Below are 67,048 nucleotides of genomic sequence, written 5' to 3' on the forward strand. Positions count from 1 at the left end.
ACAAAATTAATCACAACTACAAGTCGAGTTAGCGTTAGAAATAGAAACGAGTCCGAGAGAGAGGGTCCAAAACAATTCGCAAGCGAATGAAGAGTGTGACACGCAGATTTGTTTTACCGAGGTTCGGTTCTTGTAAACCTACTCCCCGTTGAGGTGGTCACAAAGACCGGGTCTCTTTCAACCCTTTCCCTCTCTCAAACGGTCCCTCGGACCGAGTGAGCTTTTCTTCTCAATCACTTGGAACACAAAGTTCCCACAAGAATCACCACACGATTGGTGTCTCTTGCCTCAATTACAAGTGAGTTTGATCTCAAGAAAAGATGAGAAAGAAAGCAATCCAAGCGCAAGAGCTCAAAAGAACACAACAAATCACTCTCACTTAACACTAAAGCTTTTGTGGAATTGGGAGAGGATTTGATCGCTTGGGTGTGTCTTGTATTGATTGCCTAGCTCTTGTAAGTGGTTGGAAGTTGGAAAACTTGGATGACTTGAATGTGGGGTGGTTGGGGGTATTTATAACCCCAACCACCAAACTAGCCGTTTGGTGGAGGCTGCTGTCGCATGGCGCACCGGACAGTCCGGTGCGCCAGCCACGTCACCAGGCCGTTGGGTTCCGACCGTTGGAGCTCTGACGTGTGGACCCGCCTGGCTGTCCGGTGGTGCACCAGACAAGTCCTGTAGACTGTCCGGTGTGCCACCCGCGCGTGCTCTGCTCCTCTGCGCGCGCTGGCGCACATTTAATGCGTTGCAGTCGACCGTTGGCGCGAAGTAGCCGTTGCTCCGCTGGCTCACCGGACAGTCTGGTGTGCACCGGACATGTCCGGTGAATTATAGCGGAGCTGAAATCCGGTGAATTATAGCGAAGCTCCTCTGAAAATTCCCGAAGGTGCGAAGTTGGGCGTCGAGTTCCCTGGTGCACCGGACACTGTCCGGTGGCACACCGGACAGTCCGGTGCGCCAGACCAAGGCTGCCTTCGGTTATCCCTTGCTATTTTGGTTGAACCCATATCTTGGTCTTTTTATTGGCTAAGTGTGAACCTTTGGCACATGTATAACTTATAGACTAGAGCAAACTAGTTAGTCCAATTACTTGTGTTGGGCAATTCAACCACCAAAATCTATTAGGAAAATAGGTGTAAGCCTAATTCCCTTTCACGTACGAAGATCATGAGGGTGAGTTCGGCCATCAAGCATAATGCGAAGGCATAGATCCTCTGAACAAACGGCCAAGACCATATTAGATCGACACAAATTGGTTAACATCTTCCCCAGAACACTTACCACGAGCCACCTCAAGCCATCAGTTGCATATAAAACTAAACAATCAAATTCAAATAAGATTTGAAACACATTTCTCACAAAAAATCAGAGAAGTAACAACGAGAAAAGGCACACCTGAGCCTCTGCCATAATGACGCGCCCCTAGGTCTAGGCATGTTGAGTTCGTGAAACTCTTGCAACTTATTGGAAATCAACACATATATCTTTGGGTCGCGTAGATCCATCGTGGAGAGCATCTAACAAAACGAGGACATGAGCAATGCGAGAGTGATCTGTGAGCCATAACATGACAATGGCCAATTCCCCACTCGAGCAGACACATTAGGGTGGTACTGGTGTAACTTACCTTGGCTTGACACGGTCGTTGGCGAAGCGACTGAGTAGGCAGGGGGGCCTAGCCGTGGTGTGACATGCACTCGAAGGTGCGAACCTCGTCAACGCGGTCGAAGAAGACCTCGATGCCTCGGGCATAGATGCGCATGAGCACTTTGCGTAGATTGCCCTCACCGCCAGGCTAGGTGATCCGAAAGACCTTGTTGGTCATGGAGCCCTTAAGCTAGGATCCAGTTGATGCTGGCGCTCTGCTTCAGTGCGAGCGACGGTGGGTCCACGGTGACCATAGACACATGGAGGGGGCAAGGAGGCGTTGGCGATCTGTGAATGCGATGTGCCCTCCCCCTCCCTGTGCGGTGGAGGTGTTAGCGATCTGTGGATGCAAAAGGAGGGGGTGAGTCGTGTCGGTTTAAGTTGCAGGAGGTTGGGAGTGAAAACAATCGGAAATGATATCGCCTATACGAAAATGATTGTCGGTCGATCGAAATTTACCTGGTTTCAAAATTAATCTACTTATGGCGACTACAATACGTTGTTTATAGATATTTGAAATTCAAATTTTAAAAACGTTAATATTCCAAACGATATGATTACGAGGCCCCGGTTACAGGAATTTCGGTTACGCTTTTCAGCCTCAGGTGACATAGGCGAAGTCCTGGCCGGCCACCAGGAAGTAGGAGGGGGGGGGGTCCACGCACGGGTCGTGGTCTGCAAAAGGACGACGATGACCTTGGATATGGGAGCGGAGGCAGCAGCGAGGAAGCATAGGGTTGTGAGGAAAAAGGAGGCAGAAGCAGGCGGTTGCATGGGAGATACATGAAGGAGAGAGGGAGGACCTGAAGTTGATTGAATAAAAATGGGGGCCGTAAAATTATGTGGTGCGTGATGTATGAAACTCATGATTTAAAAGAGCAGATATAAATCTAATTAAAATAAGTTTGAAGCAACGGAGCTGTTTAGCCAGTTTTTCATCCATCGACACGTACCCACCTCATAAAAGTGATTCTATTTAGCACGAACATAATTGAGAATTTCCTCTCAAATTTAGTGGGAATTTCATGGAAACTCACAACCCCCACCCCAAATGCCTTAGAAGCACAACAATATAAGAAAAGAAAATAATATTTATGTAGGCTCTAGTCTTAGACTTTATTTAAATATTTAGTATTCACTTCAATCAATCAACACACGTGGACATTAATATCGGCTCAGGGTCACACCCGCAAAGCTACCGCCGCAGTGCCGCACGGCGACTCCGACTCTGTCTCCTGCGCGGCTCCAGCTCACCCTCTCCTCACATCGAGGCGGACCGGCCCACGTCGCCGGCAACCGAAACGTCGGCCGTAGCCTCGCACCTCCGGCATCGGCGAGCGCGCGCGCCCGTCCGGCGGCGGAGATGGCGCTGCGGCACCTGGTCACGGGCCAGAACAACTGCGCGCCGGACGGCGCCTCGTCGTCCAACCCCCTCAACGCCCTCGCCAACGCCTTCCTTGGCCAGTCCTCCAAGGCGCAGGTGAGCCTCCCTAGCGCCTCCAGCACAGTCCCGAACGTAGAGGCTTAACCGATGGCGCGGTGGCTTGGATCGTGCCACTTAGCTTGGGTAGCTGTTGTGGATGGACAGAGGAATTACGCTGATTGTTCCGGAAGCGGAACTGGAACCGATCCTGCTGTTCTAGACTTGGGTTTTTGAATGCACTAGAGCGAATAGTTAGTGGCTAAAATTAGTTGATACATCCAAACACCCTAGTGTTAAGCTATTAGCTATTTTTGGTAAATTAGTTAATAGTTAGGTAGTTATTTGTTAGCTATATCATTCCACTAACAATTTTTAGCCAACTAACTATTAGTTCTAGTGCATTCAAACACCCCCTTAGTGTTTTGATCGTCCCATGATGTTTAGGTCGGCATCAGTGCCATGTGTGTTGTTTCGCGGTGATGCCTAGTATATCACCACCACCAGTCTACTAGATGTGCCCAAGAGAATTACTGATCTCACAGTTGAGTGCCTTCCAAGTCCAAATTCCACTTTGTATCAAATTAGAGGTAGCTCCCTCCCGTTACATTCTTTGCCGTGGAAGAGTAGCAGTAATATAAAAAATAATCGATCTTGCTTCATTTGGAAGCAGGTTTAGTTTCCAATTCAAGTGCTCAGTAATTAGCGATCCCAAGTAGGAATTTCTGGTTCATCTATTAATCCTACCATATGTTTCAGTGATACATGAATAGTAGTGAATCTATAGATTTCTGCAGTGGCTGATATCCAAATGCTTTTATATGTTGTAGTAAACACCAATACAGATCTTTCTATAACTACACCTTTTTTTTGTGCAGTCAATAAAGGAACTTCCTGGTTCTGTTAGTGTTCCATCTACATCTGGCTTCAGCGCGCCTGCTCCCTTGTCAAACATCCCTGGTTCAGAAAATGAGTTCAAACAAGACCAGCGACCTTTTGTGCAGGTAAGGGTTATTCTAAACATCCATTTTTGTTCCTTCCAGATGCTCCTACCTAACTGTAATTGAGCGCCCACAGGGCTCTGACTTTATTCATGGTGGTCCTGCTAATGATTGGATTAAGTCTTTTCGGCCTCCGGGGGTTCCTGAACTTGGTGGAATAGAAGCACACTTTCCAGATTTTGAGCAAATTTATAACAATGCAGGAACAACCTTTCAGCCGCCATTGGATGGTAATTTTCTAGATTTTAGCTTTTCCTTGACCAGATGTTTCCTTGATAGATGTGTTCGTTGTACTGCACCAGTTTTTTTTCTTGACAATATTCCTAACTTGCTGAATAATGATGTAATCATGTACAACTTAATAGCTATAATTGTTTGGCCCATGTTCAGTTTCATTTCACATGTGGCCTACTTGATACTTCCTATACTCCATCTTGCTTGTGACAAATGATTTGGTTGCACTGATAGTAGGCACTGGTTCCTGCTTTAATATACAGTGCTCACATACTCCAGAATATTCAAATGCATTGGAGGGTTTTTCTTATGCTAAATTATGTTGGATTGCGAGGATTGAAGCTTAATATATTGAGAACAATTCTTAATGCGAAAGGGCCTCTAGCGCAATGGTTAAGGCTTTCGAGTAGCACCTCCAGGTCTCGGGTTCGATCTCCATCGGGGGCGAATTTCGGGTTTGGTTAAAAAAATCCCCTCGTTGTGCCCCGCCCGCTTCCGGGTTACATCCTGCGCGTCACCCTCCGGCTGAACCGTTGCAGAGTGGGCGGCGACGACCCGCTAGTGATGGGTCACCACCCGCTAGTGATGGGGGGCCAAGGTTCGGGGATTTTCTCGGCCGGTACCATGTTTCGGTCTCTTCTTAATATAATACCGAGAGGGCGGTCTTTCCCTCCCCGGCCGAGTTTTTGAGAACAATCCTTAATGCTTTGATAAATAGATGCATTTTTTCTGCTACCTTACTATATGAAAATGGAGAATTACTGCAGGGTCCACAGTATTTCCTAGTTTTACTGTTAACAATGATGCTGAAATAACTATAGTGACTGTCAACATAATTAATTTCAGGTCCACCACAAAGAGTGTTGTCTGGTGTCTTGCATTCCTTTCTCACAAGTGGCCCAGCTGGTGTGCCATTTCAACCTCTTCCAGTACCAGCTGCTCTTGGTTTATCTGAAAGTGACAAACAGTGCATACGTGATCGTAGCTGCATAATGGCACGGCATATTTTTTCTGACCAACCGGAAGAATATATACAGGCTCAGGTAACTTATAATTTCTACCCCATGTGAATCTCAAAACTCAGTTACCTAGGACTGTTTGAGGTTTGCTCAAAATGTTTCTGTATTCCATTTACGTGTTTAACAAGAATCATATGGCACTCTCAAACTCAAAATTACATAGTCCTTCAATTTTGCATTCCAAGATTTGTATTTTGCTTACTGTCTATTCATGATTTCACTCTTTTTTTTGGCAGGTCAATACTTTGCTGCATTCGCTTGATATAGACAACCGTATGAGAGGACCTATGCATGGACAATACCCAGAACTACAGGAGTACTGGAACCAGTCCCAAAGTTCTATGGGTCCTGCCCTGATGCATAATACCGCTGATAAATGGATTACTGAGTTTGGCAAACAAAATAATAATCCGGAAAATTGGGCAAAGTCTTTCGAACAACAATATGGCCCCAATGGGTGGGCCTCTGAGTTTGAACAGGTCAGAGCCTTCAGGATTCTTGTTTAGTACTCCCAAAACCTGTAAAGCGTAAATTCTGAATGATGCTCTTTTGTCCTCTATATTAACAATGTCACTAGACAAGGCCTCTTAGAAATGTTTAGGACCATAGTGTTGGAATGCGAACCATAACCCTAAACAGGGCTAGGAGTGGTATTAATAGACTTAGTAAATGGGCCAGGCCCAATACAGTGAGGGTGAGATGGTAATTACAGGGGGAACACCCCAAACCCTAGACGGGTAGTCTAACACCCCCCGCAGTCACAACTCTATCCTGTACAGATGTTGAGACTGGATCGAAAGTCTAAGAATACACTCGACGGTAGTCCCTTGGTGAAGATGTCGGCGAACTGCAGCGTGGTGGGGACGCTGAGAACCCGAACGTCACCGGTAGCGACACGCTCGCGGACGAAGTGCAGGTCGATCTCTACGTGCTTCGTGCGAATGCTGCACGAGGTTGGTGGAGAGGTAGACCGCACTGACGTTGTCGCAGTAGACGAGAGTGGCGCGCTGAAGGGGACTGCAGAGCTCGTGGAGGAGCTGGCGCAGCCAGGAGGCCTCTGCCACACCGTTGGCCACGGCACGGTACTCGGCCTCAGCGCTGGAGCGAGAGACGACGGGCTGCCGCTTGGCGGCCCAAGAGACGAGGTTGGCGCCCAGGAACACGGCGTAGCCGGAGGTGGACTGGCGCGTGTCGGGACAACCAGCCCAGTCAGCGTCGGTGTAGACCACGAGCTTCGACGTCGGGGATGGGCGGAGTAGGAGGCCGTAGTCGAGGGAGCCGCGGAGGTAGCGCAGAATCCGCTTGAGCGCAGTGAGATGGGGCTCCCGCGGAGTGTGCATATGCAGGCACACCTGCTGGACGGCGTAAGCGATGTCGGGCCTGGAGAACGTGAGGTACTGGAGTGCGCCGGTGAGGCTCCGGTATGACGTCGCGTCGGCGACCGGAGGCCCGTCGTCCTCAGAGAGCTTCGCCTGAGTGTCGACAGGCGTGGAGCAGGGCTTGCAGTCAGACATGCCAGCCCGCTCCAGGATGTCGATGGCATACTGGCGCTGGTGGAGGAAGAGACCCTGAGGCCGACGTTCGGCGATGATGCCGAGGAAGTGGTGTAGGGGCCCCAGGTCCTTCATCGCGAACTCCCGCTGAAGGGCGACGATCGTGCGGTGTAGAAGGTCGGCGGTGGATGCCGTGAGCACAATGTCGTCGACGTAGAGCAGGAGGTAGACGGTGTCGTCGCCGCGCCGGTAGATGAACAGGGACGTGTCCGACTTGGCCTCGACGAAGCCGATGGAGGCCAGGTAGGAGGCGAAGCGACTGTACCAAGCCCGTGGCGCCTGCTTGAGGCCGTACAGGGACCGATTCAGCCGGCAAACCAGATCCGGACGGTCAGCGTCGACGAAGCCGGTGGGCTGGCTGCAGTAGACAGTCTCCGTCAGAGTGCCATGGAGGAAGGCATTCTTGACATCGAGCTGATGGATCGCCCAGTCGCGGGAGAAGGCGAGGGAGAGGACGACGCGAACGGTGGCGAACTTGACGACAGGGCTGAAGGTCTCGTCGTAGTCCACTCCGGGGCGCTGGGTGAAGCCCCGAAGGACCCAACGGGCCTTGTAGCGGCCGAGGGAGCCGTCCGAGGTCAGCTTGTGGCGAAATAGCCACTTGCCGGTGACCACGTTGGTGCCTGGTGGACGCGGCACCAGGTCCCAGGTGTGGTTGGCCAAGAGGGCCGCGTACTCCTCCTCCATAGCACGACGCCAGTGTGGGTCGGCGAGGGCAGTGCGAACGGAGGAGGGCACCGGGGAAGTGTCGGGTGGAGTGCTAGACGTAGCAGCTGCCAGGATCAGCCGGTCGACGGGGCGGAGAACGCCAGCAGAGCGCCGAGTCACCATCGGGTGGACGTGCCCGGGGTCGCGGTGGATGGCGACCGGGTGGTAAATGGACGACTCGGAGCGAACCGCCGGAACGTCGAGAGCGGCGGGTGTGGCCGGCTCGCGGCGGTGATAGACGACGGCGGGGTCGGCGAAACGGGCCGCGCTCGTCGACGGGCCCGAGTCGGGGGGCGCCGAGGTAGTGGCGTGGCCGCGGCGATGGTAGACGAGTGCGGGGTTGGCGAAGCGAGCCGGGGTCGACGGGGCCGCGCGTGGCGCAGGCGGGGTCGACGGGGCCGCGCGTGGCGCAGGCAGGATCGACGGGGCCACGCGTGGCGCGGAAGAGGTCGTCGTGTCCGCACGAGGAGCAGGTAACGACGCAAGACGGGGAGCCGGAGGTGGGGGAGGAATCGGATCGGACTCGAGGAGGGAGTCAAGATCGGTGGGTGGGGTGGAGCCAGCAAGGGGAAACACATCTTCGTCGAAGATGACATGACGAGAGATAATGATGCAGTGGGAGGTGAGGTCCAGACACCGGTACCCCTTGTGGTCAGGAGAGTAGCCAAGGAATAGACAGCGGGTGGAGCGAGGAGAAAGCTTATGTGGAGCGGTAGCGGAAGTGTTAGGGTAGCAGGCACAACCGAACACGCGAAGGTGGTCATAGGAAGGGGCTGTGCCGTATAGGGCGAAGTGAGGGGTAGGGTGGCGCACCGCCTTCGAGGGAAGACGGTTGAGGAGGTAGGTGGCAGTGTGCAGGGCCTCTGCCCAGTAGCTGGCAGGGAGAGACGCCTGGAAGAGGAGGCAGCGGAGCATATTGGTGGTGGTGCGGATCATGCGTTCGGCTCGGCCGTTCTGTGCAAAGGTGTAGGGGCACGAGAGACGCAACTGGACGCCATGAGTGAGGAAGAAAGAGCGAGAGGCGTTGTTATCGAACTCGCGGCCATTGTCACACTGCAGAGCACGGACCGGGCGACGAAACTGAGTGGATACCCAGGTGAAGAAGTGTGTGAGGGTGGTGAATGTGTCCGACTTCAACCGAAACGGGAAGGTCCAGAGAAAATGGGAAAAATCATCCAAAATCACCAAATAGTATTTATAACCAGAAAGACTGAGTACAGGGGAGGTCCAAAGATCACAGTGAACCAGGTCAAAAGCCTGCTCAGCCCGAGAAGAGGAAGTAGTAAATAGGAGACAAGTGTGTCGACCTAACTGACAAGCATGACAGAGGCCCTCAAAATGTCCCCTACTACATGAAGGATCTAGACTACTGGTAATCTTGGTCAAGACGTCGGGTCCAGGATGGCCGAGACGACGATGCCAAGTGGTGGAGGAGGTGGTGGAGACCAGGACGGGAGGTGGAGACACGCCGGCGGTGGAGGGCTGGAGCGTGTAGAGCGGTCCCGAGCTGTCACAGCGGGCGAGAGGGGTCCTGGTGGCCAGATCCTTCACAGAAAAACCAGAGGGGTCAAACTCAATGGAACAGGAGTTGACAGTGGTGAAACAACGGACAGAAAGGAGATTGTGAGTGATGTGGGGAGCTACGAGAACATCGTTGAGGTAAAACGGTCCAGGGAGAACCGCGGCACCTACTGAGGTGACGGGCAGAGTGGAACCGTTTCCAACGACGATCGAGGATGGGTGAGAGGAAAGGGGGGAATGAGAGCGGGAGAGCATGCCTGCAGTGGGAGTGGTATGGTAGGAGGCACCGGAGTCGATCACCCAGTCGGAGGAGGGAGGGGTCATCGCCATGGTGCTGAAAGCAGCAGCGAGGGAGGCGTTGTCCCAACCTCCAGCCGGCGGGGACCAAGTCGTCGAGGTGGGGGTCCCCGGGGGCACGACGGGCACACCGTACGGAGGTGGCGAGGGCATGCCGTAGTGAAGTGCAGTCAGGAGGGCCGGCGCCGAGGGACGGGGGGCACTCGGTGCCTGGCCCGGCCACATGGCGATGGTCCCGGTCCAGGGGTTGTAGAAGGACGGCCACACGTGGCCGCCACCCCGGTCGGAGGGACCACCACGAGAGTGTCCGCCACCCCCACGGCCGCCCTTGCGGGAGCGACGACCTCCGTCGGTCGTGGAAGTCGAACGAGGGGTCGTCGGGACGGCGGGTGGAGGGCGGGCAGGAGCCCCGGTCGACGGAGGACGAGTGGCCTGGCCCCCCGAAGGCGGCTGACCGCTGGTAGGAGCGCTGTAGAGAGCCGAGGCAGGAGTGGGCGCCTCATGCGCCTTGGTGAGCTCCTCGAGGAGAAGCTCGTTCCTCGCGGCGTGGAAGGTGGGGAAGGGCACGCTCCTCTTGATGAGAGCCTTCAGGTGGCCGTAGCGGGGCTGAGGCCACGTAGGAGGTTCAGCACCAAGGTACGATCGACAACTGGCTCGCCGAGATCGCGGAGAGAGTCAGCCAGACCCTTCATCTGGCGGCAGTATTCTCCCACGGAGAGGTCCCCCCTGAGAGAACAGGTGGAACTGGGCGTCGAGGTGGAGTGCCCGAGCATCCCGATTCCCGAGGAACTGGTCCTCGAGAGCGAGCCACGCCTGGCGCGCGGTGTTCGCCTGGTCGCGGATGATGTCCTGTAGCTCAACGGTGATGGTGTCGTGGAGCCACGAGAGGACAACGCTGTCCATGAGGCACCAGGAGCGAGGCAACGGAGTGTCGTGGTCGACGAGGACGTGATCGTCAAGGACGAACCGCCGCAGCGTGAGAAGGACCTGTCCTCGCCAACGGGGGTAGTGGGAAGACGTCGGATCCAACACCACGGACACGAGGGTCCGGATGTTGTGCAGGCCGGCGGCTTGAGAGTGGAGAGCAGCGATGAGGTCGGCGTCGAGGTCAGAGGCGTGGGGGTCCTCTGGGGGCTCCGCATCGGCGAGTGTCGGGCGGCCGAGGAGGCGCTGCGTGGTGGCCATCTGGGTGGTCAGAGCAGCGCCCAGGGCACGCTCACGCTCCAGGGCGAGGGAGGCAGCGCGCTCGCGCTCCCGCGAGGCCGTCACAGCGGCCTGGATCGTAGCGAGGGTGCCGACGAGCGGGGAGTTGGTGGTGGGGAGTGCGGAGGGCGCGACTGTGTGACTCCAGGTGGGTGAAGTGAAGGCGGGGAAGCCCGGCGGGGAGCCGCGTCGCAGGTGCAGCGGGGAAGCGGCGTGGATCGGCCCAAGGCCGGCGATGTAGGGGGCCCCTCCATGGGCGAGCTCGCTGCTGAGTGCAGCAGGGGCGTGCGTGCCAGGGCCGGTGGTGACCCCGACGTTGGGTCCGGCTGCAGTGGTGGCGGCAGTGGGGGCGTCCATCGGGCGAGGACGCAACAGGGGCGTCTGGAAGGAGGCGCGGTGGGGCTTCTGCGGCCGGGCGCGGACCGGCTGGCGGTGCGGTGGCCTGGGCGGGTGGCGCCCGAGCGGCTGGCGGCGCGGTAGGGGCCTGGCGAGGTCGCGGCTGGCGGCGCGGACGCGGCCTAGCGCGGCGGCGAACAGGGAGGGAGGTAGAGCCGGCGGCTGAGGGAGAGGGACCGGCGCAGTCGGGCACCGGGACTGCTGGCGGCGCGGCGAGCAGGGAGGGAGGGAGGGCCGGAGTTGGGAGCCGACGGGGGGAGAGGTCGGCGGCTGGCGGTGCCGGCGGCGGCTGTAGGGGAGGAGGAAGCCCCCGGCGGCTGTGGCTGCTGTTGGAAAACCTAAACCTAAGCTGATACCATGTTGGAATGCGAACCATAACCCTAAACAGGGCTAGAAGTGGTATTAATAGACTTAGTAAATGGGCCAGGCCCAATACACTGAGGGTGAGATGGTAATTACAGGGGGAACACCCCAAACCCTAGACGGGTAGTCTAACACATAGGACGGGGAATGGCTATGGATTTTCCTTCTCAGTATTATGTACTCCTAATCCAACTACTGGATTCTTGAAATTGAGTTGCCCCTTCTTCGATTATCCTTGTGCCTGACAAAGTTAATTTTAGTATCTGTGCAGCAAATTCTCATGAATTCTTTATATTGTGGCAGCATCAGTCTCAGATGGCCATGGGCCAGATGGGAGGAGTGAACATGGCCAACCTGGCTGCTATGGAGCAATCCCGAATGCTTGCACAAACTTTAGCAAGTAATAATGATCCCAAGTTTCAGGTATAAGTGATGACCTCATTTGATAAATATTAGGGATGCAAACTGCTGCCCTAAGTGTCTCCACTGAACCCCATTCCATTAGTTTAGTCATTAGCACTAGCTTTCCAAAATGTGACAACAATATAAAGCTCCATTTTATATGCGCACCACGATTTGCTAGATAATCTGTATCTACTTTTTTTCAACTTGAGTTAAAATTTGATTGAATCATAACTTGTCGTATTTTACTATGTCCATTATGATTAGTCTCTGCACACACTTGATTGGCTGGATGTGATGCGTTAATAATTAAAATCCATGGCAATGTGCACATATTGATATATTGTTTTGCTACATGCCACATGTGAATGCAGTATCGTTTGTATCATTGGATATTCAAGCTAAGTTGAGTGCTTTTCCAATCATATCCGGTGAAATCTAGTGATTGAGTGTTTTATTGGTCCTCTAGGACCTTAATATCTTTCTTCGTAATATAATGACACACAGTTCTCCTGTGTTTCTGAGAAAAAGAGTGATCTATTGCATTTTATTCTTATAGATAACTTGTTAACTTCAATAGACAACACATATTCACCACTTCAGTAATTTTTTTGCAAATTCCATTGGACGTCGCTGTGGAGGGATGTTTGATTTCTTTAAAGTTAGGATCCCTTAATTATCAAAATATGGTATTGTTTTCTGGAGTGACACAGGGTGACTCATTAGATATGCAGAGAGGGCATGGCGGCATGCCATGCATTACTTTGATTTTCACATTGTATACTGCACTACAGTTAGTATATTGTGTCATATCCGAACCATTTATTGTTTCAGTAAGGACTTCGGTATTTTGTAAGACTCAATGCCAACCAGCCTTATGTTAACCATAGGTCATCTGGATCATCCTCTTTAAGGACCTGACAATACCATTTTTTTTCTTTTTGAAAAGAATTCTAAGTTCTTCCAGTTTGTTTCAAAGATGAGCCGGGGTGAACTTATTATAGAAGATAATCAGGTAAAAGAAGGTTTAGCATCCCAATCCAGTGGCTGGGCTGATGAATTTCAAACACAGTACAAAGCTAATGCAAACTCATGGGCGGATCAGTTTGCACGTGAAGAGGTAATACTAGACGGTTGGATATATGCATGACATGCTTAATGGGGATCAGTTTTCTCTGATAATCATAAATGAAAATTCATACGTCACTGGTATGCAACATTTTAGCTTTCATACCTAGGAATGTGTCAGAAACTAGAAAGTGTCAGGATGATTTCATTCCGTATAGACTAGCAGGATTGCTGAAGCTTCTGATTAGATATCCCCAGACCATGATGGCTGGATATCATTCTCTCTAGGACACTATGATCAAATGACCATCGTTTATACAAATTGTCTAGTGTTCTGGCATACTTGGTGTTGGTGTTGGTGTTAGCAGCCTCACACTTTTTGCTCTGTTCACACAAATTAGCCGTGCTCTGATGATATTTCCCCATTATTATCTATTCTCCAGCTTTCACAAGGGGCGGATAAGTGGGTTAGTGAGTTCTCTAGTCAACATAATCAAGGTGCGCTAAATGAGAGCTGGGTTGATGAGTTCTCGAAATTAAATGTCACTGATGAATGGGCAGAGGAATTCAGTGGAGGTGGTTTTGGCGAAAGCTCTGCTGATCCGTGGGTAGATGAGTAAGTAGAAATTTTGTGTGCCTCTGTACATAACATTATAATTGAGTTAAGTTTTGTATTTCTTGAGTCTTGGCAAACCTATCTTTGTACCAAATACTGGACGAACTTTGTAATTGAGTTATTTGTTCCAGTATACATCTAGTTTGGTAAATTGTTAATACAATTGTCTAATTAGTTTATATTGATGTTGGTGAATTATGTTGATTTTTGTAGGAAACCCTTTGGTATAACTATTGTACCAGTAATCTTTTTTCATTCTTTCTTTGTAGGTTCCAAGAACACTTGTCATCTTTCAAACAAAGTTCAGGCGCCTCTCGAGGGGTTTATGTTTATTCTGAGAACAACCCGTATGTTGGTCACCCTAATCCAATGCAAGAAGGACAGGAGCTCTTCCGCAAGGGCCTCTTAAGTGAAGCTGTTCTTGCTTTAGAGGCTGAAGTTTTGAAGAATCCTGATAATGCTGAAGGTTGGAGGTTGTTAGGCATAACACATGCAGAAAATGATGATGACCAACAGGTGACATATCTCCTTTAAATGTTTAAATCTTTCATATTAATTAGGATCATATTAAAATACACGATAGGCAACCCTGCACTTGAAGCATATATGCACTGTCTTCTTTGTATCTGTTATATTCGATGAGTTTTGAATAGATCAATTTCTAAGAATTGTTTAACCAGCCATTATTCTTTTAGCGTGGTGGTAAACTCCCTAGTTGAGGGAGATACTGCCCAGGGTTGGTCCCACCAAAAACTCTGTTAGTGACCCAAAAAGTAGTAGCAGGGTGCCAGCCTGTGGTGTCTTATGTTGGTTCCTCCTACCAGGGGGTAGTTGTGTACATTGAAGCTGGGGTGTGGGGGGTTCTTGGTTGGATCGGCTGAGGTTCCTTCTCAGTAAAAAAACATTTTGGGGGGGGGGGGTCTTTCCCCACCAGCCGAGTTTTTATAGAATTGTTCAACCAAATCAGAGAGGCAAAAACCAGGCTGAATTTGTTAGTTTATAGTTGTCCTGCTGCATGCAGAATGCTTTTCATGAGGAATATGTGAACCATGCTTTGTTGCAGTTCTGTGTAAACTGCAATTACACACATGATATGCATATAGCTCAGTTTATAATGTCAGGAAAATGTACTTCTGCTGTTAAATTTTAGCATGGTAAACTATTGTTCTATGACCTAGGGGTTCCATGCTTCTGGTTTTCATGTAGCTGATTTTTGTCTATTTTTTTGCTTTGAATTCAGGCCATTGCAGCAATGATGCGTGCGTTGGAAGCTAATCCGACAAACCTTGAAGTTCTTCTTGCTCTTGGTGTTAGTCACACAAATGGTTAGTGCTTGGAATTGTGGGAGTAATTTAACACCCTGCCTAATCTGCTCTAGCGCTCTTGAGATAATCTAGTGACACTTGTGATTTGGAAGTAATCTTATTTCTGCACTGATGTCGAGCTATTTCACTAGGAACAGTGAACAACTAAACAGAACTTATTAAAATGATTCATGTTTGAGAGAAAACATGTCTATTTTCTTTTCTATGTTCAAAGAAGAGAAAACTTTTCTATGCTCCTCCAAGCTTTATGTCAAATAATGGAATAGCAACTATGCAATATAACATTCTGAAATTTTGTTCAAGTAGAAGATCAATAAAAAAACCAAATTATATGTTATCATGAAAGGTTTTAAGTCTTCTAGCAATTGATGCAGAATTGGAGCAGGGAGAAGCATTAAGGTATCTTTATAGGTGGCTTCAGAATCATCCAAAATATGGTGGCCTTGTCCCTCCGCAGTCAACTGATTCACCTTATGGTCCTGATGTAAGTACACTGCATGCTATATACTTTAAGTGTGTATATTTCAGTCTATTTACTTATCACACTCTGGCATCTTCAGATTTCAGATAGGTATCCTGTATACAAGATTAGATGTTTTTAGCTGTAGTCATATACCTTTTGCCCATTTCTAATACCTTTCAACATATTAATTTCTGTAAATAGTTTCATTTTGCCATGCTAAATGTTTGTCTCATCAGGTTGTTAGATTGTTTAATGACGCTGCTCAGATGTCACCTGAAGATGCAGATGTTCATGTAGTTCTGGGAGTCTTATACAACCTATCAAGAGAGTATGATAAAGCTATAACTTCATTTAAGACAGCAGTACAGCTCAAACCACAGGACTACTCACTCTGGAACAAGCTTGGTGCAACCCAAGCAAACAGCATCCAGAGTGCTGATGCAATATTGGCGTATCAGCAGGTAACTAGCTCAGAAACATGTTTACTGTTTCAACGTTGGTCTTTTTGCCCACACAACTAGCTGGATCTGTATATATTCTTGTTTATAGATGCCTTACATGGCTGCTGATCTGGTATTTTGTTGGTCTTGACTACTCATTTTTTGAAGGGAATGTTTCTGGCTATTGTAATCTGTATAACCTACAAAACTAGCAATAAAAGATGGTACCTTAACATAAATTCTTAAATAATGCATCATTGGTCTTGTTGGACCTGTTATTGCTCTGAAATGGCTTCGACATAAAATGTAGACATGGAAGAATAGGTTTCTTCTTGCAAATTTTGTGGCCATGTGCCCTCCATGGAAAAATTTCTTATCTCCCATCGCTTCTGGCATAAATCTAGAATACTTGGCATCAGATTGTTTCGAAACATAATGTAAGTATGCATTTGGCTCGATTATTTAAAGATGTCTCAGGTAAAAATGGACACCTTCACTTCTTTGATTGCCATAATAATTTATCTATCATCTCTTACCTCTCTACGTCTGATCGAAGTAACCACAGCTCAAACCTATATTTGGCTTGCTTTAATTACTGTTATACAATGTAAACAAGATATCAGCATGCTGATGTAACAACAAGACTTGTTTGTGTATTTGAAACCTGGAACTAGTCACAATATGCTGCTCTGTTTTCAGGCACTAGACTTGAAACCCAACTACGTGCGTGCATGGGCGAACATGGGAATCAGCTATGCCAACCAGGTAATTCTTCTTTGCAATTGGTTCTTACCTGGCTTCCTGCGATGTGAAATGAGAGACACCATTTTTTTTGGTTTTTGCTCATCTTAGTTTCTCAACAGTACGACGCTAACATGCAGTGTTGATGGAACACTGTTTTTTTTTGTGAACTGGTACTTTTGCATGCATGGCAATTAGCAACAGGTATAGCACTGGCACATGACCTGATAACCCCTATTGACGCAAATCCTTCCATGTTGCTTACGCAGGGTCTGTATGAGGATTCCATTCGATACTATGTAAGGGCAGTTACAATGAACCCAAAAGCTGACAACGCTTGGCAGTACTTGAGGATTTCTCTTGGGTATGCCCTGCTCGCTTGTGATTTACCTACCATGTGAACTTACTACCTGCCTTATGACAAAGGCAGTGAACTAATATATCTTCGCCCCTATCTGAACCAGCAACGCTTCAAGAGCTGACATGATTGCCGCATGCGACGCCCGCAACCTCGACGCTCTTCAGAAAGAGTTTCCTCTCTGAGTCCTCCCTAGCTTTCTCCAGCAGCGATCTCCATGGAAATGGAATTGGAGGCCAGTAACATTTTTGTATTTGCCTGTTGATTCTTCTGTTTTTATTTTGCTTAAGTGTTGTTGGGTAAATGTATAGGAACTAGGAAGTGAGGGGGAACAACATCCCGTCGATGTGTGAAGTATCATTGCAAGAAGGCAATAGTGGCAAAGGGGGAATTATACATCTGTAAGTACACAGGAATAAAGGAATGGTTGAGTAATAAATTGTTTTTAGGGCGAACCACTGCTTGTTTTATAAAGTTAATATAAAAAATGCAATGCGGGTGCTTCTTGGTGGTGGTGCCAGATCGAGTTTAACTGAGACGATCCAAATTAAATTCCATGGTCCACGCCACGGGTCCTGCTGGGCCGTTAATATACGGGACAACCTCCGCTGGTATTATAATTGTGATTTTACTTTTACTTTTTCAACTTTGTGATTTTATCCATCTATTTTAAAAATAAAGGTGAGCTTGTGAACTATATTTTTCCAAGGGATTCATATTTTTCAAAGAAAAATGAACTATTTCTATTAGGAAAATGAAAATCTCTTGGAAAAATGTGGTTCCCAAAATAGTCCTAAGGGCTAGTTTAGGAACTCTATTTTTCCAAAAGATTCCTATTTTTCAAGAGAAAATGAACTAATTTCTCTTGGTAAAATGATGTTCCCAAAATAGCCTTAAAACTATTGTTTGTTCCTCTTCTCAACGCTGTTAGTGAAAATCAGAATTAGTGATCAGAAAATAAAAAATGTAAAAAATGGACGAAAGGTCCAAACTACCCTCACTTCTATTTTGTATAGGCACAACTCCAATAGGTAAAATCATAATTATATAACATAACGAGAGATAAAATCACAATAAATTATATATATATATATATATATTTGTTTTTGCACATAAGATTTAACACTGTTAACTACAGCTATCGGGGCAGGGTATGATAGAGCTTCATTTTAAAAATGGAGGGATAATACCACAAAGTTGAAAAATGAGGAATAAAATCATAATTATAAGGTCAGAGAGGGGTATAATCACAAATTATCATGAGTTAGCTTATCAAATTACCATTTTATCCACATGTATAAGGGGTGATAATGAGCTCTAAATTTTAGGCTATAAAATTTAAGAAACACATCGAATTAGGATCGAGTTATATTTCTATTCATTTTTAACTTAAATTAATTAAGGGCTCAAACAAATTATGAAGAAACATTTGGATCGTGATCCATTACCACCCCTTCCTACGTGTAGATCGTCGAAAATGGAGTCATTATATGACTCGGGCGTCCATTTTAGCGTGTGCTCTTCTAGAGTTCGAGATGTGCTAAAACTTATATGAGTTGAACTTGATTTGGGGGGCCTTGTTGGCCTCCTAACAATGTTTCCAGCAGTTCTCTCTATCTCACCCATATCTCACTTATCGTATCAAACTTCACTTTGTAAACAGTGCATTCTATACTGTAAACATTGTTTTGCACGACTATATACACGCTTTGCTGAGCACGACCTTGATATGGAAAATGGGGAGGACGTCGAAGCTCTTCCTTATGTGTTCTCTATCTCCTTGGGGTATATCTAACTTGGGCTAGGGTCCCAAGAATAAATATAAGGCCCATGATGATGACGAACTCTCTGTAGAAATAGCGGTAACTTCTAAGTTTGGGGCCTTTCGATGCGATTTTAAGATTAAACCAGATCTATTTATAAGTTCGCCAAATAAACTTTCATATTTTACTCATTTTCCTCAACCATACTCCGAATGAAAGAGTGATGTCCTTTAGAACAAAGTAGTATCGAGCGGTCAACGAACTGGATGGTCAACTTTTAATAAAGTTCATCTTAGCTAAAAGGAAATCATTCTCTAGCTATTATTTATTTAACTATCAAGTTATATAAATATATGGTTTGTTATATTTAAAGTTGAACTTATTATTGTATGTTTGTTTGATATTTTGAGTGATTGTTATATTACCATTTAAAACTTTTCTAGAGAGTGCAAGTTAACTGGCGGTTAAAATTACCCGCGTGGGTATGGGTAAGATTCTATATCCGCGAGCAGATATGGGTAACTTGAAGGATATAGTTTTTTTGATGGGTATGGATATAGAATGATATTATCTGACAGATATACCCGTTGTCATCTCTATTCATTGGCATATAGTACTCTATTATTATCATTGTAATTTATTAGCATATTTAGAGCTCGTTTGGCAAGGCTTCAGCTCTGTCTTTTTCCTGGAGAAAAGCCAGAGCCTTGCCAAACAATTTTTCTTCAAATGGCTTATGTGAAAAACATCTAAAAGCTAGAGTTATTTTTGTACTACAGAGAAGTCATCAATAGTAGCTCCATCGGCTCTTGCTCTGCTCTAACACTTTAATACATGAAAATGGCTCTGGCTTTACGATAAGCCGTTTCTGTCAAACGATTTATGAAATAGCTTCAGTTATACTAAAAATATTGTTTTTAAGGAAAAGATAGGACTACTGTTATTGGACAAGTCAGAACCCTACCAAACGAATCCTTAAAATAGCTATAGAGAGACGAGCATTTTTAGCACTCCTATCCATCTACGGAGACAGTTGTTAAGCGTGTATGTCTCTGTTAACGTTTGCTTCTACTATATCGCAAAATTATCTTGTACTCCTGTTCCAAAATAAAATTTGTTTTAAATAATTAGTGCATTCATACAATATTTGATGTATGCGTTATATATATAGAGAGAGTTTTATCATCATTTATTTGAATATAAACATAAAATCAAGAGCTAAAACAATTACTATTTTAATACGAAGGGTGTATTAGTGTTTCTGACAAGGAAGACAGATGTTGATCTCTCCCTGCCGTTGTTTGGCCTGCCCTCTGACCAACCAGCACGAACCAATGTTGACCATGTCCTGGCTTATCTAAAAGATGGAACAACAGTGCATGAAACAACTATACTTCGTTAATAAATTGGATCCATGCACCGTTACCAGAAAAGTACATCGTGGCTGTAACGTGTTAATCTATACTTTACTATTAAGAAGTTAAGAAGGGCGTCCACATCCTCCATGCCCCTCCCTCCGCCCGTCTCGTGTGCACCCGCCCCGACCGCGCGCCCGCATCCTCTCCTCGCGTGCCCTACGCCCTTCCAACCTTGGCGCCTCCTTCCATTGACGCCGCCCACCGTGCCCCTGCCGCCCGTGCCCGCCACACGTGCCCTGCCCGTAGCACTCCATCCCCACCGCGTGTTTTTCGTTCTGTAACCCGCACCCTCCATGCTCGCACCCCCTCATCCTGACGACGTGCCCACACCCCCACGAAAAGAGCCGACGTCCTACGCCCGATCGCGATGCCGTGGGGACCTGACGGAGGATCTCTGCATGGGTCGTGCCAAGCCTGGTGGCCGGTGTGTGGACCTCGATGGCGCGAGGAAGGGCATTGGGACATCCTTGTCCCCATCCCCGTCGCCGCGGGAGCTAGTGAAAGTCGCCTAGAGGGGGGATGAATAGGCAAATCTGAAATTTATAAAGTTTAAACACAACTACAAGCCGGGTTAGCGTTAGAAATAAAGTCGAGTCTGAAAGAAAGGGCGAAAAACAAATCACAAGCAAATAAGGCGGATGACACAGTGATTTGTTTTACCGAGGTTCGGTTCTTGCAAACCTACTCCCCGTTGAGGTGGTCACAAAGACCGGGTCTCTTTCAACCCTTTCCCTCTCTCAAACGGTCACCTAGACCGATTGAGCTTCTCTTCTCAATCAATTGGGACACTTAGTCCCCGCAAGGACCACCACATAATTGGTGTCTCTTGCTTTGATTACAAAGAACTTGGAAACAAGAATAGAGGAAGAAGAAAAGCGATCCAAGTGCAAGAGCTCAAAAGAACACGACAAAACTCTCTCTTCTAGTCACTATTGCTTTGAGTGGAATTGGGACTTGGAGAGATTTTGATTCACTCTATTTGTGTCTTGTATTGAATGCACTAGCTCTTGTATTGAATATGTTGGCTGAAAACTTGGATGCCTTAAAGTGTTGGTGGTTGGGGGTATTTATAGCCCCAACCACCAAAGTGGCCGTTGGGAAATGCTGCTGTCGAAGGGCGCACCGGACAGTCCGGTGTGCCACCGGACACTGTCTGGTGCGCCAGCCACGTCACCCAACCGTTAGGGTTCGACCGTTGGAGCTCTGACATGTGGGGCCACCGGACAGTCCGGTGGTGCACCGGACAGTCACTGTTCATTGTCCGGTGCACCATCTACGCCTGCTTTGACTTCTGCGCGCGCTGTCCGCGCACTATAGCTCACTGTTCACCTTTTGCAGATGACCGTTGGCGCTGTAGCCATTACTCCGCTTGGCACACCGGACAATCCGGTGCTACACCGGACAGTCCGGTGAATTATAGCGGAGAGGCAATCCCAGAAACCCGAAGCTAGCAAGTTGGAGTTGATCCACCCTGGTGCACCGGACACTGTCCGGTGGCACACCGGACAGTCCGGTGCGCCAGACCAGGACAGCCTTCGGTTGTCTTTTGCTCTTTCTATTTGAACCCTTTTTTGGACTTTTTACTGGTTTGTGTTGAACCTTTGGCACCTGTAGAACTTATAATCTAGAGCAAACTAGTTAGTCCAATAATTTGTGTTGGGCAATTCAACCACCAAAATCATTTAGGAAAAGGTGTGAGCCTATTTCCCTTTCAATCTCCCCCTTTTTGGTGATTGATGCCAACACAAACCAAAGCAAATATATAAGTGCAGAAGTGAACTAGTTTGCATAAGGTAAGTGCAAAGGTTGCTTGGAATTAAACCAATTTACATTACATAAGATATGCATGGATTGCTTTCTTCTAATTTTAACATTTTGGACCACGCTTGCACCACATGTTTTGTTTTTGCAAAATCTTTTGGAAATTCTTTTTCAAAGTCTTTTTGCTAATAGTCAAAGGTAAATGAATAAGATTTCGAGAAGCATTTTCAAGATTTGAAATTTTCTCCCCCTGTTTCAAATGCTTTTCCTTTGACTAAACAAAACTCCCCCTCAATGAAATTCTCCTCTTAGTGTTCAAGAGGGTTTTAGATATTAACTTTGAAGAGGTCATTCCAATTTGAAATTATATCAAAAATAAGATACCAATTGAAAAAACTTCATAATATACCAATTGAAAAACTTCTTTAATACAAATTGAAAGGCTACATTTTTGAAATTGGTGGTGGTGCGGTCCTTTTGCTTTGGGCTAATACTTTCTCCCCCTTTGGCATGAATCGCCAAAAACGGATACTTGTGAGTGAAATAGAAGCCCTTGTCAAACTCTCTCCCCCTTTAGCAAATAATATACAAGTGAAGGATTATACCAAAGTGAAGAGTGGAGCGGAGTGACGGCGAAGGATGAATAATTCGATGGAGTGGAGTGGAAGCCTTGTCTTCACCGAAGACTCCATTTCCCTTTCAATCTATGACTTAGCAGGTAATACACTTGAAAACCATATTAGTCATAGCACATGAAAGAGATATGATCAAAGGTACATAAATGAGCTATGTGTGCAAAATATCAATCAAAATTCCTAGAATCAAGAATGTTTAGCTCATGCCTAAGTTTGGTAAATGTTTTCTCATCTAATGGTTTGGTAAAGATATCAGCTAATTGTTCTTTGGTGCTAACATAAGCAATCTCGATATCCCCCCTTTGTTGGTGATCCCTCAAAAAGTGATACCGAATGGCTATGTGCTTAGTGCGGCTGTGTTCAACGGAATTATCCGCCATGCGGATTGCACTCTCATTATCACATAGGAGAGGAACTTTGGTTAATTTGTAACCATAGTCCCTAAGGGTTTGCCTCATCCAAAGCAATTGCGCGCAACAATGGCCTGCGGCAATGTACTCGGCTTCGACGGTAGAAAAAGCTACATAATTTTGTTTCTTTGAAGCCTAAGACACTAGGGATCTTCCCAAGAACTGACAAGTCCCTGATATGCTCTTTCTATCAATCTTACACCCTGCCCAATCAGCATCTGAATATACAATTAAATCAAAAGTGGATCCCTTGGGGTACCAAAGGCCAAACTTAGGAGTATGAACTAAATATCTCAAGATTTGTTTCACGGCCCTAAGGTGAACTTCCTTAGGATCGGCTTGGAATCTTGCACACATGCATACGAAAAGCATAATATCCGGTCGAGATGCACATAAATAGAGTAAAGATCCTATCATCGACCGGTATACTTTTTGATCTACGGATTTACCTCCCGTGTCGAGGTCGAGATGCCCATTGGTTCCCATGGGTGTCTTGATGGGCTTGGCATCCTTCATCCTGAAAGGGAATTAGGCTTACACCTATTTTCTAAATGATTTTGGTGGTTGAATTGCCCAACACAGATAAATTGGACTAACTAGTTTGCTCTAGTGTATAAGTTATACAGGTGCTAAAGGTTCACACTTAGCCAATAAAAAGACCAAGAAATGGGTTCAACAAAGGAGCAAAGGGATAACCGAAGTGTGCCCTGGTCTGGCGCACCGGACTGTCCGGTGTGCCACCGGACAGTGTCCGGTGCACCACCGGACAGTGTCCGGTGCACCAGAGGACTCCAACTCAAACTCGTCACCTTCGGGAAAATCCGGAGGCGCTCCGCTATAATTCACCGGACTGTCCGGTGCTCCAAGGAACGGCGCCTCAGGAACTCGCCAGCTTCGGGAATTCACAACGGCTAGTCCGCTATAATTCACCGGACATGTCCGGTGTACACCGGACTGTCCGGTGTGACATCGAAGCAACGGATATTTCGGCGCCAACGGCTACCTGCAGCGCATTAAATGCGCGCCAGCGCTCGCAGAAGTCAGGCACGCCCATACTGGCGCACCGGACACTCTACAGTACATGTCCGGTGCGCCACCGGACATCCAGGCGGGCCCAGAAGACAGAGCTCCAACGATCGGAACCCAACGGCTTTGGTGACGTGGCTGGCGCACCGGACATGTCCGGTGTACACCGGACTGTCCGGTGCACCATACGACAGTCAGCCCCACCAAACGACTAGTTTGGTGGTTGGGGCTATAACTACCCCCAACCACCCCACATTCAAGTCATCCAAGTTTTCCTACTTCAACCACTTACAAGAGCTCTAGCATTCAATTCTAGACACACCCAAGTGATCAAATCCTCTCCAAATTCCACACAACGCCTTAGTGATTAGTGGGAGAGATTTGCTTGTGTCCTTTCGAGCTCTTGCGCTTGGATTGCTTTCTTCTTTCTTTGATTCTTCATTGCGATCAAACTCAATTGTAACCAAGGCAAGAGACACCAATTGTGTGGTGGTCCTTGCGGGGAAGTTTTGTTCCCGGTTGATTTGAGAAGAGAAAGCTCACTCGGTCCGAGGGACCGTTTGAGAGAGGGAAAGGGTTGAAAAAGACCTGGCCTTTGTGGCCTCCTCAACGGGGAGTAGGTTTGCGAGAACCGAACCTCGGTAAAACAAATCCGCGTGTCACACTTCTTATTTGCTTGCGATTTGTTTTGCACCCTCTCTCGCGGACTCAATTATATTTCTAACGCTAACCCGGCTTGTAGTTGTGATTAATTTTGTAAATTTCAGTTTCGCCCTATTCACCCCCCTCTAGGCGACTTTCAATTGGTATCAAAGCCTGGTGCTTCATTAGAGCCTAACCGCTCGAAGTGATGTCGGGAGAACTCGCCAAGAGGGAGATGGAGATCGGCGACAAGCCAGCTACAAGCCACGGGTCGACTTCATCGGAAGAGTCCCGCAACAAGAGGAAGGAGAAGAAAAACTCCTCCAACAAAGTGAAGGGGAAGGAGAAGAAACCCTCTTCCCACAAGTCAGATCGGAGAGGCGACAAACACAAGAGGATGAGGAAAGTGGTCTACTACGAGACTGACTCTTCATCACCATCGACCTCCGACTCCGAGGCACCGTCCGTTACTTCTAAGCGCCAAGAGCGCAAGAAGTATAGTAAGATTCCTCTATGCTATCCCCATATTTCAAAACGTACTCCTTTGCTCTCCGTTCCATTAGGCAAACCACCGGTTTTTTACGGTGAAGATTATAATATGTGGAGTGACAAAATGAGGCATCATCTAACCTCACTCCACACAAGCATATGGAATGTTGTTGAGTTTGGTGTACAGGTACCATCCGTAGGGGATGAAGACTACGACTCAGACGAGGTGGCCCAAATTCACCACTTTAACTCCCAAGCCACTACTATACTCCTCGCCTCTCTAAGTCGAGAGGAGTATAATAAGGTGCAAGGGTTAAAAAGTGCGAAGGAAATTTGGGACGTACTCAAGACCGCGCATGAGGGAGACGAGGTGACAAAGATCACCAAGCGGGAGACGATCGAGGGGGAGCTCGGTCGCTTCATGCTTCACCAATGGGAGGATCCACAAGCTATGTACAACCGCTTGAAGACCTTGGTGAACCAAGTGCGCAACCTTGGGAGCGAAAAATGGGATGACCATGAGATGGTCAAGGTTATTCTTAGATCCCTCGTATTTCTTAACCCTACACAAGTTCAATTAATTCGAGGTGATCCTAGATATAAGCTAATGTCTCCCGAGGAGGTTATAGGAAAATTTGTGAGATTTGAGCTAATGATTAAAGGCTCAAAGAAAATCATCGAGCAAGGCACCTCCTCCACGCTTGAAGCACAACCCGTCACATTCAAGGCAACGGAAGAAAAGAAGGAGGAGTCTACTCTAAGTCGAACACCCATCGACGCCTCCAAGCTCGACAACGAGGAGATGGCGCTCATCATCAAGAGCTTCCGCCAAATCCTCAAGCAAAGGAGGGGGAAAGACTACAAACCCCGCTCCAAGAAAGTATGCTACAAATGTGGTAAGCCCGGTCATTTTATTGCTAAATGTCCATTATCTAGTGATAGTGACAGGGGCGACGACAAGAAGGGGAGAAGAAGGGAGAAGAAGGGAGAAGAAGGGAGAAGAAGGGAGAAGAAGGGAGAAGAAGAGACATTACAAGAAGGGCAGCGATGCCCACGTGTGCCGCGTGTGGGACTCCGACGAGAGCTCCACCGACTCCTCCTCCGACGAGGACGCCGCCAACATCGCCGTCACCAAGGGACTTCTCTTCCCAAACGTCGGCCACAAGTGCCTCATGGCCAAGGAGGGCAAAAAGAAGAAGGTAAAATCAAGATCCTCCACTAAATATGAAATATCTAGTGATGAGGATGATGCTAGCAATGAGGAGGATAACTTGCGCATTCTTTTTGCCGACCTAAACATGCAACAAAAAGAAAAATTAAATGAATTGATTAGTGCTATTCATGAGAAGGATGATCTCTTGGACTCTCAAGAGGACTTCCTTATTAAGGAAAACAAAAAGGATGTTAAGATCAAAAATGCTTATGCTCTACAAGTTGAAAAATGTGAAAAATTGTCTAGTGAGCTAAGCACTTGCCATGAGACTATTGACAACCTTAGAAATAAAAATGCTAGATTAATTGCTAAGGTTGATTCTCATGTTTGTGATGTTTCAATTCCCAATCTTAAAAATGATAATGATGATTTGCTTGCTAAGATCAAGGAATTGAATGATTCTCTTGCTAGTCTTAGGATTGAAAATGAAAAATTAATTGCTAAGGCTAAAAATTTTGATGTTTGCAATGTTACTATTTCTAACCTTAGAAGTGAGAATGATATATTACATGCTAAGGTTGTAGAATTAAAATCTTGCAAACCCTCTACATCTACTGTTGAGCATGTTTCTATTTGCACTAGATGTAGAGATGTTGATATCGATGCTATTCATGGTCATGTGGCTTTAATTAAACAACAAAATGATCATATAGCAATATTAGATGCTAAAATTGCCGAGCATAACTTAGAGAATGAAAAGTTTAAATTTGCTAGAAGTATGCTCTATAATGGGAGACGCCCTGGCATCAAGGATGGCATTGGCTTCCAAAGGGGAGAAAATATCAAACTTAGTGCCCCTCCTAAAAGATTGTCTAATTTTGTTAAGGGCAAGGCTCCCATGCCCCAAGATAACGAGGGTTACATTTTGTACCCTGCCGGTTATCCTGAGAGCAAAATTAGGAGAATTCATTCTAGGAAGTTGAAAGGGAAATGTGCCCTTGGGCCATTTCTTAGTGTTTTGGTGATTTAGTGTTCAACACAAGTACCTAAGTGTAAAATGGTGGTCAAAGTACCAATCAAGGATAAAGGTATGTTTCTCGGACTTAGTACATTGTTTTAGAGACTAATGTATTGTGTCTAAGTGCTGGAAACAGGAAAAGACCAATTGGAAATGTCTTGGCTCGAGCAGCCAAGACTCAGCTCAGTCTGGGTGCACCGGACTGTCCGGTGGTGCACCGGACTGTCCGGTGGTGCACCGGACAGTGTCCGGTAGTGCACCGGACAATGTCCGGTGCGCCAGGCTGGCTCGAGCAAACTGGTCGCTCTCGGGAATTCATCGGCGATGTACGGCTATAATTCACCGGATTGTCCGGTGTGCACCGGACTGTCCGGTGAGCCAACGGTCAGCCGGGCCAACGGTCGGCTGCACGATCTGCGCGAGACACGTGGCCGAGCCAACGGTCGAGAGGAGGCACCGGACTGTCCGGTGTGCACCGGACAGTGTCCGGTGCGCCAACGGCTCCCAGGCGCCAACGGTCGGTTTCGCCAGAGAAGGAAAGAAATCCGCACCGGACAGTGTCCGGTGTGCACCGGACTGTCCGGTGCGCCAGGCAACAAAAGGCAAGATTTGCTTTCTAGGAATGCTCTCAACGGCTCCTAGCTGCCTTGGGGCTATAAAAAGGACCCCTAGGCGCATGGAGGAGAATACCAAGCATCCTCTAAGCATTCCTAAGCACTAAGACATCGATTCTGCGCCTTTGATTCTTTGCGATAGCAATTAGAGCTCTAGTTGAGTTGTGAACTCATTGAGTTGTGTTGTGAGCTCTTGTTGCGACTTGTGTGCGTGGTGTTGCTGTGATTTCTTGTCTTGAGTGTGTTGCTTATCCCTCCCTTACTCCGTGCTTCTTTGTGAACTTCAAGTGTAAGGGCGAGAGGCTCCAAGTTGTGGAGATTCCTCGCGAACGGGATTAAGAAAAGCAAAGCAAAACACTGTGGTATTCAAGTGGGTCTTTGGACCGCTTGAGAGGGGTTGATTGCAACCCTCGTCTGTTGGGACGCCACAACGTGGAGTAGGCAAGCGTTGGCCTTGGCCGAACCACGGGATAAACCACTGTGCCATCTCTGTGATTGATCTCTTGTGGTTATTGTGTTTTGTTGAGACTCCTCTCTAGCCACTTGGCATTATTTGTGCTAACACTTAACCAAGTTTTTGTGGCTTAAGTTTCAAGTTTCACAGGATCACCTATTCACCCCCCTCTAGGTGCTCTCAATTGGTATCAGAGCAGTTCTCTTCAAGAAAGGGACTAACCGCCCGAAGAGATGGATCCTAAGGGGAATGGAATCGTGATCAACGACAAGGAGAAGGAGTCCTTCGTCAACGAGCCAAAGGATGACAAGCCTACCGACTCGGGCTCGGGCCACAAACGCAAAGATGGGAAGAAGAAGAAGACAAGACGCATCAAGGAGATCATCTACTACGACGACAGCGATGAGTCTACTTCTTCCCAAAAGGACAACGACGACAACGACTACGAGAGAAGGAAACCGGTCAATTCGAACTTTTCCTTTGACTACTCTCGTATTCCGCAAAGTACAAATGCTCATTTACTCTCCATTCCACTTGGCAAACCTCCTCACTTTGATGGAGAGGACTACGGATTTTGGAGCCACAAAATGCGTAGTCACATGTTCTCTCTCCATCCGAGCATATGGGAGATTGTGGAAAGTGGAATGAAATTTGATAGCTCAGATAGTCCTATGTTTATCAATGAACAGATTCATAGAAATGCACAAGTTACTACTGTGTTGTTAGCCTCTTTGTGCAGGGACGAGTATCATAAGGTGAGCGGCTTGGACAATGCCAAGCAGATCTGGGACACCCTCAGGATCTCACATGAGGGGAACGACGTCACCTTGCTCACCAAAATGGAGTTGGTGGAGGGCGAGCTTGGAAGATTCGCAATGATCAGGGGAGAGGAGCCAACCCAAACATACAACCGGCTCAAGACCCTTATCAACAAAATAAGGAGCTACGGAAGCACGCGATGGACAGACCACGACGTCGTCCGCCTAATGCTAAGATCCTTTACTGTTCTTGATCCACATTTGGTGAACAATATTCGTGAAAATCCTAGGTACACCAAGATGTCGCCCGAAGAAGTCCTTGGAAAATTCGTAAGCAGGCGAATGATGATCAAGGAGGCAAGGTACGTGGACGACGCGTTGAACGGCCCAATCCATGAGCCTCAACCTATTGCTCTCAAAGCAACGAGAAGCAAGGAGACGCTATCTAGCAAGGTGGCACAAGTTGAGGCGGCTGGGCTAAGTGATGAAGAGATGGCCCTCATCATCAAACGCTTCAAGACGACGCTAAAGGGTCGCAAGGGACAGCCAAGCAAGACCAAAACAAAGGGGAAGCGCTCATGCTTCAAATGTGGTAAGATTGGTCATTTTATTGCTAACTGTCCCGATAATGAAAGTGACCAGGAACAAGGGAGCAAGAGGGAGAAAAAGAAGGCATACAAGAAGGCTAAGGGCGAGGCACACCTTGGCAAGGAGTGGGACTCGGATTGTTCGTCATCCGACTCCGAAAATGAAGGACTCGCAGCCACCGCCTTCAACAAGTCATCCCTCTTCCCCAACGAGCATCACACATGTCTCATGGATAAGGAGAAGAAAGTAAGTACTCGAAACTCTACATATGCTTCTTCTAGTGAGGATGAGTCTAGTGATGATGATGAAATAGACTATTCATGCTTATTTAAGGGCTTAGATAGATCTAAGATTGACAAGATTAATGAATTGATCGATGCTTTAAATGATAAGAATATGCTACTAGAAAAGCAAGAGGATCTTTGTATGAAGAACATGATAAGTTTGTAGAGGCTCAAAAATCCCTTGCATTAGAAATCAAAAGGAATGAAATGCTTGCTTGTGAGTTATCTACATGCCATGATTCTATTTCTAACTTAAAAAGCATAAATGATGATTTGAATGCTAAGTTAAAAATAACTAGTAAATCAACATCTTGTGTAGAACATGTTATGATTTGCAAGAGGTGTAAAGATTTTGACATTGATGCTTGTAGTGAACACCTAGTGTCAATTTCTAAATTGAATGATGAAGTGGCTAGTCTAAGTGCCCAACTTAAGACTAGCAAAAACGAATTTGATAAGTTAAAATTTGCAAGGGATGCCTACACGATTGGTAGACACCCCTCAATTAAGGATGGGCTTGGCTTCAAGAGGGAAGCCAAGAACTTGACAAGCCATAAGGCTCCCATCTCCGCCAAGGAGAAAGGGAAGGCCCATATGGCTAGTAGTACTAATAAGAACCATGCTTTTATGTACAATGATAGAAGACAGTCTTATAGGAGTTGTAATGCTTATGATGCTTTTGACTCTCATGCCATGTTTGCTTCTAGTTCTTCCTATATGCATGGTAGAAATGTATTTAGAAGAAATGTTGTTCATCATATGCCTAGGAGAAATGTTGTCAATGTTCCTAGGAAAGTTAATGAACCTTCTACAATATATCATGCTTTAAATGCTTCCTTTGCTATTTGTAGAAAGGATAGGAAGATAGTAGCTAAAAAATTAGGGGCAAAATGCAAGGGAGATAAAACTTGCATTTGGGTCCCTAAGACAATTGTGACTAACCTTGTAGGACCCAACAAGAGTTGGGTACCTAAGACCCAAGCCTAAATCTGCCTTGCAGGTTTATGCATCCGGGGGTTCAAGCTGGATTATCGACAGCGGATGCACAAACCACATGACGGGGGAGAAGAAGATGTTTTCCTCCTACGTCAAGAACAAGGATCCCCAAGATTCAATTATTTTCGGTGATGGGAATCAAGGCAAGGTGAAAGGATTAGGCAAAATTGCAATATCGCATGAGCACTCTATATCTAATGTGTTTTTAGTTGAGTCTCTTGGATATAATTTGTTATCTGTTAGTCAATTATGCAATATGGGATATAATTGTCTATTCACAAATGTAGATGTGTCTGTCTTTAGAAGAAGTGATGGTTCACTAGCTTTTAAGGGTGTATTAGACGGCAAACTCTACTTAGTTGATTTTGCAAAAGAGGAGGCCGGTCTAGATGCATGTTTAATTGCTAAGACTAGCATGGGATGGCTGTGGCATCGCCTTTTAGCACATGTAGGGATGAAGAACCTTCACAAGCTTCTAAAGGGAGAACACGTGATAGGTTTAACTAATGTGCAATTCGAAAAAGATAGACCTTGTGCAGCTTGTCAAGCAGGTAAACAAGTGGGAGGAGCACATCACACCAAAAACGTGATAACCACATCAAGACCTTTGGAGATGCTTCACATGGACCTCTTCGGACCCATCGCCTATCTAAGTATAGGAGGAAGTAAGTATGGTCTTGTTATAGTTGATGATTTTTCCCGCTTCACTAGGGTATTCTTTTTGCAGGATAAAACTGAAACCCAAGGGACCCTCAAGTGCTTCCTAAGGAGAGCTCAAAACGAGTTTGAGCTCAAAGTGAAGAAGATAAGGAGCGACAATGGGTCCGAGTTCAAGAACCTTCAAGTAGAGGAGTATCTTGAGGAGGAAGGGATCAAGCACGAGTTCTCCGCTCCCTACACACCACAGCAAAATGGTGTGGTAGAGAGGAAGAACAGGACGCTTATAGACATGGCGAGGACGATGCTTGGAGAGTTCAAGACCCCCGAGCGCTTTTGGTCGGAAGCCGTGAACACGACTTGCCACGCCATCAACAGGGTCTACCTTCATCGCCTCCTCAAGAAGACATCGTATGAGCTACTAACCGGTAACAAACCCAATGTTTCGTATTTTCGAGTGTTTGGGAGTAAATGCTACATTCTAGTGAAGAAGGGTAGGAATTCCAAATTTGCTCCCAAAGCCGTAGAAGGGTTTTTGTTAGGTTATGACTCAAATACAAAGGCGTATAGAGTCTTCAACAAATCATCGGGTTTGGTTGAAGTCTCTAGCGACGTTGTATTTGATGAGACTAATGGCTCTCCAAGAGAGCAAGTTGTTGATCTTGATGATGTAGATGAAGAAGAAGTTTCAACAGCCGCAATACGCACCATGGCGATTGGAGATGTGCGGCCACAGGAACAAGATGAACGAGATCAACCTTCTTCCTCAACAATGGTGCATCCCCCAACTCAAGATGATGAACAGGAGGCGTGTGATCAAGGGGGAGCACAAGATGATCATGTAATGGAGGAAGAAGTGCAACCGGCACCTTCAACCCAAGTTCGAGCAATGATTCAAAGGGATCATCCCGTCGACCAAATTTTGGGTGATATAAGCAAGGGAGTAACTACTCGATCTCGATTAGTTAATTTTTGTGAGCATTACTCCTTTGTCTCTTCTATTGAGCCTTTCAGGGTAGAAGAGGCCTTGCTAGATCCGGACTGGGTGTTGGCCATGCAAGAGGAGCTCAGTAACTTCAAGAGGAATGAAGTTTGGACACTGGTGCCTCGTCTCAAGCAAAATGTTGTGGGAACCAAGTGGGTGTTCCGCAACAAACAAGACGAGCACGAGGTGGTGACAAGGAACAAGGCTAGACTTGTGGCAAAAGGTTATGCCCAAGTCGCAGGTTTGGACTTTGAGGAGACTTTTGCTCCTGTGGCTAGGCTAGAGTCCATTCGTATTCTGCTAGCATATGCCGCTCACCATTCTTTCAGGTTGTTCCAAATGGATGTGAAGAGCGCTTTCCTCAACGGGCCAATCAAGGAGGAGGTGTACGTGGAGCAACCCCTGGCTTCGAGGATGAACGGTACCCCGACCACGTGTGTAAGCTCTCTAAGGCGCTCTATGGACTTAAGCAAGCCCCAAGAGCATGGTATGAATGCCTTAGAGACTTTTTAATTGCTAATGCTTTCAAGGTTGGGAAAGCCGATCCAACTCTTTTTACTAAGACTTGTGATGGTGATCTTTTTGTGTGCCAAATTTATGTCGATGACATAATATTTGGTTCTACTAACCAAAAGTCTTGTGAAGAGTTTAGCAGGGTGATGACTCAGAAATTCGAAATGTCGATGATGGGCGAGTTAAGCTACTTCCTTGGGTTCCAAGTGAAGCAACTCAAGGATGGGACCTTCATCTCTCAAACCAAGTACACGCAAGACTTGATAAAGCGGTTTGGAATGAAGGACGCCAAGCCCGCAAAGACACCGATGGGAACCGATGGACACACCGACCTCAACAAAGGAGGTAAGTCCGTTGATCAAAAGGCATACCGGTCAATGATAGGTTCTTTGCTTTATTTATGTGCTAGTAGACCAGATATTATGCTTAGCGTATGCATGTGTGCTAGATTTCAATCCGATCCAAGGGAGTGTCACTTAGTGGCTGTGAAGCGAATTCTTAGATATTTAGTCGCTACACCTTGCTTCGGGATCTGGTATCCAAAGGGGTCTACCTTTGAATTGATTGGATATTCAGATTCCGACTATGCTGGATGTAAGGTCGATAGGAAGAGTACATCGGGGACGTGCTAATTCTTAGGAAGGTCCCTGGTGTCATGGAGTTCTAAGAAACAAACCTCCGTTGCCCTATCCACCGCTGAGGTCAAGTACGTTGCCGCAGGACAGTGTTGCGCGCAACTACTTTGGATGAGGCAAACCCTCAGGGACTTTGGCTACAATCTGAGCAAAGTCCCACTCCTACGTGATAATGAGAGTGCTATCCGCATGGCGGATAATCCTATTGAACACAGCCGCACAAAGCACATTGACATTCGACATCACTTTTTGAGAGATCACCAGCAAAAGAGAGATATCGAAGTGTTTCATGTTAGCTCCGAGAACCAGCTAGCCGATATCTTTACCAAACCTTTAGATGAGCAGACCTTTTGCAAGTTGCGTAGTGAGCTAAATGTCTTAGATTCGCGGAACTTGGATTGATACCTGTGTTTATGCCTTTGATCATGTTCCTTATGCATTTTGTTGCTTATTTATGGTACTCAAGTTGTACAAGCACTCCCCGGACCTCACAAGTCCGTTGCAAAGTGATGCACATATCTAGGGGGAGATGTGTTACAACTTGAACCTTTGAGACTAACTATGTGCTTGAGTTTGCTTGATTTAGTCTCGAAGGAGGATTGAAAGGGAAAAGGTGGACTTGGACCATGCAAGACTTCCACTGCACTCCGATGAACGAGTAACTCATTCCAAGTTCATCTCATGCACTCTTATTGCCTTTATATTCTTATTGAAGATTTTGGTGAGGCAATGGGGTTCTAGGGCCAAGATTGATTCCGTTTTTGGTGCTTGATGCCAAAGGGGGATAAAATAAGGCCAAAGCAAGAAATGGATCAGCTACCACTTGAAAATTTTGAAAAAGTAGAGTTAGAGTTTTTGTTTGTCAAAATACTCTTATTTGCCTCTTATTGTCAAAAGTTGACCTCTTGTGGGGAGAATGGTTGATTATGGGAAATAGGGGGAGTTTTTGAACTCTTTGATCAATTTCTCGTGAAATAGCTCTCTTTATGTTACAACATGTGTGTTTGACTTAGAGATAGGAAATTGAGTTTGATTTGCAAAAACAAACCAAGTGGTGGCAAAGAATGATCCATATATGCCAAATTTGAATCAAAACAATTTTGAGTTCTTAATTGAATTGATTTTGTACTTGTTCTACTTGCTTTATGTTGTGTTGGCATAAATCACCAAAAAGGGGGAGATTGAAAGGGAAATGTGCCCTTGGGCCATTTCTAAGTGTTTTGGTGATTTAGTGTTCAACACAAGTACCTAAGTGTAAAATGGTGGTCAAAGTACCAATCAAGGATAAAGGTATGTTTCTCGGACTTAGTACATTGTTTTAGAGACTAATGTATTGTGTCTAAGTGCTGGAAACAGGAAAAGACCAATTGGAAATGTCTTGGCTCGAGCAGCCAAGACTCAGCTCAGTCTGGGTGCACCGGACTATCCGGTGGTGCACCGGACAGTGTCCGGTGGTGCACCGGACAATGTCCGGTGCGCCAGGCTGGCTCGAGCAAACTGGCCGCTCTCGGGAATTCATCGGCGACGTACGACTTTAATTCACCGGACTGTCCGGTGTGCACCGGACTGTCCGGTGAGCCAACGGTCAGCCGGGCCAACGGTCGGCTGCGCGATCTGCGAGACACGTGGCCGAGCCAACGGTCGGGAGGGGGCACCGGACTGTCCGGTGTGCACCGGACGGTGTCCGGTGCGCCAACGGCTCCTAGGCGCCAACGGTCGGTTTTGCCAGAGAAGGAAAGAAATCCGCACCGGACAGTGTCCGGTGTGCACCGGACTGTCCGGTGCGCCATGCGACAGAAGGCAAGATTTGCTTTCCAGGAATGCTCTCAACGGCTCCTAGCTGCCTTGGGGCTATAAAAGGGACCCCTAGGCGCATGGAGGAGAATACCAAGCATCCTCTAAGCATTCCTAAGCACTAAGACATCGATTCTGCGCCTTTGATTTTTTGCGATAGCAATTAGAGCTCTAGTTGAGTTGTGAACTCATTGAGTTGTGTTGTGAGCTCTTGTTGCGACTTGTGTGCGTGGTGTTGCTGTGATTTCTTGTCTTGAGTGTGTTGCTTATCCCTCCCTTACTCCATGCTTCTTTGTGAACTTCAAGTGTAAGGGCGAGAGGCTCCAAGTTGTGGAGATTCCTCGCGAATGGGATTAAGAAAAGCAAAGCAAAACACCATGGTATTCAAGTGGGTCTTTGGACCGCTTGAAAGAGGTTGATTGCAACCCTCGTCTGTTGGGACGCCACAACGTGGAGTAGGCAAGCGTTGGTCTTGGCCGAACCACGGGATAAACCACTGTGCCATCTCTGTGATTGATCTCTTGTGGTTATTGTGTTTTGTTGAGACTCCTCTCTAGCCACTTGGCATTATTTGTGCTAACACTTAACCAAGTTTTTGTGGCTTAAGTTTCAAGTTTCACAGGATCACCTATTCACCCCCCCCCTCTAGGTGCTCTCAGAAGTCTCACTCTGGCCCTAATCATGCTTTTATGTATAAGGGTGAGACATCTAGCTCTAGGCAACCAACCTGTGCTAAGTTGCCTAAGAAGAGAACCCCTAATGCATCAAATGATCATGACATTTCATTCAAAACTTTTGATGCATCTTATGTTTTGACTAACAAATACGGCAAGGTAGTTGCCAAGTTTGTTGGGGGCAAACACAAGGGGTCAAAGACATGTGTTTGGGTACCCAAAGTTCTTGTGTCTAATGCCAAAGGACCCAAAACCGTTTGGGTACCTAAAGTCAAGAACTAAACTTGTTTTGTAGGTTTATGCATCCGGGGGCTCAAGTTGGATCATCGATAGCGGGTGCACAAACCACATGACGGGGGAGAAGAAGATGTTCTCCTCCTACGAGAAAAACCAAGATCCCCAACGAGCTATCACATTCGGGGATGGAAACCAAGGTTTGATCAAAGGTTTGGGTAAAATAGCTATATCTCCTGACCATTCCATTTCTAATGTTTTTCTTGTAGATTCTTTGGATTACAATTTGCTTTCCGTTTCGCAATTATGTCAAATGGGCTACAACTGTCTATTTACTGATGTAGGTGTCACTGTCTTTAGAAGAAGTGATGATTCAATAGCATTTAAGGGAGTGTTAGAGGGTCAGCTATACTTGGTAGATTTTGATAGAGCTGAACTCGACACTTGCTTAATTGCTAAGACTAACATGGGTTGGCTCTGGCACCGCCGACTAGCTCATGTTGGAATGAAGAATCTTCATAAGCTTCTAAAGGGAGAGCACATTTTAGGACTAACAAATGTTCATTTTGAGAAAGACAGGATTTGTAGCGCATGCCAAGCCGGGAAACAAGTTGGCACTCATCATCCACACAAGAACATCATGACGACTGACAGGCCACTGGAGCTCCTACACATGGATTTATTCGGCCCGATCGCTTACATAAGCATCGGCGGGAGTAAGTACTGTCTAGTTATTATGGATGATTATTCTCGCTTCACTTGGGTGTTCTTTTTGCAGGAAAAATCCCATACCCAAGAAACCTTAAAGGGATTCTTGAGAAGGGCTCAAAATGAGTTCGGCTTAAGGATCAAGAAAATTAGAAGCGACAACGGGACGAAGTTCAAGAACTCTCAAATCGAAGGCTTCCTTGAGGAGGAGGGCATCAAGCATGAGTTCTCTTCTCCCTACACGCCACAACAAAATGGTGGGGTGAGAGAGGAAGAATCGAACTCTATTGGACATGGCAAGGACCATGCTTGATGAGTACAAGACACCGGATCGGTTTTGGGCTGAGGCGGTTAACACCGCTTGCTACGCTATCAACCGGTTATATCTACACCGAATCCTCAAGAAGACATCCTATGAACTCCTAACCTGTAAAAAGCCCAATATTTCATATTTTAGAGTTTTTGGTAGCAAATGCTTTATTCTTATTAAAAGAGGTAGAAAATCTAAATTTGCTCCTAAAACTGTAGAAGCTAGGATATGACTCAAACACAAGGGCATATAGAGTCTTTAACAAGTCCTCAGGACTTGTTGAAGTTTCTTGTGACGTTGTGTTTGATGAAACTAACGGCTCTCAAGTAGAGCAAGTTGATCTTGATGAGATAGGTGAAGAAGAGGCTCCATGCATCGCACTAAGGAACATGTCCATTGGGGATGTGTGTCCTAAGGAATCCGAAGAGCCTCCAAATACACAAGATCAACCATCCTCCTCCACGCAAGCATCTCCACCAACTCACAATGAGGATGAGGCTCAAGTTGATGAAGGAGAAGATCAAAGAGATGAGCCACCTCAAGATGACGGCAATGATCAAGGGGGAGATGCAAATGATCAAGATAAGGAGGATGAAGAACCAAGGCCGCCACACCCAAGAGTCCACCAAGCAATCCAACAAGATCACCCCGTCGACACCATCCTCGGCGATATTCATAAGGGGGTAACTACTCGATCTCGTGTTGCACATTTTTGTGAGCATTACTCTTTTGTTTCCTCTATTGAGCCACACAGGGTAGAGGAAGCACTCCAAGATTCGGATTGGGTGATGGCAATGCAAGAGGAGCTCAACAACTTCACGAGGAACAAGGTATGTCATTTAGTTCCACGTCCTAACCAAAATGTTGTAGGAACCAAGTGGGTCTTCCGCAACAAGCAAGACGAACATGGTGTGGTGACAAGGAACAAAGCTCGACTTGTGGCCAAGGGATACTCCCAAGTCGAAGGGTTGGATTTTGGTGAAACCTATGCACCCGTAGCTAGGCTTGAGTCAATTCGTATATTATTGGCCTATGCTACTTACCATGGCTTTAAGCTTTACCAAATGGACGTGAAAAATGCCTTCCTCAATGGACCAATCAAGGAAGAGGTCTATGTTGAGCAACCTCCCGGCTTTGAAGACAGTAAGTATCCTAACCATGTCTATAAGCTCTCTAAGGCGCTTTATGGGCTCAAGCAAGCCCCAAGAGCATGGTATGAATGCCTTAGAGATTTCCTTATTTCAAATGGATTCAAAGTTGGTAAGGCCGATCCTACACTCTTTACCAAAACACTTGAAAAAGATTTGTTTGTATGCCAAATTTATGTTGATGATATTATATTTGGGTCTACTAACGAATCTGCATGTGAAGAGTTTAGTAGGATCATGACACAGAAATTCGAGATGTCTATGATGGGGGAGTTGAAGTATTTCCTAGGATTTCAAGTAAAGCAACTCCAAGAGGGCACCTTCCTAAGCCAAACGAAGTATACTCAAGATATTCTAAGCAAGTTTGGGATGAAGGATGCCAAACCCATCAAGACACCCATGGGAACCAATGGGCATCTCGACCTCGACGAGGGAGGTAAACCCGTCGATCAAAAGGTATACCGGTCAATGATAGGTTCTTTACTCTATTTATGTGCATCTCGACCGGATATTATGCTTTCCGTATGCATGTGTGCAAGATTTCAAGCCGACCCTAAGGAAGCTCACCTTACGGCCGTAAAACGAATCTTGAGATATTTGGCTTATACTCCTAAGTTTGGGCTTTGGTATCCTAGGGGATCCACTTTTGATTTAATTGGTTATCCGGATGCCGATTGGGCAGGGTGTAAAATTAATAGAAAGAGCACATCAGGGACTTGCCAGTTCTTGGGAAGATCCTTGGTGTCTTGGGCTTCAAAGAAGCAAAATTTCGTTGCTCTTTCTACCGTCGAAGCCGAGTACATTGCCGCAGGCCATTGTTGCGCGCAACTACTTTGGATGAGGCAAACCCTTAGGGACTACGGTTACAAACTAACCAAAGTTCCTCTTCTATGTGATAATGAGAGTGCAATCCGCATGGCGGATAATCCCGTTGAGCATAGCCGCACTAAACACATAGCCATTCGGTATCACTTTCTAAGGGATCACCAACAAAAGGGAGATATCGAGATTTCTTATATTAACACTAAAGATCAATTAGCCGATATCTTTACCAAGCCACTAGATGAACAAACTTTTAACAAACTTAGACATGAGCTAAATATTCTTGATTCTAGGAACTTCTTTTGTTAAATTGCACACATCGCTCATTCATATACCTTTGATCATGTCTCTCTCATATGCTATGAATAATGTGTTTTCAAGTCTATTTCAAACCAAGTCATAGGTATATTGAAAGGGAATTGGAGTCTTCGACAAAGACAAAGGCTTCCACTCCGTAACTCATTCTTCGCCATCACTCCGAGCAACACTCCGTCTTTGGTATAATCTTCACTCTTTTATTTATGACCAAAGGGGGAGAGAGTAATTCAAGGGCTCTAACGACTCCGTTTTTGGCGATTCATGCCAAAGGGGAGAAAGTATTAGCCCAAAGCAAAAGGACCGCACCACCACCTAAATTTTAAAAAAAAGAGTTTTCAATTGGTATGATTCTCAATTGATAATTTTAAAATTGGTATCTTATTGTGTTCAAAAGGGGGAGAAAAGTAGTATTTCAAAATTGATATACCAAAACCCTCTTGAACACTAAGAGGAGAATTTCATTTAGGGGGAGTTTTGTTTAGTCAAAGGAAAAGCATTGAGACAGGGGGAGAAAAATTCAATCTTGAAAATGCTTTGCAAATCTTATTCATTTACCTTTGACTATTTGCAAAAGAACTTTGAAGAAGATTTACAAAAGAATTTGCAAAAACAAAACATGTGGTGCAAGCGTGGTCCAAAATGTCAAAAAATTGAAGAAACAATTCATGCATATCTTATAAGTATTTATATTGGCTCAATTCCAAGCAACCTTTGCACTTAAATTATGCAAACTAGTTCAATTATGCACTTCTATATTTGCTTTGGTTTGTGTTGGCATCAATCACTAAAAAGGGGGAGATTGAAAGGGAATTAGGCTTACACCTATTTCCTAAATGATTTTGGTGGTTGAATTGCCCAACACAGATAAATTGGACTAACTAGTTTGCTCTAGTGTATAAGTTATACAGGTGCTAAAGGTTCACACTTAGCCAATAAAAGACCAAGAAATGGGTTCAACAAAGGAGCAAAGGGATAACCGAAGTGTGCCCTGGTCTGGCACACCGGACTGTCCGGTGCACCACCGGACAGTGTCCGGTGCACCAGAGGACTCCAACTCAAACTCGTCACCTTCGGGAAAATCCGGAGGCGCTCCGCTATAATTCACCGGACTGTCCGGTGTACATCGGACAGTGTCCGGTGCTCCAAGGAACGACGCCTCAGGAACTCGCCAACTTCGGGAATTCACAACGGCTAGTCCGCTATAATTCACCGGACTGTCCGGTGTGACATCGAAGCAACGGATATTTCGGCGCCAACGGCTACCTGCAGCGCATTAAATGCGCGCCAGCGCGCGCAGAAGTCAGGCACGCCCATACTGGCGCACCGGACACTCTACAGTACATGTCCGGTGCGCCACCGGACATCCAGGCAGGCCCAGAAGACAGAGCTCCAACGGTCGGAACCCAACGGCTTTGGTGACGTGGCTGGCGCACCGGACATGTCCGGTGTACACCGGACTGTCCAGTGCACCATATGACAGTCAGCCCCACCAAACGGCTAGTTTGGTGGTTGGGGCTATAAATACCCCCAACCACCCCACATTCAAGTCATCCAAGTTTTCCTACTTCAACCACTTACAAGAGCTCTAGCATTCAATTCTAGACACACCCAAGTGATCAAATCCTCTCCAAATTCCACACAACGCCTTAGTGATTAGTGGGAGAGATTTGCTTGTGTCCTTTCGAGCTCTTGCGCTTGGATTGCTTTCTTCTTTCTTTGATTCTTCATTGCGATCAAACTCAATTGTAACCAAGGCAAGAGACACCAATTGTGTGGTGGTCCTTGCGGGGAAGTTTTGTTCCCGGTTGATTTGAGAAGAGAAAGCTCACTCGGTCCGAGGGACCGTTTGAGAGAGGTAAAGGGTTGAAAAAGACCCGGCCTTTGTGGCCTCCTCAACGGGGAGTAGGTTTGCGAGAACCGAACCTCGGTAAAACAAATCCGCGTGTCACACTTCTTATTTGCTTGCGATTTGTTTTGCACCCTCTCTCGCGGACTCAATTATATTTCTAACGCTAACCCGGCTTGTAGTTGTGATTAATTTTGTAAATTTCAGTTTCGCTCTATTCACCCCCCCCCCCTCTAGGCGACTTTCACATCCCAAACTTGGTGAGTATGTCTTGGATGTACTTCATTTGGCTGATGAAGGTGCCCTCTTGGAGTTGCTTAACTTGAAATCCTAAGAAGTACTTCAACTCCCCCATCATAGACATCTCAAAATTTTGTACCATTATCCTACTAAACTCCTCACAAGTAGATTTGTTAGTAGACCCAAATATGATATCATCAACATAAATTTGGCATACAAACAAATCATTTGCAATTGTTTTAGTAAAGAGAGTAGGATCGGCTTTGCCGACTTTGAAGCCATTAGCGATAAGAAAATCTCTTAGGCATTCATACCATGCCTTAGAGAGTATATATACATGGTTAGGGTACTCACTATCTTCAAAGCTGGGAGGTTGTTCAACATAGACCTCTTCCTTGATTGGTCCATTGAGGAAGGCACTTTTCACGTCCATTTGATAGAGCTTAAAGCCATGGTAAGTAGCATAGGCAAGTAATATATGAATTGACTCAAGCCTAGCTACGGGTGCATAGGTTTCACCGAAATCCAAACCTTCGACTTGTGAATGTCCCTTGGCCACAAGTCGGGCTTTGTTCCTTGTCACCACACCATGCTCATCTTGCTTATTGCGGAAGGCCCATTTGGTTCCTACAACATTTTGGTTAGGACGTGGAACAAGATGTCATACCTCATTCCTCGTGAAGTTGTTGAGTTCCTCTTGCATTGCCAACACCCAGTCTGAATCCCTTAATGCTTCTTCCACCCTGTATGGCTCAATAGAAGATACAAAGGAGTAATGTTCACAAAAATGAGCGACACGAGATCGAGTGGTTACGCCCTTTTGAATATCGCCGAGGATAGTGTTCACGAGGTGATCTCGTTGTATTGCTTGGTGGACTCTTGGGTGTGGCGGTCTTGGACCCTCATCATCTTCCTTGTCTTGATCATTGGCATCTCCCCCTTGATCATTGTTCTCCTCTTGAGGTGGCTCATCTTCTTGATCTTCATTTTCATCTTCTTGAGCTTGATTCTCATTTTGGGTTGGTGGAGATGCTTGATTTGAAGATGATGGTTGATCTTGTGCTTGTGGAGGCTCTTCGGATTCCTTAGGACACACATCCCTAATGGACATGTTCCTTAGTACGACGCACGGAGCCTCTTCATCATCTAGCTCATCAAGATCAACTTGCTCTACTTGAGAGCCGTTAGTCTCATCAAACACAATGTCACAAGAAACTTCAACTAGTCCAGTGGACTTGTTAAAGACTCTATATGCCCTTGTGTTTGAATCATAACCAAGTAAAAAGCCTTCTACAGCCTTAGTAGCAAATTTAGATTTTCTACCTCTTTTAACAAGAATAAAACATTTGCTACCAAAGACTCTAAAATATGAAACATTGGGCTTTTTACCGGTGAGGAGTTCATATGATGTCTTCTTGAGGATTCGGTGAAGGTAGAGACGATTGATGGTGTAGCAAGCGGTGTTGATTGCTTCCGCCCAAAACCGGTTCGAAGTCTTGTACTCATCAAGCATGGTCCTCGCCATGTCAAGTAGAGTTCTATTCTTCCTCTCCACTACACCATTTTGTTGTGGCGTGTAGGGAGAAGAGAACTCATGCTTGATGCCCTCATCCTTAAGGAAGCCTTCTATTTGTGAGTTCTTGAACTCTGTCCCGTTGTCGCTTCTAATCTTTTTGATCCTTAAGCCGAACTCATTTTGAGCGCGTCTCAAGAATCCCTTTAAGGTCTCTTGGGTTTGAGATTTATCCTGCAAAAAGAATACCCAAGTGAAGCGAGATCCACTAACCGACCTGACAGGAAAACAGCGCTGCTTGCGCTGCTCCGACTGCTGTGCCACTCGACAGAGTGAGGCTGACAGCAGCTAAGTCCAGCCTCGGGCGCCATAGGAAGCTCCGCCTCGCCCGACCCCAGGGCTCGGACTCAACCTCGACGCCGGACGACGGATTCCGCCTCGCCCGACCCCAGGGCTCGGACTCAACCTCGACGCCGGACGACGGACTCCGCCTCGCCCGACCCCAGGGCTCGGACTCAGCCTCGACCTCGGACGACGGTCTCCGCCTCGCCCGACCCCAGGGCTCGGACTCAGCCTCGACCTCGGACGACGGTCTCCGCCTCGCCCGACCCCAGGGCTCGGACTCAGCCTCGACCTCGGAGGAGCCTCCGCCTCGCCCGACCCCGGGCTCGGACCGACCACGTCACAAGGGGGGCCATCATTATCCTACCCCTAGCTAGCTCAGGCTACGGGGAACAAGACCGGCGTCCCATCTGGCTCGCCCCGGTAAAACATGTAATGATGGCACCCCGCGTGCTCCATGACGACGGCGGTTCTCAGCCCCTTACGGAAGCAAGGAGACGTCAGCAAGGATCCGACAGCCCCGACAGCTATACTTCCACGGGGCTCAAGCGCTCCTCCGACGGCCACGACATCACATGAACAGGGCGCCAAAACCTCTCCGATAGCCACGACGGCATGTACTTAGGGCTCTGGCTCCTCTCTGCTAGACACGTTAGCACATTGCTACACCCCCCATTGTACACCTGGGCCCTCTCCTTACGCCTATAAAAGGAAGGTCCAGGGCTCCCGTACGAGAAGGTCGGCCACGCGGGAGAACGGGCCGACGCACAAGGCTCTCTCTCTCTCTCCCACGCGAGCGCTTGTAACCCCCTACTGCAAGCGCATCCGCCCTGGGTGCAGGACAACATGAAGGCCACGGTTTCCCCTTGCTGTTTTCCCCCCTTTGTGTTCCGTCTCGCGCCAACCCATCTGGGCTGGGACACGCAGCGACAATTTACTCGTCGGTCCAGGGACCCCCGGGGTCGAAACGCCGACAGTATCTATTTTTTATTAAAAACCACTACCTCCGTTCACAAATATATGACATCATTGACTTTTTCAAAAACTTTAATCACTCGTCTTATTCAAAATATTTATTCAAAAATGTAAAATTTTTAATTCAAACACAGACTACCTTAAGTGATAAAACAAATCACAACGAAATAAATGATAACTTATTCTTTTTTTGAATAAGACAAGTGGTCAAAATTTTCTAAAAAAGGTAACGGTGTCATATATTTATGAGCTAAGGGAGTATATTGCGACATAGCTAGATTGAATAAAACATGGCTGCTACCCCTATTAACAATTGTTTCTTTAGCAATCCCTTTACTACCTTGCCATGTGACCATGTTTCTATAACATGATTAATACTAATTGATTTTTTTATATTTAGATCAATAAAATTAATTCTCCAAACCGCTCTAGCCAAATAACAATGAAAAAAAGGTGTTGATTGTTTTATTTTGGTTATAGAAACTACACTTTAGGCTTTTTTTTCATTTTCTTCTTTTTAAAGTATTCTTTTCCATTTTTCTTCTTTTTAAATTGTGTTTAGTAAGAGTCACTCCTCTTCCTACCTAGATACCAGAGAATGATTTTGATCTTAGGAGGGAGTTTTAGTTTCCACATGATTTGTAACATATTTCGAGGACTTCTCATCGCAATAACGCACAACTAACACGAATCCAAACTACAAACCAAAAACCAAATAAGATGAACAAAACGATGACCTAATGATACACATATAGCACTCCAGGAGGTGCTGCATGTTTTACAGAAGCTTCTCACAGAACCAAAAAAAAAAACTTTTCTATGCACAAACGGACACAGAGAAGCCCCAAGCATGGAACACCTACCGGCAAAAAAGGCACAAGAATGAACAAACAAACGATCCGGAACGCACACGCTGACGCGGTTGAGGTCAAAACAACCTGGGGAAGATTCCCAGAGACTGAGGGAGGATTTGAACTCGGCGAAGAACTCCAGTGGAGAGCTTCCTCTGCTGTTCACCGTCGCTTCCTCCAGCTGGCCGATCTCCTGTCGCCGGACATTATTCTCGGGAGGTTCAGGAGGGAGTTCACCCGCGTCACGCCTTCGAGCGCGGACCACTCCTCTTCCTCGCTCGTCGATATGCACTCTGCCAGGCTGCGAGCAGACCCGCACCTCGCAGGCTCCTTCAGGACGACGGGAGGCTCGTGCTCGTCCGCCGGTACAATCTCGTCGTCGAGCTCCCTTGACGTGGTGGAGTGCTGCAACGGAGTCGCCTCGGCACTGTGCTCCGCGCTGGATACTACATGTACACCAGCATCTGCGACTGCCATGTCCTCGTCGACCTCACCGGCATCCCGCCTGCAGACCTCCTCCCCGGTGGGCTCTGCCGTCTCCACAATGGCTTCGCTCTCGCTCTCTTGAGCCGAGCCAGCACGATCCAAGAACAAGCAGACGACAGCGCAGTCATCACTCTTGGATGTTGGGAACTTGAGCCTCCACGATCTGACAGCGCTGTCGACAAGAGCCCTGGCTGCCGTTGCCCGAGACGGGGCTGACGCCACAATATCAACGGCCTCCTTGTTCGAGAGAACGTCCCACACCTACATGCACACCGAGCTTCATCAGGAATATGAAATAAGTTGATGCAGCTATACTTCGTAGAACTTTTGGCCTGTGAAGTCCATCCTTTTCGTGCAGCGTTTTAAGTAAGAATCTAAGATGGTTACCATGCGTACGTACCCCATCGGTGGCTAGTATTATGAATTCATCCTTCTCGGTGAGAAGGCGATACGATATCTCTGGAACAGATATCAAACCATAGTCTTTAAGGCAGAAGTCGCCGAAAGCTCTTGCCATTGCCAGTCCAGGGGAGTCGTTATTGGGCAACCACACTCTGGCGACTTCTGGCTCATCCTGAAGAGCAAAGACTCGTCCTTTACATTGTTGTATCCTCTCAGCTTCCCCTATAAAAGAAAAGAAGAAACAAAGATTAAATATCTCCACAACCCAAAGGAAGCGTCGATCTGGACAAGTGTCTGCACCTCGAGGACAGAAAGATCAGATATGCAGATTACGACGGTCTTCGGGGGTCAATGAAATGATCAGAGTGAGAACTGAACGTACTGGGAAGGTTAGGCTTCAAATCAACTGTGAGTTGCAGAGCAGTTAGATTGTTAGAGGCGTCTCTTGTCCCCATAATTGCTCTCGAGTCCCCAAGGTTTCCAATTACAAGGTCCAATCCCTAACAAGAACAGGTCCAGCTCATTCAGCGATTTAATTCTACTTCGAACACTTTTATTAGAAATCTGGAAGTATGTGCAAACACCAAGGCAAGTTTTGAAGTATCAACCACCTGTTTCACCAACGTTACCGCCGTAGACCCACTGCAGAAACAGTCAACTGTGGGATGCAGCTTGAGTTCCTTGTCCATCAATTTGAAAGCTTTTAGGTAAGATCGCTTAAGTGGAAGAAACATCTCAGGAAGCTTCTCAGTGTTATCACCATCTCCCCATTCGTCATCGACAATAGAAGCTGTTTCTTCGGAGTTGATACTTCCAGAGATGCTTCCATTTTGATGAGGACTAGAGCAGGGCCCATTAGCACTAGTCTGCCATTGTGTGCGCAACTTGACAGGAAGTGAATCTCTAACTTTCTTGGCGACAAAATGACCGTATGGCCCATGGCCATCAAACACACCACAGAAGATGCTGTCACTTGAGTTAAAACTCTGCAGTGACAAAGAAAAAAGCAATTTTGTACAGTAGTCAAGTAATAACTTTTATTGCACTATAAATTGGTACTTTTTTCTTCTAATCAGGTAGTAATGCCTGTAATTTTCTAGAGAAGAAGTTATGTATTCTACTGTTCACTGAAAAGCATTGAGATAGGCTGATTGACAAGAGTTTCAAGTTTCAATAGACGCTGCAGGTTGCATCTTATTTGGTCACTGCTTTTGCAGTATTAAAAGAAAAAACATCAACAAAGAATACTAAGGAGCAAATCAGTATCTACGCAAAGAAAAAGGAAAAATATCGCATGGGCACCCAATCATCCATGGAATGGAACTAGCAAACTTAGGAATGATGGCACACAATAATACGAAGTGCGTAGGTCTGTTTCACAATGCGACTGGCTATCTTTAAACTAAGAAATATTCCTACATTACATCAAGAAAAATCCTATCAGCAGGCAAATCGATCTGCAATGCTGTCACGTGAATACTGTGAAATGTAAAATATGAACTCTGGGCATTATACATAAGACAAAAAAAAGAGAAATAATATTAAAGAGTAAAACTGAAACCTCAATATGGAAACAAAGACACATCACCCAATTCTAAGTTCCAACAAAACTAAAAAAATGTACCTCATTCTAATCAAGGAACCTATAGGCATAGTCATTTTATTGTCTTCTGAAGAACATGATTGGCAATGCAACTTAGAGAGAGGATGCCTTTACGTCTTTGACTTGTGCTAAACTAAAGTGTACAGATATACTCACAAGACAGCAACCTTACATACGTCAGCTAGGTCTAAAATTGTGTGAGGCCAGCCATAGGTCAATTTCACATTCTCCCACTGCTATACTCAACTTATGAGATAAGGATCACAACATAATGGGTGATAGAATCGATTTTCCTTACCGGTTGCTTACTGATGAAACTAAATACATTTTGATGAATTGATTATGATGGAACTTAAAAAATGGAATAAGACAGCTACACTTAGGCCCAACCAATTGCTTCACAGCACGAGCACATCAGGTTCAAGAAAGCAGCAACGCGATACCATTCGTCGAATAAAAAGAGATCAATTCAAAGGAAGGTACAAAAGTTATCCAAAGGATCACAGGAAAGAATCTCGCCTGGCCTGAACAACAAACAAAGTTTAGAACCAAAGGTAAAGACGATAAATGAGCAATGCTCCAATAATGGATTCTTTGCTGCTTTTGAGAAACCATCAGACAAATTTATGCCGGTAATTTTCAACTCATCTGAAAACTCGTCACTTTCAGATAAAAAGCTCGATTAATCTACAGGAAACAACCGCGCATTTGGAATAAAGCCGTCCCGTCCGTAGATTATAAAGGGGTGCGAATAAAACCTAACCATTAAAAAAAATACTCGAATCCGAACAACAGCTACAGATCCGAATCTATCTAAATCACTGTTCACTGTAAATAACACCTCACAGAAATCAACTCATTTTTTACATACATACGCTTCTCCCCCTCGAAATCAAAACGAAACCGAATGTCCCCAACCGAAACCCAACCAAGCCATTACCCATTTACCCTGAACAGACAACAGCTAAAGAACACGTTGGATTCTGTACTAGTGCAGCCGTGATAATTTTCAACACCAGGATCATGCGATTATGATCTCACCTCCCACACGACCATGGCGTCCTGGTTGGTACCCTTCCGCCCCTGCTGCGTGTGGAGGCACGCCACCGCGCTGGCGCCGTTGCCGCACATCCTGCCGGAGACCCGCGCGAGCTCGTCCTCCGTCATCTCTCCCCCTCGTCCGGGCGGCTTCTTGCCGCCGCTGGGGAGGCCGCCAGCCGCGCCTTCCCGGGTCCCGCGGCGCCCCTTCCGCCACCACGCCGCCGCGCCGGCGCTGGCGGCGGGGGTCTCGGAGGAGAGGCAGGAGCCCATGGCGGCCAATGGGACTTGGGAGGGAGGCAACACGGTGGAGCACGGAGTGGTAACTGCTGCTGCTGCCTGACTGTTGTGTCCGCTAGCTGCAAACTGCGATGTGGCTTGCCATTTGCAGCTCTTTCTTGTGTAGTTATTTTTGTATCATCTGGAGTGTATGGTCTTGTTAACTTGGAGGTCTGCGCTTAATAAAAATGCCATATTTAGTTTCTAATTAGGGTTTGGTTGGGAGTTGGTTTAATTGGCTATCATGATGATGTTCTCCTCTTCTTATGCGTGATGGAATCCTATGAGGCTATGACGGGGAAATGGGGAAATTTTTACTCCAAGATAAGGTCACTTCGAAGTGGTTACAATGGTCTTCCCATGAGTGATAATGGTGACTGTCTCGATAAAGACACGTTTCCTTTAATTCATATTCATCTGTATTTCTAAGCTACATGCATGCTTAGATTTTACTGTTCGGCTGCAACAGCTGCAGCCGGATTCAGCCCAGCCGGACAGATTTTTAAGCAGTACAATAAATATGCAGAGAGCAGTAAACCAGTGCAAATACTAGGACCGAAGTAATTAATATGGGAGAAGGCAACAGAGGGTAGCCACCACAGCAAGCATGTGCCTCTGCTGTCGTCGACACACTGATGGGTAACGCCGTACAAAACTACATTTTTTTCTTTCTTTCTTTTTGTGTTTGTAAGTGCAATTGTGCAACTAATCCACCAACCTGCCACATGATGGACGCATTGGATCTTGACGGCAAAGTAGTCAATGACTCACTAGATGTTTGAATGCACTAGTTAATAATTAGCTACTAAAATTAGTTGCATTTATTTAAACAGTCTAACTAATAATTTAACTATTAGCTACTTTTAGTAAATTAGTTAATAGTTAGCTAGATCTTTATTAGCTAGCCAATTCCACTAGTAATTTTTTAGCCAACTAACTATTAGTTCTGGTGCATTCAAACACTCCCTCAATACATGCAAAATACAATGCAATCGCGCTTTGAAACGCATAGTGTAATCTAGAAAATACATTGTCAGTTCTTGGTAACGACTTAGTGCTCTATGCACGACTCCAATCCACCCATCTTTTATCATACCACACTTTTGACACAGGAGGAAACTTTTTTGGTGCATCTGCTCCTGTTTGTTTGGCTTTAATTCGTATCGGTTTCTATTAATTTTACAGTGTTTTGTTCTATGGATTGCAGCTGCAGCAGTTTAAACGACTGACTTTAATCCGAAGTGCCTTATCTTCCCGCTATACACTTAGCACAATGTTCTCTCTGTCATAGCCTTTTCTTTGTCAGCATGGAGTCAAGGGGACAAGTGATTACCTTATGGGCTACCCTTTGTCCTCATCAACACAAGTGGTTACCTATATATATAGTGCTTTTGCTCCTTTAAACCACAGTTCATCTGTCTTGTCTTGTCTTGTTTAGAGAAATACTTAGGCTGAGCGCAGTGACGAACGCTAAAGCTGAGCGCTATATCTTTCAGTTACTGCAAATGCTGCAGCGGCGTACTGGAAAAGCTGCCCGCACTCTCTCTCCCGCCGCACCGACGCCAAATGTAGCGCTCGTGATCTGCCTACGCTAAATGCTGCTGCTGGGCCCAGGGAGCAGAGGACAGCAGCGCCTGCCTACTGAAAGCTGCTACTGGTGGGCCCAGAGATGTATAGGGTAGATATATAGAGTAATCGTGACCGCGGGGAATTGTTGGATAGAGTAGAGAATCTCGCTGACCAGGATGGAATATTCCTTTTAGGGTAGAGAAATAGAGTAGTATGAGTGCGGATAGTCTTATCTCTTACCCTTTTTTCATTGGAGCCATCTCTGTCCCTCTATTCTCATATCTTTTTATTTCCTGTAGGGAGGGAACACAGTTGCGCATGGATACTGTTGCTGTATAGTGTTGTCTGTGTGTTTTTTTTAAAAGTGAGGTTAATGCAGCGGTGAGATATCTCTTGCCAAGTCAATGCAGCGGTGAGATATGTATACGTGCTGTTTTTTTAAAAAAAAGTCAGAAAAGCTCGACGTTGATGGATGTGTCATGTGTGGGACATGTCCAGATTAGTACGTAGTAATCAACTCACACAGTGCAGTGCAGGATCGGATAGGTCATCTCAGTCTCATCCGACACCAACTAAGACTATGTTCAGCGGTTACCTCTAAATTTCTCTCTCTATATTTCACTCATGTGTCATGTCAGCGTTCTCTTCCCCATATATCTCCACTCTGTACAGCGGTTCCCCCTAAATCCTTCCCTTATACTCCCTCCGTCTCAGGATATAAGGCGTAACCACTTTTTATTCTTGTCCCACAATATAAGGCGTGCTCTCTCTATGCATACGTATATCGATGCAGTGGTATAGAGACAATTAAATGCATTTCTTGGTCTTTGAACCAGAGGTGGTTACGCCTTATATACTAGGACGGAGGGAGTACCTCACTATAATCATAAAATACCATTTTCCATACCTATTCACCATCTATTATCAATTTTTTCCCAACTAATAAATACACGTGTGCACTAATAACGAGGGAAGGGGCCAGCCGGTGCCAACCGCTACCACTGTAGCAATGGTAGGAGGCACCGATGTACGCTCTAGCGGGATACTGTTGCGTTGCCGTCACAGAGAGGGGAGGGGGTACACGGCGGGCACCATTGCACACAGTCTAACAGTGCTGAATCTTGGCTACCACCAACTAAAATGTGCATGGCCGTGTGTGCAATGGCAACCACAGTCCACAGCGAGAGAGAAAAGGCAACCGAAGGCGGCACGAAAAGCAGCCGCTTTATTCGCCGGCAAAGCTGCGGCTGCGGCTGCGCTAGGCGCTAGCTAGCTGCTGCGCGGGCAGGTGGCACCAAAAACCCTCGTGCTTTCGGCTGCCCGCCCGCGTGGTTTTCACGGAGAAGCCGCGGAACCGAATGGCAGCAGGGGCAAGCGATCAACTTGCCAAGCAACGCACTGCAGCACTACTGTACTGCACCGCAACAGCGCGGCGGCACAGTAGCGCAACCGAAGGCTCCACAACTCCGCCTTCATTCCCCAATCCATCCTCGCCGCCCGGCGCCCGCCTTTCCCCACCTCGACTCGACGCGACGTCGGCCCGACCCGATCCTCGGCACGGTGAGCACCCTCGTCCCGCCCGTCCTCTATCCCCCGCGCCGTGAAGTGACCTATCGATCGATCGATCGTTCATCCGGGCGCTGGTAGTGGTAAGCTTCGGTTCGATGGAGGTAGCTGTTGGCCGCGCTGGGTCTTTGTCCGGCCGCAACTGCGGGCCTGCGGCTCGCGATTGGCGTCGCCTCGCCGGCGGATTGCTGGTTTCGTCTCGTGATGCCTCAGTGGTACTACTTGTTAGGGTTTGCTCTATGGGGAACTGGCCTGTATCATTGTGGTGATTCTGATTCGCATGGTTTATGGACGCTTGTAGTAGAAATTCGGCGACTTTCGTTTCAGCGTGAAAATTCTCATAGATTGGGTGCAAAGTTGTGCTGTTTCAGTTGGTTGGTTCCTTCCTCAAGTGCCTTGCATTACACTTAAAACTGGTGTTATTACTCTTGAACTGTGTTGATGTAGTCGTGCTACATTGGTACTCCTAGTGGAACAAGGTGTACTCCTAGTCGAATCCCTTTGTGCATAGTTTTATAAATTGGAAGTTTTGCTCACAAACGAAATGCTGCCACGGGTTACATATGCTCCTAAATAGAATAGCAGTGCTGTTGTGTGATCGGTACTAAATAGCTTTCAGTTTTGGTTCCGAAATGCATTACTTTGTTGGTAGGCACTCACCATAACATGTCACTCTGTGAAATATGCTGTTGGGCTATGTTTGTGCTGAAAGTCCTTGTTTTTTGGTGTGTTCTCTCTCAGGAATCTTCTATTGGATAATGTGGCGTTATTATCAGAACTCCACTCACCATCCTCTACTTTGACTACATCTGATCCAATTGGACTACTGGACCAGCTCTTTTCGTCCAATGGGAATTGTCAAGATAGGAAGCCGTGAGCCTGCAGCGAGGAGTGGTTACAGTTGTGGAGGTGAGGACCTTACACGAGAGGACAGAATGCTTCTCCAGAGCTTTCCTGATCCAGAATCTCTTGGCTCTGACCAGGCGGAGGTGGACTGTGAGCTTGCATCGTCGAGAGGCCAGATGTGCAATATCCCCTATGGGATTTATGACCTGCATGGTGGCTTGGCCGAGGTTCTTTCTTTGGAGACATGGAATTCATGCCTGACGGAAGATGATAGACTCCGTCTAGCAGCCTACCTCCCGGACATGGAGCAACAGGACTTTGTCACAACCATGAAAGAGCTGTTCAGTGGGGATGCTATGTTCTTTGGAAGTCCAGTTAAAAGTTTTTTTCATGGATTGAGTGGTGGGCTCTATTCTCCACAAGTTTCTCAGGCAAGGGAGTTACTGATGATGTTTCAAAGACGAAGGCATTATCACTTTCTCAAGTGGTACCACGATGATATGGTTGCTAAGTTTGCATCCATGAGCAATCTGTTGAGGAGTTCTGATACGAGTGCAACTCTTGGAGAGAAGCTTCCCATCTCGCGCAGGCACGTATACGAGAAGCGTTTCCCATGTGTTAGTCTTAGCAGTACCATTCCACCAGTTACTATCAAGGATGAAACTGCCACTGTTTCATCACCAATGGAATGCGCTAAACTTGCGGGTGGGCCATTAAGCACTCATTGTTCAACCAGACATGATGAAAGAGCCCATGCAGCCAAATCAGTAGAAATGAACTCATTGGAAAGTCAAATCCTCCGTCCTCTCAGTGACCCCATGCAAAATTGTAGTAAACTGCCCAAAGGTGTGCTGAAAATAAGGACTGGTTGTGCTTCTGTTGCCGATGGCAGTGAAGGGACGCGTCATAGACCTGGACCGGTTCTAGCAGATCAACCAGGAGCACAGAGCTCCAGAATTTGCACTCCACCTCTTGTTTTTAGACATGGTGTTCATGGCTTTTCTGAGAATCCATCTTCTCACACCAACAGAATCAACAGCACGTCTGACAGCTCACACCGTACTCCCTTACAACGGGAGGGTACACTAGAACCGTACGCACCAATGGGCAAAATCCCACCTCGAGTCCAAATGACAGTTCCACAGGAGCACAGTGCGGTTTACCCTTCCATGACAGGCTTCTACCAACCAGCAGCTAACCATAGCTTAGCATATTCCAGTGAAGCATACGGCACCAGAGAACGTGCCCACATGGAAGACCTTCTGAAGAACTTCGGCTGCGGTCAAAACATCGTAGCCCATCAGATTTCTCCTGATCCATATGCGAGAGCCATGGATGGCCTTCAAACAAACGGATACTCCAGTTCGAAAAACGCTGAGAGTATCTCAGACATGCTGAGCCTTGGTACAAGGACATACCCGCTTCATAGCAGTGCCTCGGAGCTGCTGGAAACCGTGTGCAACCACCGTGAAGGCGCACCATCTGCCAATGCTGTTGCTGAAGCTGAAGAGTCTCGTCAGTTCACTTACACCTACGCGAGGAGGAAGCCGCACAAGAGATCGACTATGGCGGAGCGTACAGTGCCACCAAGTGCGGTAGACGGCATGGCCATCATGAAAGCGAAGGCAATCAGACTCTGAACTGGATCTTGTCAGCTGCAAACATTGAGAACTGAACATAGTTGGGGCTGGGGACAGAATTTAGCATCCACCTAACATAGTAAATAAGCATGAACCGTTTTACCTTCTATAGACCAGACCCTCCCAGCAGAATATATGCCTGTTGTCATTGTCAAACGGGATAAGTAACTTAGCTTACACTGAAATGCTGAAGTATGTAAATCAGCTATATCTTTCTCCTGTTTTCAGGAGCAATTTTGCCCCGCTATTATAGATGTCCAAGAGTGCCGTTCCATGTTGAGCTGCGATATTTCTTCTGTTACTCCAGTCATGTTGTGCCTTTTTAGCTGGGCGGATCCATGGTGGGCTGGACGGGGCTCGGACCGTCACCCCTCCATATTTTATTGGAATAAAAGAAGAAGAGTGAGGAGGGAGTGAGAAAGGAAGGAGACGAATGCAGAGGAAGAAGCAAATCCATATCTTGATTTTCTGCCGCTTTCATCTGGCATATTCAATTTAATTTCGAATCTGATTCATCAAATTCAAATCTGAACTAGTTTGGTCGTTGTCTTACTGATCAGTTAGAAATTGATTTTGAATGATATTCTGAGTCCCATCCAAAAACCTTCTTTAATTATAGGATCTATGAATTCATCTGGCCACTTCATTCTAATGTATGAAGTTTTTATACCCTGCAGTTCTGTAACGTGATCTCAGCCGTCCAATGCCGATCGAGATAATAAAGCTTTCAAAATATATTGCCCGTTCTCCGCCAAAAGGGTCATGGCGGCGGCGGTTCGCCTCCTCCCTCTCCTCGGTCGCCTCCTCGTCGTCGGCGAGATCCGCCGGAGCCCGGACTACCTCCGCCGCATCATACCCCACCTTCCCTCACACCCGAAACTAGCCGCCGCCGTCTCCAGCCTCTACTTCCCGCTCTTCCCGTCCTCCGCCACCTTCCTCCACAACCTGCTAATCCGCGCCTCCGCCGCGTCCCCTTCCCCGCGCCTCTCCTTCGCCGCATTCTCCTCCCTCCTCCGGTCCGGCCACCTCCCGGACCACTTCACCTTCCCCCCGCTAGCCAAGTCCGCCTCCAAATTCCCTTCCTTCCCGCGCACGGGCGCGCAGGTGCACGCCCAGGCCGCCCGGCGCGGGCTCCTGGCCGACGCCTTCGCCGTGAACTCGCTGCTCGCGATGTACGCCGCGTTGCGCGACGCGGCGTCGATGCGGGGCGTGCTCGAGTCCTGCGCGGAGGCCGCCGACGTGGTGTCCTGGAACACGGTGGTCGCCGGGTACGCCAGGTGCGGGGAGCTCGGGAACGCCAGGCGCGCGTTCGACGGAATGCCGCGCAGGAACGGCGCGTCCTGGAGCGCCATGGTGGGGGCCTACGCGGCGGCCGGGCAGCTGGACGTGGCGCGGGACATGTTCGACCGGGCGCCGGCCGCCGGGAGGAGCGTCGTGACCTGGAACTCGATGGTGGCGGGGCTGGCGCGCCACGGGCTGCTGCCGCTGGCGAGGAAGATGTTCGACGAGATGCCGGCCAGGAACCTCGTGTCCTGGAACGCGATGGTGCGCGGGTACGCGGTGAACGGGGACGTGGACGGCGCGAGGGAGCTGTTCGATGCGATGCCGGAGAAGGACGTCGTTTCTTGGACGTGCATGGTTTCTGGGTACGCGCGGGCCGGGCGCCACGCGCAGGCCCTCGAGCTGTTCAGGACGATGCAGAGCGGGGACGTCCGGCCTAACGAGGTGACCATGGTGAGCGTGTTCTCGGCGTGCGCGCGTCTGGCCGCTCTCAAGGAAGGGAGGTGGGCTCACGCCTTCATCGGCAAGCGCGGGATGGTGCTCGACGACGGTTTCAACCTCGGCGCCGCTCTCATAGACATGTACGCCAAGTGCGGGAGACCAGACGTCGCGGCCAAGGTCTTCCGTTCCCTGGACCGGAAGAACGTCTCCGCGTGGAACGCGCTCATTGCTGGGCTGGCAGCGAACGGCGACGCTCGGCGGTGCATCGATGTGTTCGAGCAGATGAAGGTGTCGGACGAGAAGCCGGATAGCGTAACGTTCGTCAGCGTGCTGGCAGCCTGTGCCCGCGCGGGGCTGGTTGATGAGGGTCGGCGGTGCTTTCGGAGCATGTCGTCTGGTTTTGGTGTGCAGCCGGAGCTCAAGCACTATGGCTGCATGGTTGACTTGCTTGGCCGAGCAGGGCTGGTTGATGAGGCGGAGGAGCTGGTTCGGGGCATGCCCATGGCCCCAGATGACAAGGTTCTGGCTACGCTGCTAGGTGCCTGTCGTGTGCGTAGGAGACCTGATGTGGCCGAAAGAGTACGGAGAAGGATCCAAAGCCTCAATACAAAGCAACCCTCACGGGAGAGCTGCATGTCGTTGGATTGAGAAGAAGAAAAGGAAGGGGTTAAGAGCGGGCTCTTTACAGCACACACACCCAGATTTCATGATATCTGACGTTCGCGCCACTGCTGACAGATGGGCTGTTGCGCTTAAGGCAAAGGGTTTTATGCACAAGTACAATATCATGAAATTAGATGGATCTGGCAGCTCCGTGTATTTAGTTTGAGTTTTTGCAGTTGCAGAGGCTTATCGGATCACGTTCTTTACCGGCAATGTATAAACCCAGCTAGCTGTTGGGACTAGAAATTGTTGTTAACGAAGCAATTTTAGTTTCAGAACTGCCTGAACCATCATGATGTTGTTTAGTTCACATATTTATAAACGATAACATTAAATCATATTTATTTAAATCTAATCGTAATCAGATATACCAGAAACTGATACCGTCCTACAGTGTTTACAAGTCGTCCGCCTAATCACGATTAGTCGGGCTGGTCGCCTGGAAGAGGGCGATTAGAAGGACGACACGATTAGGGTTTCTAGTTGTCCGACTAGTCGTCGACCTGGGCGATTAGTCGTCTCGTCGAACACTTCCTGGTTGTTTTTGGTCGTTGAAGTTTTGGTACTGGGCTTCACTCTGGTTTTTAACCCATCTACAGTAGCCCGCCCCTCCAAAAAACCTCCCAGCCGCCAGAACCCTTCCCAGCCGCCATAAACCCTACTCCTCTCCTCTGTCAATTCTTTGGTTTCTGCCAACGTCTCTGCTCCAGCCTCCAAGTGCTCCAGCCGTCCAGCGGCGTCCAGTACTCCAGTGCTCCGGCGTCTGTCAGCTAGTCAAGAATTGAAGATGAGCTCGTCATATGAAGGTAGCACTTGCTCTCCCTTCTCTGATTATCTCCCGGTCTCCCTTCCCTTTCCCTCTATTACCTCTGCAGCGCCCGGAAGATAGCGGTCATCTGGTATCTCCCAGTAGGCAGTAGCCCAATACCCAGTAGTAATTGTGCATCTCTGTTTGTGTGTTTGTGTTGTCTGTTCAGATTTTAATGGTGGCAGTGGACGTGCTAATAACGTTGAAGTCTTATTCCCTGAGTCAAATATGGTCGGCAGTGCAAGTCAAAGTGCTTATGTTCCTCATGTGGCCTCAAATGTGGATAGCACTAGTCCTGCGTCTGCTTTATCAGCTGCTGCAGATTGTAAAACCCTTGCTAAAAAGGCAATTGCAGCACTCCCTCCTGAGCTTAGTGCACAAGCAAATGACCCCAAGAGAAAGGCAAGGTCACAGGACCCAGGATGGCAGTTTGGGTGGTGGCCAGACACAACAAAGAAGGATTTTGTTCAGTGTGTCTTCTATAAGAAGATTGTGCCATCTGGAATCAAGAGCTTTAGGCAGCATCTAGCCGGTAGGTTTGGTGACACCATGAAGTGTGCTAGAGTACCAGAAGTGGTTTCAAAGGAGATGCACACCTATCTGAGAAGGAACATGAGGGTTGTGATTACTGCTGATGGTGATGAAGGTGAAGAGGAAGGGGAGCAGATTGATGTAGGTCTCCTACCAAGTTCTGGGACAAAAACCAAGCAAGCAAAAAAGCAAATTGCTCAAGCTTCCATGTCTTCATTTGTTGTAGCAGCTCCTATAAAACCAAATACACAAAAGGCAAGCAAATCAGGGAGTGTCATGCTTTGCAAGACTCCAGAGGAAGTTGTAGCAGAGAGACATAAAAATAAAACTTCTCATACCACTCTTGAGCATTGCATAAAGAAAGGAACAGAAGCAAAGCAAATTGTTGACGACCATGTAGCTGATTTTCTATATGAGAACAAGATTCCATTGAATGTCGTCAATTGAAGAAGCTGGCAGATTATGATGGAGTCCATTGGTCAGTACGGTCCTGGATATCGTGGCCCATCATACTATGAGGCAAGGGTACCTTGGCTTGAAAGGGCAGTAAAGAGAACATCAACATTGAGAGCTAAGCACGAAGAGACTTGGAAGGAATATGGTTGCTTAATTATGTCAGATGGGTGGACTGACATACGACAACGACATTTGATCAACTTCCTTGCCAACAGTCCAGCGCAGACCTACTTCTTAGGTTCTGTCGATGCATCAAGTGAGATAGCAAATGCCAATATGTTGGCAGATCTATTGGAGAAGCAAATAATGAAGGTGGGGAAAGAACATGTGGTCCAGGTGATCACTGACAATGGAGTCAATTTCAAAGCAGCGGGGATGATCCTTATGGACAGAATTCCCCATCTGTTTTGGACTCATTGTGCTGCGCATTGCTTGGATTTGTTGTTGGAGGATATTGGCAAGATCAAGGAGTTCAACACTTGCATCAACATGGCCAAGAAGGTTTCGAGGTTCCTGTACAAGCATGGGCGACTTCACAGCCTAATGAGAGAAAAGCTAGGTGGGGACCTTGTTAGGCCAGGTGTGACTCGATTTGCAACACCATTCTTGACTTTGGCAAGCATGTATAAGCATAAGAGTAAATTACAAGGCTTGTTTGTTAGTGATGAATGGAACGGGTCTAAATTTGTCCTAGTTAAAGAAGGTGAACAAGCTGAAAATATTGTCCTTTCAGTATCATTTTGGTAAACTCTTGAAAATTGTCTTCGGGCTTCACAACCACTACTCATTGCTCTAAGGATTGCTGACGGTGATGAGACGCCAGCAGCTCCAGAGATAATGGCAGCTATGGACAAAGCAAAGCTACCATACATGAGTCTTTGAAAGAGAAGCCACAATTACTTGCTGAAGTAATCTCATGCTTTGAGAAGAGGTGGGATACTCAGATGGAGCAAAAAATATATGGGGCAGCCCTTTATTTGAATCCAGGTAAATTCTTTACCTTGAGGGATAAAGACAGGAGGCAAGCTGCAAGACTTCGAGCTATGTTAAACGATGTTTTGTGGAAAATGATCAGTGATGAGGATGAGCAAACAAAAATAAGTAAACAAGCAGATGACTACGAAAGATCAGAAGGGGAATGCTTTTCAAAGGCTGGAGCAATAAGAGAAAGAGAGAGAAAAAAGTCCTAGTAAGTTATACTATTGCAGCATTAGTTAGTTTGTTTGCCTGTTTCTGTTTGGCACTAGAACTGATCTATTTTTTGTATAACTATAACAGTCCTATGGTGGGGTGCATATGGAGGACTGGCATATGAACTACAAAGCTTAGGTAAAAAGGGTTATAAGCCTATGTTATGCAACTTCAGGTTGTGAGAGAAATTGGTCAGATTTTGCAGCAGTAAGTATTTGTTGGGGACCATAATTAGGGGTACCCTCAAGGCTCCTAATTCTCAGTTGGTAACCCCCATCAGCACAAAGCTGCAAAGGCCTGATGGGTGCGACTAAGTCAAGGATCGGTCCATTCGAGGGACGCGATCACGCCTCGCCCGAGCCCAGCCTCGGGCAAGGGCAGCCGACCCCGGAGGATCTACGTCTCGCCCGAGGCCCCCCTCCAGCAACGGACACACCTTCGGCTCGCCCAAGGCCCAGTCTTCACCAAGAAGCAACCTTGGCCAAATCACCACGCCAACCGACCAAATCGTAGGGGCATTTAATGCAAAGGTGGCCTGACACCTTTATCCTGACGCGCGCCCTCCAGTCGACAGAGCCAAAGTGACCGCAGTCACTTCGCCGCTCCACTGACCGCTCTGACAAGAGGACAGCGCCGCCTGCGCCGCTCCGACTGCTGTGCCACTCGACAGAGTGAGGCTAACAAGCAGCCAGGCCCGGCCTCAGGCGCCATAGGAAACTCCGCTCCGCCCGACCCCAGGGCTCGGACTCGGGCTTAGCCCCGGAAGACGACGAACTCCGCTCCGCCCGACCCAGGGCTCGGACTCGGGCTCAGCCCCGGAAGACGACGAACTCCGCTTCGCCCGACCCCAGGGCTCGGACTCGGGCTCAGCCCCAGAAGACGACGAACTCCGCTTCGCTCGATCCCAGGGCTCGGACTCGGGCTCAGCCCCGGAAGACGACGAACTCCGCTTCGCCCGACCCCAGGGCTCGGACTCAGCCCTGGCCTCAGCCGACGGTCTCCGCCTCGCCCGACCTAGGGGCTCGGACTCGACCTCAGCCTCGGAAGACAGACTCGACCTCGACCTCGGAGGAGCCTCCACATCGCCCAACCTAGGGCGCCACGGATCGACCACGTCAACAGGAGGCGCCATCATTACCCTACCCCAAGCTGACTCAGGCTACGAGGAACAAGACCGGCGTCCCATCTGGCTCGCTCCGCTAGACAAGTAATGATGGCGCCCCGCACGCTCTATGACGACGGTGGCTCTCAGCCCCTTACGGAAGCAAGAGGACGTAAGCAAGGACTCGACAGCCCTGACAGCTGTCCTTCCGCCAGGCTCCAGCGCTCCTCCGACGGCCACGACACCACACGAACCGGGTGCCAAAACCTCTCCGGCTGCCACGATGGCATGTACTTAGGGCGCTAGCTCTCCTCCGCTAGACACGTTAGCACACTGCTACACCCCCCATTGTACACCTGGATCCTCTCCTTGCGCCTATAAAAGGAAGGACCAGGGCCCTCTTACAGAGGGTTGGCCGCGCAGGGAAGGACGGGACGGCGCTCGCGTGAGGCCGCTCGCTCCCCCCCCCCCCCCCCCCGCGTGGACGCTTGTAACCCCCTACTGCAAGCGCACCCGACCTGGGCGCGGGACAAACACGAAGGCCGCGGGATTTGCACATCTCACGCCCGTCTCCCTCCGGCTGCCTCCCCCCTTCGCGCTCCGTCTCGCGCCGACCCATCTGGGCTGGGGCACGCGGCGACAATTCACTCGTCGGTCCAGGGACCCCTCGATCTCGAAACGCCGACAGTTGGCGCGCCAGGTAGGGGCCTGCTGCGTGTTGACGAACAGCTTCCCGTCAAGCTCCAGATGGGCAGTCTCCAGCAACCTTTCCAGCCCGGGACGGTGCTCCGTTTCGGGAGTCTTGAGTTCATGTCCCTCGACGGCAGCTACGACATGATACTCCTTCCCCCGCCGTGCGACAACGACAATGGCGGCCGACAGCCCGCCCGCCGGCGGCGGAATCGACGACGTCTTCCCCGCGTGGTGGAAGAACAACATTCGAGCTCACCTCGTCCCCTTCCCCGCCGACGGAGGAGGAGGCGGGGCAACCAAGGCCAAGCAGGAGGCGGCACCTCGTCGGCTGTCGAGCGAGTCGACGGCGCCGGCGCCCCAACGGGGGGCACGTCGAGCATCGACCTCGCGTCTGAGACAAAGACGAGTGACGTCTCCCCGCAACGCGCCAATCCCAAGCAAACGGATGACGCCAGCACGCTCGCGAAGGACTTGCTGGGCGTCACCCTGGTACCTGAGACGACGGTGCAGTCAGTCCCTGACGTGACTTCGTCACCGCCCGTCGACCAAGAGGTACCAACTGATTCCCATCTCACGCCTTTTGGATTCAGCCTCGACCCGCCAAGCGACTTCGCTTTGGTGGACGCTCTCGTAGAGGCGAGTCCAAACCCTCTAGGGTATCGTATGCGGTCACCCTAGGACCGGCTGATGGACGTCTCGACCTACGAGCCCTCGGGGTCCGAGGAAGATGACGAGCCTGACTTCTGTTGGGATTTCTCCGGACTTGGTGACCCCAGTGCCATGCGGGACTTTATGACCGCGTGTGACTACTGCCTTTCCGACTGTTCCGACGGTAGCCGCAGCCTCGGCAACGAGGACTGCGGCCCAAGTCGTGAATGTTTCCACGTCGATCTAGGGGGTCCCTCCGAAGGCAACCATCTTGGTATGCCGGATAACGGTGATCTCCCTAGGCATGTGCCTCGCGTTGACATCCTACGAGAGCTAGCTGTGGTCCCCGTTCCGGCGGGGGGTCATGACCCACAGCTCGAGCAAATCCACGGGGTGCCGGCCAGGCTCGACGAGGGAGCAGGAACACTTGAGCCGATCCACCGGGACATCGGGCAGGAATGGGCGGGCCAACCTCCGGCCGGAGAAGTGCGTCATCTACCCCAGGGCTTCCAGCACCGCATCGCCGACGATGTCAGGATGAGGCCGCCACCCGCTTCCAGTGGAGTCGGCCAGAACCTGGCTACAGCGGCAATGCTCCTCCCCGTGATGCCGGAGCCATCAACCACCGAGGGGCGGCGAATCCAGGGAGAGCTCAAGAATCTCCTGGAGGACGCCGCGGTCCGACGGGCCGAAAGCTCCGCCTCCCCAAGGCAGGGGTGCCCCTCGGAACATCGCGCCGCGACTTCCCGATTCATGCGGGAAGCCTCGGTCCACACCGGGCGCACGCGCAACACAGCGCCTGCGGCCTCGGGTCGCCTCGGCAACGAGCACCATCACCGCAACCGTCGGACCCACCTCGACGAGAGGGTGCGCCGAGGCTACCACCCCAGGCGTGGGGGATGCTACGATAGCGGGGAGGATCGGAGTCCCTCGCCCGAACCACCCGGTCCGCAGGCTTTCAGCCACGCCATACGACGAGCGCCGTTCCCGACCCGGTTCCGAACCCCGACCACTATCGCAAAGTACTCGGGGGAGACGAGACCGGAACTGTGGCTCGCGGACTACCGGCTGGCCTGCCAGCTGGGTGGAACGGACGATGACAACCTCATCATCCGCAACCTCCCCCTGTTCCTCTCCGACACCGCTCCGCGCCTGGTTGGAGCACCTGCCTCCGGGGCAGATCTCCAACTGGGACGACCTGGTCCAAGCCTTCGCCGGCAATTTCCAGGGCACGTACGTGCGCCCTGGAAACTCCTAGGACCTGAAGCTGCCGACGCAGCCGGGAGAGTCTCTCCGGGACTACATCCGGCGATTCTCGAAGCAGCGCACCGAGCTGTCCAACATCACCAATTCAGATGTCATCGGCGCGTTCCTCGCCGGCACCACCTGCCGCGACCTGGTGAGTAAGCTGGGTCGCAAGACCCCTACCAGGGCGAGCGAGCTGATGGACATCGCCACCAAGTTTGCCTCTGGCCAGGAGGCGGTTGAGGCTATCTTCCGAAAGGACAAGCAGCCCCAGGGCCGCCCACCTGAGGATGCCCCCGAGGCGTCAACTCAGCGCGGCGCCAAGAAGAAAGGCAAGAAGAAGTCGCAAGCGAAACGCGCCGCCGCCGACGCGGACCTTGTCACCGTCGCCGAGTACAAGAACCCTCGGAAACCCCCCGGAGGTGCCAACCTTTTCGACAAGATGCTCAAGGAGTCGTGCCCCTATCATCAGGGGCCAGTTAAGCACACCCTTGAGGAGTGCGCTATGCTTCGGCGCCACTTCCACAGGGCCGGGCCACCCGCGGAGGGTGGCAGGGCTCGCGACGATGATAAGAAGGAAGATCACCAAGCAGGAGAGTTCCCCGAGGTCCGCGACTGCTTCATGATCTACGGTGGGCAAGCGGCAAACGCCTCGGCTCGGCACCGCAAGCAAGAGCGTCGGGAGGTCTGTTCGGTAAAGGTGGCGGCGCTAGTCTACCTAGACTGGTCCGACAAGCCCATCACCTTCGACCAAGCCGACCACCCCGACCGCGTGCCGAGCCCGGGGAAATACCCGCTCGTTGTCGACCCCGTCATCGGCGACGTTAGGCTCACCAAGGTCCTCATGGACGGAGGCAGCAGCCTCAACATCATCTACGCCGAGACCCTCGAGCTCCTGCGTGTTGATCTGTTCACGGTCCGGGCAGGCGCTGCGCCTTTCCACAGGATCATCCCCGGGAAGCGCGTCCAGCCCCTCGGACAACTCGATCTTCCCGTCTGCTTTGGGACGCCCTCCAACTTCCGAAGGGAGACCCTCACGTTCGAGGTGGTCGAGTTCCGAGGAACCTACCATGCAGTATTGGGGAGGCCATGCTACGCGAAGTTCATGGCCATCCCCAACTACACCTACCTCAAGCTCAATATGTCGGGCCCCAACGGGGTCATCACCGTCGGCCCCACGTACCGACACGCGTTCGAATGCGACGTGGAGTGCGTGGAGTACGCCGAGGCCCTCGCCGAATCCGAGGCCCTCATCGCCGACCTGGAGAGCCTCTCTAAGGAGGTGCCAGACGTGAAGCGCCACGCCGGCAACTTCGAGCCAGCGGAGACGGTTAAGTCCGTCCCCCTTGACCCCAGCAGCGACGCCTCCAAGCAGATCCGGATTGGCTCCGAGCTCGATCCCAAATAGGAAGCAGTGCTCGTCGACTTTCTCCGCGAACGCCGACGTTTTCGCGTGGAGTCCCTCGGACATGCCCGGCATACCGAGGGATGTCGCCGAGCACTCGCTGGATATCCGAGCTGGAGCCCGACCCGTGAAGCAGCCTCTGCGCCGATTCGACGAAGAAAAGCGCAGAGCCATAGGCGAGGAGATCCACAAGCTAATGGCGGTAGGGTTCATCAAAGAGGTATTCCATCCCGAATGGCTTGCCAACCCTGTGCTTGTGAGAAAGAAAGGAGGGAAATGGCGGATGTGTGTAGACTACACTGGTCTAAACAAAGCATGTCCGAAGGTTCCCTACCCTCTGCCTCGCATCGACCAAATTGTGGACTCCACTGCTGGGTGCGAAACCATGTCTTTCCTCGATGCCTACTCAGGGTATCACCAAATCAGGATGAAAGAGTTCGACCAGCTCGCGACTTCTTTCATCACACCCTTCGGCATGTACTGGTATGTCACCATGCCGTTCGGCTTGAGGAATGCGGGTGTGACATACCAACGGTGCATGAACCATGTGTTCGGCGAACACATTGGCTGGACGGTCGAGGCCTACGTCGATGACAACGTAGTCAAGACGAGGAAAGCCTCCGATCTCCTTTCCGACCTTGAAGTGCATTCCGATGTCTCAAGGCGAAAGGCGTGAAGCTTAATCCCGAGAAGTGTGTCTTCGGGGTTCCCCGAGGCATGCTCTTGGGGTTCATCGTCTCCGAGCGGGGCATCGAGGCCAACCCGGAGAAGATCGCGGCCATCACCAGCATGGGGCCCATCAAGGACTTGAAAGGCGTACAGAGAGTCACGGGATGCCTTGCGGCTCTGAGCCGCTTCATCTCGCGCCTCGGCGAAAGAGGCCTGCCTCTGTACCGCCTCTTAAGGAAGGCCGAGTGCTTCACTTGGACCCCTGAGGCTAAGGAAGCCCTCGAGAACCTGAAGGCGCTCCTTACAAACGCGCCCGTCTTGGTGCCTCCCGCTGCCGGAGAAGCCCTCTTAATCTACGTCGCCGCGACCACTCAGGTGGTTAGCGCCGCGATTGTGGTTGAGAGACGAGAAGAGGGGTATGCATTGCCCGTCCAGAGGCCAGTCTACTTCATCAGCGAGGTACTGTCCGAGACCAAGATCCGCTACCCACAAATTCAGAAGCTGCTATACGCGGTGATCCTGACGCGGCGGAAGTTGCGACACTACTTCGAGTCTCATCCGGTAACTGTGGTGTCATCCTTCCCCCTGGGGGAGATCATCCAGTGCCGAGAGGCCTCAGGTAGAATTGCAAAGTGGGCGGTGGAAATCATGGGCGAAGCGATCTCATTCGCCCCTCGGAAGGCCATCAAGTCCCAGGTCTTGGCGGACTTCGTGGCTGAATGGGTCGACACCCAGCTCCCAACAGTTCCAATCCAACCGGAACTCTGGACCATGTTCTTCGACGGGTCGCTGATGAAGACAGGAGCAGGCGCAGGCCTGCTCTTCATCTCGCCCCTCGGGAAGCACCTACGCTACGTGCTACGCCTCCACTTCCCGGCATCCAACAATGTGGCTGAGTACGAGGCTCTGGTCAACGGGTTGCGCATCGCCATCGAGCTAGGGGTCCGACGCCTCGACGCTCGCGGTGACTCGCAACTCGTCATCGACCAAGTCATGAAGAACTCTCACTGCCGCGACCCGAAGATGGAAGCCTACTGCGATGAGGTTCGGCGCCTGGAAGACAAGTTCTACGGGCTTGAGCTCAACCACATCGCCTGACGCTACAACGAGACTGCGGACGAGCTGGCTAAAATAGCC

The 67,048-nt window shown here is 48.5% G+C and overlaps 3 protein-coding genes across 9 annotated transcripts; 2 read left to right on the top strand and 1 right to left on the bottom strand.

Annotated features, from left to right (window-relative positions):
* The first annotated feature begins 2,793 nt into the window (after positions 1–2,793).
* LOC103654476 (peroxisome biogenesis protein 5) lies at positions 2,794–17,295 on the top strand. Of its 6 annotated transcripts, none has more exons than XR_004857926.1 (16): positions 2,794–3,127; positions 3,946–4,071; positions 4,145–4,298; positions 5,149–5,345; positions 5,558–5,800; positions 11,666–11,785; positions 12,780–12,884; positions 13,276–13,448; positions 13,718–13,964; positions 14,689–14,773; positions 15,148–15,257; positions 15,473–15,697; positions 16,376–16,441; positions 16,687–16,781; positions 16,882–17,010; positions 17,087–17,295. XR_004857926.1 is itself a non-coding variant. In XM_008681304.4 (15 exons), the coding sequence occupies exons 1-15, from the start codon at positions 3,011–3,013 to the stop codon at positions 16,958–16,960; spliced, it is 2,208 nt and encodes a 735-aa protein (XP_008679526.1). In that variant the 5' UTR covers positions 2,794–3,010; the 3' UTR covers positions 16,961–17,295. The 6 variants fall into 6 exon arrangements, 3 of the variants coding, with proteins under 3 accessions (XP_008679526.1, XP_008679527.1, XP_008679528.1); XR_566135.4 differs by having other exon boundaries at positions 2,798–3,127; positions 12,714–12,884; XR_002269285.3 differs by lacking the exon at positions 12,780–12,884.
* Positions 17,296–45,215: 27,920 nt separating this feature from the next.
* Positions 45,216–49,249, bottom strand: LOC100272727 (putative protein phosphatase 2C family protein). Its single transcript, NM_001360109.1, has 5 exons — positions 48,882–49,249; positions 46,849–47,223; positions 46,620–46,737; positions 46,236–46,459; positions 45,216–46,096 (listed from the first exon to the last, which is right to left on the bottom strand). The coding sequence occupies exons 1-5, from the start codon at positions 49,149–49,151 to the stop codon at positions 45,512–45,514; spliced, it is 1,572 nt and encodes a 523-aa protein (NP_001347038.1). The 5' UTR covers positions 49,152–49,249; the 3' UTR covers positions 45,216–45,511.
* Positions 49,250–51,953: 2,704 nt separating this feature from the next.
* LOC100383376 (DNA-binding protein-like) lies at positions 51,954–55,330 on the top strand. Of its 2 annotated transcripts, XM_008679380.4 has the most exons (3): positions 51,954–52,286; positions 53,034–53,201; positions 53,276–55,330. In XM_008679380.4, exon 3 carries the CDS (start codon positions 53,315–53,317, stop codon positions 54,776–54,778), a length of 1,464 nt encoding a protein of 487 aa, XP_008677602.1. In that variant the 5' UTR covers positions 51,954–52,286; positions 53,034–53,201; positions 53,276–53,314; the 3' UTR covers positions 54,779–55,330. The 2 variants fall into 2 exon arrangements, with proteins under 2 accessions (XP_008677602.1, NP_001169502.1); NM_001176031.1 differs by having other exon boundaries at positions 52,098–52,286; positions 53,034–55,051.
* The last annotated feature ends 11,718 nt before the right edge of the window (positions 55,331–67,048 follow it).

This window comes from Zea mays, chromosome 4 (assembly GCF_902167145.1).
Source record: "Zea mays cultivar B73 chromosome 4, Zm-B73-REFERENCE-NAM-5.0, whole genome shotgun sequence".
In the NCBI taxonomy this organism is placed as follows: Eukaryota; Viridiplantae; Streptophyta; class Magnoliopsida; order Poales; family Poaceae; genus Zea; species Zea mays.

What these genes read in the sequence shown, in the direction of transcription:
- LOC103654476 (XM_008681304.4), top strand. Translation starts at nt 3,011, where the DNA reads ATGGCGCTGCGGCACCTGGTCACGGGCCAGAACAACTGCGCGCCGGAC. An exon ending in ATTCACCTTATGGTCCTGAT is followed by an intron (nt 15,258 to 15,472) that starts GTAAGTACACTG and finishes TTGTCTCATCAG; the next exon opens with GTTGTTAGATTGTTTAATGA. An exon ending in CAATATTGGCGTATCAGCAG is followed by an intron (nt 15,698 to 16,375) that starts GTAACTAGCTCA and finishes CTCTGTTTTCAG; the next exon opens with GCACTAGACTTGAAACCCAA.
- LOC100272727 (NM_001360109.1), bottom strand. Translation starts at nt 49,151, where the DNA reads ATGGGCTCCTGCCTCTCCTCCGAGACCCCCGCCGCCAGCGCCGGCGCG. An exon ending in ACGCCATGGTCGTGTGGGAG is followed by an intron (nt 47,224 to 48,881) that starts GTGAGATCATAA and finishes TTGTCACTGCAG; the next exon opens with AGTTTTAACTCAAGTGACAG. An exon ending in TAATACTAGCCACCGATGGG is followed by an intron (nt 46,097 to 46,235) that starts GTACGTACGCAT and finishes GTGTGCATGTAG; the next exon opens with GTGTGGGACGTTCTCTCGAA.
- LOC100383376 (NM_001176031.1), top strand. Translation starts at nt 53,141, where the DNA reads ATGGGAATTGTCAAGATAGGAAGCCGTGAGCCTGCAGCGAGGAGTGGT.